Source organism: Lagenorhynchus albirostris, chromosome 1 (assembly GCF_949774975.1).
Source record: "Lagenorhynchus albirostris chromosome 1, mLagAlb1.1, whole genome shotgun sequence".
Taxonomy (NCBI): domain Eukaryota; kingdom Metazoa; phylum Chordata; class Mammalia; order Artiodactyla; family Delphinidae; genus Lagenorhynchus; species Lagenorhynchus albirostris.
Window position 1 is genome coordinate 190,433,503 of NC_083095.1, and position 71,208 is coordinate 190,504,710.

The 71,208-nt window shown below is 49.8% G+C and overlaps 1 protein-coding gene across 5 annotated transcripts; it reads right to left on the reverse strand.

Annotated features, from left to right (window-relative positions):
- Window positions 1-1,069: 1,069 nt before the first annotated feature.
- Window positions 1,070-40,844, reverse strand: JCAD (junctional cadherin 5 associated). 5 transcript variants are annotated; one of them, XM_060163373.1, is made up of 5 exons: window positions 39,716-39,928; window positions 31,168-31,271; window positions 26,567-26,908; window positions 10,327-13,912; window positions 1,070-5,768 (listed from the first exon to the last, which is right to left on the reverse strand). In XM_060163373.1, exons 3-5 carry the CDS (start codon window positions 26,848-26,850, stop codon window positions 5,697-5,699), a joined length of 3,942 nt encoding a protein of 1,313 aa, XP_060019356.1. In that variant the 5' UTR covers window positions 26,851-26,908; window positions 31,168-31,271; window positions 39,716-39,928; the 3' UTR covers window positions 1,070-5,696. The 5 variants fall into 5 exon arrangements, with proteins under 5 accessions (XP_060019356.1, XP_060019346.1, XP_060019341.1 ...); XM_060163363.1 differs by lacking the exons at window positions 31,168-31,271; window positions 39,716-39,928 and adding an exon at window positions 40,798-40,844; XM_060163358.1 differs by lacking the exon at window positions 31,168-31,271.
- Between the last annotated feature and the right edge of the window lie 30,364 nt (window positions 40,845-71,208).

Consider the following 71,208-nt stretch of genomic DNA (forward strand, 5'->3'; position numbering starts at 1 on the left):
ATTTTCAAATTATTTTACTCCTGGACTGTTCTGACAGGGCAAAAGACCCTATGGACTCCCAATTTTGCCAAAAAGTAGTTATATCATGTTAGAGTTGGAAGGAACCAGCTAATTTAGTTCAGTCCCTTCTCTCCACTTGTGAAGTGTTTCCAAGTGGGTAGAGGAGGTGGCCTCAGTCACAGAGGGTTTATGCGGAGCCTGGCCCAGGACTGGGCCCCCGATTCCTGGCTCGCGTGTTTCCTCCCATAGCATTAATTTGGTCAAGGGACTCCTTTTTCAGTTATGTTCTAATGTGTGCCTTGAACTACCAGCTGGCTGGGAGTAGCTCTTATTTTAAAACCCGCATCTTAACATGATCTGAAGTTTCAGGCTACCGAGAGGGCACTGGAGCTCCTGAGCTTTGAGGCCCACACACGTGGAGCCAGGAAAGAATGAGGACAACGGTCTGCAAAGCTAATGGGAAAGAGGAAAAAAGAACCACATTTTCTTACAACTCAGAAACAGCAGCTTAGCAGTTTGCTGGGCTGCTAGAAACACACCGAGAGCCCGGTGGGGTAGCGAATTTGCATCTACCTCCAGACCCGCGCTACTGAAAACAAGGCAGTGAATCCCTGCAGGACCCAGGCCTGGATTTGAAAACCTTCTGCCGGCTTCCCACGGGTTGCAGGTCTTCGTGCGTTTCTGTGCACCGAACACCCATCACGGGTCAGGCAGGGGCTTTTTCATACACTTGATTATTATGTTCAAGGGGTAACAGAGGCAGACGGGGAAACAGAAGTCCGGGAAGGGGCGTGTGCAAGGCCACACGGTTAGTGGTAGAGTCGAAATACAAACTCAGTCCCCAGGTCGACTCCAGGCCTCTCCCCACCTTGCGGAAGATGCAGAGGCGCTGGAACACCCAGGAGGCGCTCGGTGGGGACCAGAGGTGCCCCAACTCCCTGGGCCCCACGTTCCTGCATCTCCGGCCCCATCTGAGCTGCCCCCCCTGCAGCCTGCTACCCTCCAGGGGCCAGCCTTTAAGGCTTAAGGGGCAGCTCTCACCCACAAGGCCAAAGACAACAGACGTAGGTATTTTCAAGCGAAGTCTTTATTTGGAATACGTGTCACCTAGCGGGTCAACCATCCCGAAATAGCCAGTATTTACATCGTGCGGAGAAGCACAAGAAGAGCCCCTTGAAGGCAGCCAGCTGAGCTCTGCTGAGGCCACTCGTCCCCCCGCTTCACCTCTCCCCAGTCAGGGTCTCGGGGGCAGCCACGACCGCGGCTGGGAATCGGCCGTGACCTGCTGCGTCTTTTCCTGGGACCCCCTCTCCCCGCCTTACTGTGTTAATACGTTATACCGGTGCCCAAAGAAATGATGGGATTACGGGGCGCCGCCCTCACCAAATCCCCTGCGTTTGTCTGTCCCGCTTTGTGACTTGAGGGCTTCGGCTTCGGCGTAGCCTCGCGCAGGCCGGGCGCCGGGCTGACTTGCATCGCGCGCAGGCGACGCTTCTCCCCGGGCTGCTCTGGCTTCCCTGCCGAACGCACCTGGACTTGGACTGGCCTTCTGCCTCCCTCGGTCCCCCCGACACTGGCCCTGCTGTGCGTGGGGTGAGGGGCCGGAGACGGGGTGTGGGCCACCCAGCGGCCTGGCTGCCCCCTGGAGTGGGCTCATCTCGAGCGGAGGGCTCCCTTCACCCCCCAGTCAAGGCCCTGGGACGAATCGCTCGACGACCTGGACTTGCCGGAGGTTCAAGTCCAGTCGCTGAGCAGAGGCCACAGAACAAGGACCTCCCTGCCCTGTGCAGTGCACACCGCCGTGATGGGGCCCTCAAGCCCCACGGGTGGGGCTCTGCAGGCGCTCTGCCCCTTCCCTCGCCGCCCGCGGACCCGAGGCTCTCCCGGGGAGCTGTGAGCTGGGCCCCGTCCACCTTTTCCAGAGGCTGAATTAGAGTCTTCACCACTCCCCACACCCCTTTTTTCTTTTTAAAACAAAACATGCAGGCTGGGGGACCATTCTATCTTTCGTGTTATTTTATCATCTCCCCCGTCTTGGCTTGGCGGGTCCCCAAGTGGACCAACCCACGGTCCTGGCAAAGGACCTCCCACCAGGCAGACTCTTAAAGGTCACTTGGAATCTGTCTCTTAAATCTTGTCCTGAGAAGCAACTCTCCTCCCACACACAGATGTACAGAATCTGCAGTTCAAAACAAAATAAGAAGAAAATGCAAAAATCCCCCAGGCCTGCAATAGCTTCAGCTTAAGAAACACCTCCCACCCTTCACTCCATCCCCGGGGCACCGTCTCCTGCGCGCACACGGACCTGGGGGAACAAAGTCCCAGCAGTAAAGTAACTGCGTACAAGTCTCTAAGCCCAGATCTCCAGAGAGGGATTCTGCTGTGCTGGTCAGTTACTAGGAGATGCTGACCTGACACTGAATTGTGTATAATTTAGTCATTTTAAACAAAAGAATAGCCAAACCACACAAACAAGATCTTGGAGGGTCACGGATGAGATGGTGGGTTGATCTTATCTTCCATCAGCCCTTTCTGCTCAGAGCTGGGAAGGAGTCGTGTCAACAGAGGATCAGGTTCATCACTTTTCCCCAGAAGGCCTAAACCAAGGTGCTATCAGAGCAGGTCATTTCACTGCTGGAAAAAGCGGTCGGTGTCTAGTTTCAGAGTCATTTGAGTTCAAACACTCGGACTTCCATTAACGACAGACAGCCCTTCACCAACAGTCACGTGGAAAAAGAAAGATCTACTGAGAATTTCCACATGAATCAAACCTCAACCTACAACTCTCAGAAGGAAGCCAGGATCTCAGAGAGCACATACATTTTTAAGGGAGTTTTAAAAAAGGAACCCAAAGAGTTCACGTACAACGTGGAAAAGGATTCTGAAGATGCCATCAGGGGCTGTGCATCCTTAGGTGTTTCCTGTGGTCTGCAGAAACGGAAGGTTCAAAACAATACTAAAGATATTTGGTTTTCAATCATTCAGAAATTTTCTTCAAAGAAAGGTAATTACAGCTATATTAACATAGTCCCCTTCTTTTGCAAATCGAGAAATACAAATACATTTCAAATGTGATTCCTCATATAATTCTTTTAGTCCAAATAGCCAAAATGAGAACTTTTAATTTTATAAGCCACCAATTATTAAACACTAATAGTAAGTCATCTGAATGAGAAAAAGAAAGACAAACACAAAATATGAAGCCACAAATGATAACGGAGGGTTGTGTGTGTATAAGAAACAGAAATAATAAAAGCCTAATCAGCTGAACTCCAAAAGCCCTGGAAAAGCTCTTTTTGATTAGAGACTGTATTATTTACCTCAGAATACGCAAGTTTAAAAGCCACATTTTCAAAGTTACCATCCCCACACCTCCCCACCCCCGGAAGACTTATGTACAGGCTGGAATCCAGAAATTAAGGTTAGAAGTATAAATATTGATAATTTCCACCACATTTTCAGAACGCTTTTAGAGTGCTGTGATACAACAATTTAGAAGAAAGGAAGAGGGTCGCAGTTTGGTTGGTTTGTGATATACATAAGGTTCGGTAATTTCTTCCCTTTAGGGTCCTTCTCTTTCTCTCGAGGAATAAGCTGTAATTGGATTCTTTGGGTTAAAAGAAGTGTTAGATGGGACCAATAAAATGTAAGGGGAAGTCGGAACCGTTAAGATGTATGTACATGGATGATACACGTACGTGTCTATATGCATACGTATATACACACATGCCCTCCTTCATCTGCACTTAACAGGAATGCACACCCACGAGGACCCCCAGGAGCCGCTCTCACTGAGTGCTACCAGATGACGCCCGTGGTTCACCAACTACAGCACAGTAAAGCGGCCTCTTCCCCACGACATCTTTCCTGGGAAAAACAGTTCCAGCCATTCCTGGCAGAGGCCTGGCCCATCGTCCCCGTGTGTTGTGAGAAGCAGAGAATCCTCTAATTTCACAGGAACCAAAATCTGGAAAGGAGTAACTAGGAGTAACAGGTAAGAACCAAGGCTGCGGGGAAATGTGTTTGAAAAGACTTTTCAGAACTGCTTGGATTCTGTGTTGTTTATTACCATCCAAATACATGAAGTTCTGATGAAATAAAATCATAAGGTACAGATAAAAACAGGCCATGAAAGCCCAGAGTTGTTTTAGGGCCAAACTGCAGACCACCCAATAGTTCACATTTTAGGAATTTGAAATGCCTAAAAATAGATAAGGTGGTTTCTGAAAAAGAGAGAGACAGAGAGAAGGAAAGAAGAAAGAAAAAGAAAAAAAAAAAAGGAGAGGAAAAGGAGGGAGGGAGGAGACAAGAAACCATTCAGGAAATGTTAGCTCCCAAGAACGCCCGACTTAGAAAGAAGGGACAAACGCATAAAAAATGCATAAACTTTGCGCAGGTTAATGCAATAGTAAACAGGAGAATACATAGGCCTCGTAATACTTTTGTAATGGCATACATACAACGTCTCTAGCACTTTTGAAAACTATGCAGACACTGATTAAGGATGATTCTCGGTAAAAATACATATTTCTTTAAAGGGGCGGGGTGGGAGGAGGGGAGGGGTGGTCTCAGGGCGGATCCCCACGGACGTACAAAGCTGAAACTATGTTTTTTGGTAATTCTAGTGGCTGTGGCAGCAAAAATTTGTCTTAAGGATGTTGGCTGGTTTTAAGAGGGTTATTTTCAAATATAACCGTACAGCTCTCTTTGTAAAAAAATCTTTGTGAAAAGTTAATTTTATTAACCCTGAAAAATGCCTATATTGACATCTCTTTCTAAGATAAACTAAAAGTAGCAGAGTTGTGAACGGGTAAGGGCTATATGCTTTAAAGCAAATGTGAACCCTCTTTGGGTTCCTCTCACACAAAGGGATACAGAGTCTTAAATACAATAAACTTCCTTAAAAATCTGCCACCTAACAATTGTTTACATCATAGAAAAATAGCGTTTTTGTAAAAAGAAATATAGTTACTTTGTTAAAATGGTCTATTTTAAACCAGCAATTATTTTTCATATAAAGAATTTCTAAACATCCATACAGGAAATAAAAATAGATAATACTGAGTGCAAAGCAGACAACATCATGTTTGCAAACGATCAAAGCATCTCATTGCCAGATAAATAACACTCTTAGTTCATTATGGTACAAGTCTGAATCTTTCGGGAACTTAAAAGCTACAGCTTTATTCTCTGATGGCAAGTTACTTATACGTAAAGTGACTTCAGCAGAAGGCCAGACTGATGAGAAATGGATCATACATATGCGTTCACATTTCCCCAGAACTCAAAGTGCTGACACACTAGCAGTGGCCTGCATCCCAGACTCTGTGACAAGAGCGGGGACCGCAGGCCACGGGGAAGCGAAGGGGGATTTACGACATTCACGGCCCTTTTAAAAAATCATTCATTATATCATCCACATTTGAGTTTTCACATACAGCCAGATTAACACCAAATTCTTTACCAGCTTGGCTAAACCCATCATTAAGGAGGGTCTTTGTGACTCTTTTCTAAATACAGGTATTAACTCTTCGTGCCATAAAAACAGATGGTTTCAACCGACTACTGCTTTACTTCCACAGAGTGACTCTCTAGGGCTGATGAGTTTCCTGGCGGCCGTGGGGACAGGATGTCACAGCGAGGGTCCCAGCTTCCTCCCAGGCGGCGGGGCTGAGGCCACCTCGGAGATCACTCTGTTAGCAGAGGACAGCCCCGCACTCCACTGGCGCGTCATCACACCCTCTCCACCCTGCTAGGGTCGTACGAATCTGCAAAAAAGAAAATGAAAGACAAGTAGCGGTATATTCAGCTGGTCTGTTGTCTGTTTAAGCCTCAGACCAGGAATAAATATGTTTAGGGAACCAAGTCCACACGTGTAGAAACGTTCATTTTCAGACATCTCACCCATCTTATTGGCATTTTTTAATACGGAGTAAAAAGCTATCTAAACAGTCTGAAGGCTGTTTTAAAGGGACGTGCATGACCACTACCTAATCACAGATGGGAAAATGGGAGTTGCTTAGTATTTTGATGGTCCCTTCCTGTTGTTCACAGTGGAACATAATTAACTTTAAACGTAACTCTTGTAAAGCAGCAGTGACGCTCTTAGCTGACGGTAAAGAGGATATTGTGTGCGCGTAAATTACAACTCTAAGGAAACCTTGCTGCAGAATGTGCGTCCTTGAGATCAGTGATGTCCCAGAAGGGCCTGAGGACCCCGAGACCCTGAGAGCTGGGCTGGCAATGACAGGGCTCCTGTCCCTGACCCGACAGCCGGCAGCGGGCCCTGGGAGTCTGGGCTGCCACGCTGATCCGTTCTATAGGCACACACACTGGGCCCAGGTGGCCTGGGTTTCCGAAACGGGACACCACACGAAAGAACAACAGTCCTAGACCGTCATTAGGGCTGTGGCTAGGCCCTCGGGGGCCACAGATCTCTGGGGCCCAGGCAAACCTGAGGCTTACGCGTGTGGCTCCCATGGTCAGAATTTCCTGCCACGGCAGCTCAAACGGTTCTTAAGTTCTCAAGAGAAAACACGTAGGAAACCTGGAAGGGTGGTACAATTCAGCAGTTACTACAGCTGTTGCAGAGCCAGCTCTTCCCAAAGCCTCTGGACCACGTGCATCCTGGAGGCCACACAGAGGCCCGCCTCCTCCGGACACCTTCTCGATGCCCCATGATGTGCTTACGACAAGACACCGCAACCGCGATGACTAAGGCAGCGTCTGTCGCGCTCGAGCCGCACGCCACGAGCCAGACAGGACAGGCTCTTCTCGTGGCAAGGAGTCTGCTCCTCTGTAAACATCTGCCGCACCGAGTGCCCCTCTGGCTGGAAGCCGAGTTCCCGCGAGCCAGCCGCCTTCCGAGGGTCCACACTTCACACCCACCGTGGCAGCATGGGTAGCAGCTGAGCCTACATCTCTGTGCTCAATCGGCCTCATCTTAGGTGGATTCGGAGGGACGCCCCGTGAGCAAAGACGCCCTTTTCGCCGCTGAGAATGAGGCGGGCGGGCTCACTGCCGACAGCAGAGAGGCCTGGAGAGGCTGTGTGTCTATTAAGCCTCCAGTGACACAGACCCGGGGCCCGGAGCAGCCCACCCGAGGGCAGGTGCACGGAGATGCCTCCACGGAACGTGCCTGCTCTCTGACCTCCACTGCGGAAGCTGAGGGCCCAGAGACAGGGGGCCACGGAGAGAATTCTGTAGAATAAGGGGCTCCCTCTTCAGATCACGGGGGGGTCGAGGTCCAGTAAAAATATAACGTGAGCCACAGCGTGTTATTTTAAAGTTTCCAGTAGCCGTGTTAAAGCAAACAAAAGGAAATAGGTGAAATTAATTGCAATGATGTATTTTATTTCACCAGATAAATCCAAAAGGCTATCATTTCAATAGGTGATCAAGATTAAATTATTGAGAAGTTCTAGATTTTGGGGGTGAATGTCTGTGAACTCTGGCGTGTGTTTTACACTTGCAGCGCACCTCAATGTGGACAGGCCACACTGCAAGTGCCCAGGAGCCGTGTGTGACCAGGGGCTACCACACCGGCTGGCAGAGGTCCAGAGAACAGACAAGTCGTCACCCTCGGTATCTGGAATCCTGGTTCCCATGGGCACCATTTCAGGTGAAGACAAATCACTAAGGCCCACCCTCGTGGGTATTTCGAGCATGAACACCCTCAAAAGCTACTGCCCTTGAGGACGTGCTGACGCCCAGCCTTCTAACGGCATTATCTGGCATCATTAAACTGCCCCAGGTTCCCCGCCGCGGGCCCAAGCAGACAGGCTCCCCCCACTCTTCTCCTGAACGTCTATTAGGAGAGCAGCCAGCAGAGGCTGATGGGACCAGCAGGTTCGGACGCTGATATGCCAGGATTACACGTCTCACCTGGAACAGAATCCGTTCGGCAGAGATGGAGTCTAGGACCTGAATTAGTTTTGAGCTGCTGACTTCTTAGCTAGAGCGCAAAAAACCACTAAAAAATGTTCACTGAAATGACCATCTTTAAGCTGAAGGAAAGTCTTTGATACAATGGGTGCACAACACAGATAATAAGGTTCTAGAAGGGTGCGTGTGTGTGTGTGTGTGTGGTTACAGATGTACACGGTATAATCTTGTTGGAAAATTCCAGAACAAAATCTGAACTTAAGCGGCCTGTGAGTTCAGGGGCAGTGAAGGGGGTCCGGCACGCTGGGGTGACAGAGGCAGGGGTTGGGCGGGGATGGAGATGATGACTCTTGTGCCTAAAATATAAAATACATCAAAAGGAGAGAGTCCAAAAGCTTGTGAGCAACAAGCCTTTACTATGTCAATCAAAGACCTCTCAGAAGGACTGGCTTTGGATCCCGAGGCCAGGTGACCATCACCTGGAAGGCTGACGGGGTCACCTGAGCCACTGCACGTGTGTGAAATCGTGCCTGTGGGTCGTGCTATGCGGTCACTTCAGGAAGCTCGAGGTAGCTATGACCACGAGGAGCGCTCTGCCGATTTCTGGTCATCTTACTGTGTATCAATAACAAATGCACCAGACGGAGAGACAAGAAAGTAATCAAAATCTCGAACTGTCGGAAACTATGGTTAAAAAATATAATAATAAAATCATGGGGGTGGGGTGGAGTTTGAATGGCTGGCTAAAATGAAAATCAACATTACCTAGGTGATTTCAGACACCCATCTGGCCCCATTCACGTGTCAAAAGGTCAGGCTACAAACTGAGGGAGTACTGAATTGAACTAGAAATTTTTTGTTACAACGTATTCCCCGAAATACGTGGCCACGGACAGAGGCATAGCGATCTCTACAAACCGGTGTTTTCCTCATAACAGGATGTGTCTTACTTCAAAATCCTTGTAATTCTCAGGAGCACTGACAAAATCATCGTGATTTGATAGATAAAGAAACGCCCTTTAAAAGCCTGTGATGATGTCCTTTTAACCAGCACTTAAAAGCCAAGGGGCCTGTTTTTGGTGGGGGGGGAGGGTCTCATGCTACAGCCTGACAAATCCCAATGGCTCACAAAATGGGCCACGGAGTACTTTCCACCGTGATGGCAAAGGCTCCGCATTCCAGGTATTCTCTTCCGCAGCAAAGACCAACTTTGTCAACTCAGATGACCCAAGAGGGCCCTGACAAATGAGTTCTTTCGATCATGGATGCTGAGTGAGGGTGGGAGCAATGCTGGCTCGTAAGAACCACTCTGCATTTGTGGGAAAACTGAAGAAGTGCCAAGGAGATTTTTTTGTTTAACCAAAATTTCGGGACTCTTCCAGCTGAAACCAGTGATCTTCTCCGTCTCCTTTTAAACCCTTGGATTTCAAAACAGGAAGCAGAGCAGCGAGGGTTGGGGGTCACCAGGTCGGCGCAGCTAGTCAGATGGGAGGGCCTGGCTGACGAGGCTGGGCTGGGGTCGGGGTCCGGGGACAGTGCCGGAACACTGAGTAAGGGGCGCACTTCACCCTTCCAGCAGAAGGGTCCCTTCTAGTCGGTAGTTTATGATGTGGACTTTGAATTTCCTCTAATCACGGCTAGGGTATAAAATCGATAATCCGCGGCGCCTGAAACAGAGATGCCAAGGGCTCTCTCGCCTGTTCCTGTCAGAGCCGAGGGTGAACAGGTGTTTGGGGGCATCGCTGTCACTGTCGTGGGAACCTGCCTTGTGGTTCTACATGCTGAAGAAGGCTCAGGAGACACGTGAAGGTGAGAGGATGCAGGGCTCATGGGCCTGCAGGATGCTGCAGCCAGAGCCAGCTCCCCTGGGTCTTAGCCATCAGAGCGCAGGGGCTGGAAGAAAGAGGGCTGGCGGGTGAACTTCCAGGGGTAGGTGGGTACTGAGAAAAGCAAACTGCTAATTCTGTCTAGACCTCTCAAGTCTTAGGGATGGTGTGATGGTGAAGACAGATAAAAATGGGGACAAAGGATTCTTCAAGAATCACGGGGCAGGGAGTTTATCGAATCGACTGGTACGTCTTTTCCCATTAGGTTAATAGAGCAAGGAGGGTTATCTGGGTGAATGGCTATTATCTGGGAAGAGAATACAGAGTCCATGGTCTCCTACGAGACTGATCAAGGTTCCTGCACTAAAGCTGGAATACTTTACTGATGTACCTCTTCACAGCTGGGGGCCCCCAAGGTTGTTTATGTCTGGAATTCTACCTAGTTGCTTACATAGATAATTTCTATCAAGACTGGATCATTTAAAATACACTATAAGATCTTGCTTTTTAAGGAAAGCTTCTGGATGATTCTCGGTAAAATGAAGACTCTTTTGGCCCATAATTCACAGGGTCAACTGCACCTTTTCTGCACCTGCAGGTTTCAGCATCCACCAACCTTGTGTTCCGATGCTCTCGGGACGTCGACTGAACACAACGCGCCCGCCCGCCTGCCCCGATCCTCACCTGGGCACCAGAAGTCCTGAGCGCCGTTCTCCTCCCTTTGTGCTGTCGGATGCCCGTCTTCTTCCAGCGGGGGGGCACCCTTGGGGTCAGAGAGCTTGTGCCTGGCGCTCAGAGCCCCGGGGCCCCTCTCGGCCTTCAGGTCCTCGGCCTCCTCCGCAGAGTCCGCGCCCCGCGAGGTCAGGAGCCTCAACCGAGACACAGAGCTCACCTCCTTCATCCTCATCAGGCGGTCGGGGTCTGCCCTCCGCGGGGGGGACGCCAGTTTCTCCTGTAAACTTTCAATCACTTTGGACGTGCTTCGGAGCCTCTTTTCGGAGGCTGCCAAATTTGGGGTCCTTTCTATAAAATGGAACAAGGTGGACCTGAAGGGTGGCTTTGTCCCCACGTCCTTGGGATGGAAGGGCCGGCACTCCTGGGGGCTGGGGGGAGGCTCGGGGGCCTTGCTGGGGACGGCCCCGTCCACGCCGGCGGGCTCGGAGGCCTGGGGAGCCTGCCGGGCGCTGCCCACTTCTCCCACAAACAGAGGGCTTTCGGTCCAGCCACACCTCCTCCTGCTGTAGAAGGCGTCGGCGGACGCGGCGGGGTCACACCGCCGGGCTGGGCCGGCCGCTGCGTCCCGCCTGCGGGCCTCAAGCCCGCGGGCGCCTCCCTCAGGCTCGGGGTCTTGACTCCGCCCCGTCCTCCGGGCGCCTGGCAGCAGGGACTCCACGGCCACCTCAATGCCCAGGATCCTGGCGGCCCTGGCTTGCAGGGACTCGTTTGGGGGGATTTCTACTGCACTGACTTCCCCCGGAGACCCCGCTAACTGGCCGGCGCTCTGCTCCTGCCCCGGCGTTAGCCCCACAGACCTCAAGTCTGGCGCCGACAGGCCTCGGGGTTTGCCAGCCGCGGACAAGGGGGCCCCCGTGGTCCCCCGCCCCCCACCGCCCGCCTTGGGTGCGCTGGCTGCGCTCAGCTCCGCAGCACTGAGCTCCCGACTCGGCGGGGGCGCCCTCGGTTCCGCTGCATCGGGCGGGGGCCCTGCTGCGGCATCGCTCGGCCCGGAAGACGCGGCTCGTCTCACAGGCCTCGGGCTGACGGCCGGCTCGGGCGCCCCGGCCTCGACCTCCCGGTCCCGCCCCTCCGCCATCCGGCTCCCGGGGGGCGACGGCCCTGCGGCGCGCCCGCTGCCGTCTGCCTGACGGGACCCGGGGGCCCAAGGCCTCGCCTCCTCGGCCCAGCTCTCGGGCTTGCTCTTGACGCTCCCCGGCCTGGGCCCCGGGTCCTCGGGTGCCCGGCCCTCCGGGAGGCCTGGGCGCGTGGACACAGGCTGGCTGCGGCCTCCCCAGGGCGGCTCTGTCTCACTGTCCTCGCGGCCGCTGCCGCCGTCCCGGCCCCCTTCCTCCTCCTGAAGCTCCTTGTTGAAACTTTCCAACTGGCTGATCAGGTCCCAGGGGCGGCGGCTGACGGGCTTCAGGAGGAACTGCCCAAACGGCTGTCTGCTGTTGCAGGGGCCTGTGGTCGCCCCCTTGACAACCTCGGCCCTGGGCACCGGGCTGCCTCCGCGGACACGGCCGTCCACGCGTGGCTCACCCGGGCCGGCCCTTGGTGCGGGGGCCTGGCTCCTGGGCGAGGAAGACCCTGAGATGGTGCCGCCGCCGCACGGGCTCAGGGGCCCCCCTTGGCCTTTCGGGGAAGGAGCCCCGGGCCTCTGGTTCTGGTCGCTGGACGCCAACGCCACGTGCATCTGAACCTCGAAGGCGTCCAAACATCTTGGAGGCAGCGCGGTGTCGGGGGACCCTCCCCACATCTCCCCAGGGAGGGGCCGCGGGCTTTGGGATTCCTGGGTGAAGCTGGTCTGCGTTTGCTGGTCTCTGTACTGCTGCCCGGGCCACGAGCCAGGACACGCGAGCGCTCGGTGTTTCACAGGGTGTGGGAACCTGGGGTCGTCTGTTGGCTGGTCTCCTCCGGGGCTCCCCGGGTCTGATTTCTGGAGCTCCGTCCTCCCGGTCATGCCGCCCATGAGCGCCTGCAGCTCCAGGTCGGTGGAGGACAAACTCAGCAGACTCTGCTCTCGCAGAGCCGCGCTCTTCTCGGGCCCAGGCCTTTCATCCACGTTCTGTTTTAAGTCATTGTTGTTCGTATCTGTAGCTGGCAGATGTGATTCTGACTTAACTGGGATGGAAACCAAACAAAATATCGTCTCGCTCATTTTTTTCTTTGAACTTTTCTTGGTCTGCAGCCCAGCTTCGAACTTTCTGAGCTGGGTTTGTATCTCACAGGTACTCTCGCCCTGGGGGCTCGGGGAGGAGACGAGGCTTTCTGCGTGCACGTCCGGCCGCTGACTCCGAGTGAAGACGCAGGCGTCTCTGTGCTCAGCAAAGCCACCATCTTCTCCACCCCCGTGGAGCCGGTCCCACAGCCAGCTCTCGCTCCCCGAGGGGCCCCGAACGACAGCCTCCCGCTGCAGGCTTCCAGGCGCCGGCTCCGTGGCAGGGACAAGGCCGTCCAGCTTCACGTCTTCCCAGAACCCGTGGGGTCGGGCGAGTCTAATGTGTCGTATCCGTGGGTCGTCGAATGGGATGTACAGGACGGAGCCGTCACAAGCCGTGGCGGGGCGGGGCTGCGGGAGGACCCCGACAGGAGAGCACGGGCTGGGCCCCAGCTCCTCCTCGGCTCCCCGGGGGCCCGAAGGGGGCTGGCCGCCGGCAGCAGCCTTCTCCACCGGCTGCCGCTGCGTGTGGCGGCCTCCGCCCTCGGGCCTCCGCCCTCGGGCCTCCCCCGGGCAGGCGGGTGCGGCGGCCTGGAGCGGCGACCGGTAGGAGGGCGGAGGCACGTACACCGGGGGCTCCAGACCGGGGTCAGGCGCGCACGGCTCCTGCCTGGCGGCGTCGTTCGCCTTGGCCGAGGGGGCGGCAGCCGAGTCCGGCTGCCGGCTGTCCGCGTAGCTGCCGTTTTCCCCGCTGGCCCTGCAGTGTTGGTGGCAGCCGTAAGATGGAGGCTTGAGGGGTCTCCCAAACCGAGGCCGGGGTAAGGGGGCCGAGGAGCCGCCCTTCTCGGGGTTCCTGGTGGCTTCCGAATCGCGAGCACCGAATGAAGGCTGAAATGCCACTTGAGGGACACCTGGAAAATGCCCGTCGCTCAAAGGGATGGGAATCTCCACGCAGCTCAGGCTCTCGGGGGAAAGAACCCTCGGCAGCGAATGGGATTTCTCGGAGGTCAAGCCGTGGCCTCCAAGCACACACGGGTACAGGTCTTGGAACAGCTTCTCCCCGACGCCAGCCGGCATCTGCCCCCCTGGGTTCCGTGGCTGGGCCTGGCCTCCGACGCGGACGCTCTGCCATCTGGCGGGACCCGCCAGTCCCAGCCCTTCCTCGCAAAGTGCCTTCCTCATCACGTCCTCGCACCTTCCGCCAGCCTCCCGGGGCCCCTGGGTGGCTTGCGCGGGCGGGCTGGGGGCCCGGGCCGGCTCCTCGCGGGCTTCTTGCTCCCTCCTCCGGTAGGTATGGCTGCGGCTGGCCGGGGGCTGCTGGCGGAGCCTGCGAGACAGAGAGGCACGCGGTTACGCCAGGGAGGACGTGCACGGGGAGCCTGCCTGGGCCGTGACTGCTGAAAACCACACCCTGGGCCTTCCCTGGCGGCGCAGGGGTGAGGAGTCCGCCTGCCAGTGCGGGGGATGCGTGTGTGAGTCCTGGTCCGGGAAGATCCCACATGCCGCAGAGCAACTAAGCTTGTGCGCCACAACTACTGAGCCTGTGCTCTAGAGCCCATGAGCCACAACTACTGAGCCCGTGCCACAACTACTGAGCGTGTGTTCTAGAGCCCAAGAGCCACAACTGCTGAGCCCACGTGCCACAACTACTGAGCCCATGTACCATAATTACTGAGCCTGTGCCCTAGAGCCCACACGCCACAACTACTGAGCCCACGTTCTACAACTGCTGAGCCCGTGCACCACAACTACTGAGCCTGTGCCCTAGAGCCCACACGCCACAACTACTGAGCCTGCGTGCTACAACTACTGAGCCCGTGCACCACAACTACTGAGCCTGTGCTCTAGAGCTCATGCGCCACAACTACTGAGTGTGCGTGCTACAACTACGGAGCCCGTGCACCACAACTACTGAGCCTGTACTCTACAGCCCATGCACCACAACTACTAAGCCCGTGCACCACAACTACTGAGCCTGTGCTCTAGAGCCCATGCACCACAACTACTGAGCCCACGTGCTACAACTACTGAGCCCGTGCACCACAACTACTGAGCCTGGGCTCTAGAGCCCATGCACCACAACTACTGAGCCCGCGTGCTACAACTACTGAGCCCGTGCACCACAACTACTGAGCCTGTGCCCTACAGCCCACATGCCACAACTACTGAGCCTGCATGCTACAACTACTGAGCCGGTGCACCACAACTACTGAGCCTGCACTCTAGAGCCTGCGAGCCGCAACTACTGAGCCCGTGTGCCACAACTACTGAAGCCCACGCGCCTAGAGCCCGTGCTCTGCAACACGAGAAGCCACCGCAGTGAGAAGCACATGCACCGCAACAAAGAGTAGCCCCCGCTCACCACAACTGGAGAAAGCCTGCATGCAGCAGTGAAGGCCCAATGCAGCCAAAAATAAATAAAATTAAAAAAAAAAAAAGCAATGGACTATAAAACAAAAACACACTCCCAACCCCAGCACTCGTCGACTTGGAAGAAGCCACGGGCCACGAATAAGGGCTGGAAGGCAGCCAGCTGTTCTGCCATTGCGCGCCTAGCGAGCGACAGGCTGCGCTCAAGAACTTCAGGACTTCGCACGCACGTGAGCGAGGCCAAGCTCAGGGCTCTGAAATGCCCGAGGGGACCGGGCTTCCAGAGTGTGGCCCTGGGCCCTGGATTCCATCCCCAGCTCAGGCGGGACGGCTGCTTGCTCTCTGGGGGCGGGTCTGGGAACCCGCGTCGAGTGTGGGCAGGAATCACGAGGGGGCCGCTCAGGTGAGGACCCTGGGTCCCAGTCCAGAGGCTGACTCAGCAGGCCTGGGTGGGGCTCCATCAAAGGCACTCCTGCCAGGTCCCTGGGTGCTGCCTGTGCTGTGGGTCCCAGCACCCCCGCCCAGCACCATCACTGAGGGCGGGCGTCAACCAGGAGCGCACGGCAGTCGGGGGACCCCGCCTCCCCACGCCCGTAGGCAGTACCCCAGCTCCAGCCCGTGAGAGTCTCCGAGGCAGGCGGGCAGCCAGGCACCGCGTCTCTCCGCGGCCCCCAGCTCTTCCCAGCGCATGGATGAGACGGAGGCCCCAGCAGAGTTCCCACATCTCCCCGAAGGTAACCACCGCCCACTGGGCTCATTAAATATACACATTATCAATGTCCCTGCCCCTGGAAGTTCAGATTCAGTAGCTCCGGGTTAGGGTCCGGTGTCTATTGTTACCAAGCTCTCTGGGCATCCTGTCGTCAGGGGACGTGGAAACATGTTCGGGCCACCTTCTGAGACGGAGGGGCTCCGCTCCGGAGAAGAGCCCTCTGCCAGGTAACAGATGCTGGTACCTGCGGCCGGCCAGCTCCAGGCTGTGGCCCACCGCCCGGCTGGGCGTCAGGGTTTCCCTGTGACCCTTTAAACCATACCACCGCCCAGGGCCCACCCCCAGACAGGGGATCTCATCAGTGCCGCCAGGAGCCCGGGCCCAGATATTTCAAAACCTCCTCAAATGACTCTGGCAGCCCGAGTTTAGAGCTGCTCTACTGCAGCTGAAGGAAGGATCTGAACACTGCTGAACTGTGCAGAAATATTAAGCGACTGCCCACGAACCGGCAGAGACCAGGACTGTAACACAGAAAACCCATGAGGCGGAAGGAAGCCTGGGGCGTTCCGCTACCTCGATTAACCACGGGCTAAGCAAGAAAGGTTCCAACTCTACAAGTCCTGATTGCTTTTTAAATTATAAAAGTAATACGCACTCATTGTTGAGAATGTGGAAAAATATAGGAAAGTACAAACCCCAAAAATCGCTCGTAGTCTTTATACCCAGAGACGGTCATTTTGATGTATATCTTCTGGTCTGTGTGTGTGTAAGGATGTGGATTTTCAAACAGCCTTAGTGTTGATCTGCTTTCTGGTTTTACGTCAACATTCCCCAACATCTGCAGCGCAAACGACAGCCAACACTTACATAGTGGTGACAGTGTGCTAGGTCCTTACTGAGTGCTTTCCTAACTCATTTAAGCTTCACCAGCACCACTCCGAGGTAGGAACTGCTGTCAGTCCCATTTTACAGAGGAGGAAACTGAGGCACAGAGAGGTTGAACAACTCTCCCAAGTCACACAGCTTGCAAGTGGTGGGAAAAGAATTCAAACCCAACAAATGTGGCCATAAAGCCCAGTTAGCCACCATGTTTCACTTCTTCCAGCGTCATGACAAATCCCTCACGAGCACAGTTTCAATGGGAGAATGGCAGTCTATCACGTGTACGTGCTTTATTTAACCATCATACGGCTATCAGACATCCACGTAGCTTACGCTCTGAAACACTTCTGAGAAACTCTATTCACCAACACTAAGCAGGTCCCAGGTTATTTAGAATCAATCCGTAGAAAAGGAAGCGGCAGATCAGGGATCATGCTATCCCTGTTGTGCAATGTGACCTCAGATCGGTCCGGCCCGTTTAGGCTCGTCCCACCCGCAGCGTGGAGCAGAGCTGGCCCTGCCGCACTGTTCCCGTGTCCGGCTATCACAGCCGATGTGTTTCCTTACTAGACAAGTGCAAGTAATCTCTCATTGGTTTTTTTTTTTTTTTTTATGTGCTTATCAGCAAACGTCTGGAGGGACTGAAATCCTGAGGTGCGATTTGTCCACGTTCGGGCCACGAGCATAATCAGAGACAAACCAAGAATGACACAAACAGGACAAGGATATAAACAGGCTGTAGTTGCCTACGCCAGGAAGGGGGCCAGTTTTCTTCCCCGCCCAAAAATGTTCCGTTATCACCTCAACTTTGTCAAAGCTGCCATTTGTAACTGATCAAAACGGCTGGGCATTCTAGGCAAAACTTTCTTCTATTTGCACAATACAGCAAAACCCCAGTTTCAAGAAAACACAGATCCACCCGGAGAACTTTAAATAATCTATTTTAAAGAGTACACATGACAGAGAAAACTTTTATATGAAGCAATTATTTCACAAACATCTAGTTTGTACCTAGTCTGAGCCTGGCTCTCACAGGCACACGTGGCCCACGCGGTGACAGTTCTGGCGAATTTCTCCTTCAGACAAGTTATCAAGTTGGATATCTACTGGCTTCAGTGTATGACGTCCATTAACAGCTAAAATGTGTGCCACTTCACATGGCTTCAAAGCCAAGAATGTGTTTTCCGGTACCTTTGAGGAAATAAGCTGAGATCAAATTTTTCTTTTTAAAAAATGAGACTAATAATTTACATTTACAAAACGTTAACAATGGGACGTTTCACAAAAAACATGCTGAACGCGTTAATACGGGGTGGGAAAAAGATAAGGAAAGCCAAGTGGCGTGTGAGAGCCCAAATAAACGGTGTCGACAAGGTCAGTGAGACAAGCAGGGTCTTTGTACAGAATCCCTGGGAGAACAGGTCAGAGAGGAGACAGAAGCCACACCTGCGAGCAGCTCCCTGAGTATCAGAAAAGAGACACGATGACGACAGAACCACTGATCGGGGTGTTTGGAAAATCTTTGAAACATAAACATGTGAAAAACAACATGTCTATAGGAAAAGAGGCAGATCTGTTTGCTGAAGGTATAAAGGCTGATGATGAAAAAAGTGAGGAGACCTTTCTGTCTGTTCACATGACATTTTCAACCGCAACAGGAAATCCCACCATCCTTTCTAAAAGGAAAGCCTACTTAGAAGGGCAGCAGGGGCCATGGTTTTTAACCACGGTTGCACCCACTGCAGGATTATCCCCTCCACGGTCCTCAGAGCTGCACCAACCTGTGATCGCCTGGGCTCAATGCAGCCTAGCTCTGTGCCTGATAGCCCGCGGGCGGGGGGAGATGCCCTCCTCCCTTCCCCACAAGATCCTGAATCTGGTCCCCCAAGGGCAGCCCCCAAAGGCTCGTCTTCTCTGTGGAGGTCGGGAGGCCCCACCGAAGTGGTCCCCAGTCCAGTGACTTCTTCCCGTTGGCAGGGCCACCACCCTAGCAGATGCTGGTGCCGCCCCATGACCTTGAAGCCCTGGTGTCCCTTCCTTCAGAAGCCACGCCCTCTTCCAGATGGGAGGGTCAGTCTTACCCAGGAGCACAGTCTGAGCATAAGGGTAGTACACATCCCTTAAAGGACCTCCCACCCCGTGAAGGAGCAGTGCTTTCCTTCTAGGGTGGCAGGGGCACTGGGGCATCTCTTTAGAGGGACTCAGCGCCAGCAACCCAGTGCTGGGTGCCCGGCGCGTTTCTGGGACGCGGTCAGCTATCTAGTGCTACAGAATTTCCTCCCCAGTCCTCTCTGGGCCTGGAAGCCTGCAATTTCACTTTCCAGCGAGCCGTGGTATATTCAGTGTACTACACTGTGTGACTAACCCTCTGACTCAGGGTAACAGATAAGCTAATTTTGGAAAGGGGAGCTTTAAGGTCAAGAAGAGATCACGACTAAGGTTTAGAGGTTAGCACAAATTAAGATCCGTCAGAAGAGACAAGGCTGCTCTCAGGAGAGCATTATGTTCTCTCGGGAACGTAACGGACAGATCGCTATTCAGCCAACGGCTCACGGTGGACAAGGACTGCAAGCTGCACTGGTACAGAGGTAACCGAGACACAACTGTCGGGTCAGACGGCGAATGTACCGTTACGCCTGCTTTCCACAATGTCGCGACGAGTGAGCGCAAATGATAAACACTACAGAATCAGCTGAAATAAAGGACCAGGGAGACTATTTCAGGAGGTTACTATTTGGTTTGTTTGTTTGTTTTTTTTAAATACACACACTTAACAATGGGTCTGGAAGAGGAAGCATGATAAATGACTGATGAATGATGCTAACTTTAGCGTATGCGGGAGGGGCGGGGCAGGAGGACAGTCCAAAGCACTCTAGGTATCCACACGGACAGGTAACTAAGCAGACCCACCCGGGAAACACATCTGCTGACGCAGGGGATGGAAGGCCCTCTGAGTCTGGTCCTCCACCCGGGGGTTTGAACGCCTGAGCCCGGGTCCAGGGTCCACAGAGATGAGCTCAGGATGGGCAGCGTCCCTGGGCAGGGCTGGCTATCAGACCGCGTTACCAGCAGCGGACGCAACTTGCTCTCGTGGCGGCCGGCAGTTTTCTGCATCATCTTCGGGGTAGGACTTCGAGAGCTTTTTGATTCTGCGAGGTCTGGGGAAGACCTTTTATCCAAGTGACCTAAGTCAGAGGCCCCGCCCAAGAGGCGTTTAGGGTCGTTGCTTGCTTTTTACAAACCAGCGCCTGGAGCTGCAGTTCTCGGGGATACACGTGGGGCAGACGCCGTCCCCTCCCTCCCAGATGTGGGACCCTCCCCCCAGTGGCTGGGCAGCTGCCCTGTACTTACTCTGGGTGACCTGGCCCCTTCTGACGGATTTCCCAGCTTCAGGAAGAAAGGGCTGAAGTGGGGAGAAGTGGGATGAGAAGACAGGGCCTGTGGTCGGGTTGCCGGGAGCCTGCGGCGGACCCCCAAGGAGGGCGGCTCCCGGCGATGGAGCTGCCGAGGCGCCCCTCAGTGGCGCCACCAGGGGGCGGGGTGGGGACGCTGCCCGGAGTGTGTGGGCGTCTCCTGGGACGCTGGACGGCGGGGGGGGGTCCAGACGCCTGCAGCAGGGCTTCGTGGCCACATACCCTCGGCAACACGCCTCGCCTCCCCTGGCCTGACTCCTCCCCTGTCCAGTGGATGGTCCGAACGCCTTCCTTTTCAAGTTTGTTGGGAGGATTAATGAGATAATACATTTCAACTGTTTGGCAGAGTGTCTAACATACGAACCCCCTGTTTTTAGCTACTAGTACCATCATGACCCCCATTAAAAGCAATTCTCAGCAGGGGGGATCCATTTGGAAAGTCTTCGCCTCACATGGTACACGGAGCGGGTGAGGGGCACGCAGGGAAGAGACAAGTGAGTGTCTGCCCTCGAGTGGGGTTACTGTAGACCCGTACTGTCCTCTCCTAAGCTGTAATCAATGGGCCTGCACTGACTGACATAACACGACCCTGACCCTCCGGCCAGGCTCTAAGGGAGGGTCCGTAACAACGATGTCCAGCCAACCAATATCTAGTCTATTCAAACAAAGCAGGAAGAGCAAGCTGGGGCCCATCTTCTCTCTCATGAATCCACTAGGTAAGGCAGATTATTCCAGAATTTTCCCCGTGTTCTCGTAATAAGGACGTATCCTTATGGATATATATGGGTGTTTCCTCACCTACTAACTAACCCAGTCCTCTGGCTAAAGAAGGAACTCGTCACCAGCAAGTCTCCTCTTGGTGATAACGTTGCTGCCAAGACAAATGGAGCTCTTGGCTGTGCTGCTGATGTCTTCCTCCTCCTCCCCACTGTTCTCCCTGAAGTCTCATGTTCAAAGGGTCCAACCTGATTCTTCTTGGGAAAACATGGTGACGGTGGAGCAACATGGGAGCACGTGCAGGGAGAGAACCAGCGTCCGGGCCTTTGGAAGCTGACACTGCTGATGAACAGAAACAAAGTGCCTCGGAAGAAGGGTTTACAACAAGACAACGGGGAAATCGGAGGTCTGGAGCTTCACGTGCGCTGATGAGCGCTCCAGCTCACACAGCCCATACTTTGCTCTGTGAAGTGGTCAAACCAACAAGGCCTAACACTTAGGAGACGAAGCAGCAGCTACAAGACAAATGATGTTTGTGGAAGTGTAATTCTGTACAGAGAAAGAGATACATGGAAACAGATGTTAAACTCGAGGCGTTCCTTTTTTGGAGAACCATTATAAGCAGGATATGATGGGAGAGAAGCTTAAAAAGCCTCTGCAAAGGAACTGTTTACCATACCCAGTAGCACCACCTAGAACGACGTCCACTGAGCCACCACTGGAAGGCTCCCCAGACGAGGCCCCTCACCCCACATCAGAGACCCTCTCAGACTGCTGAGTCTCTAATTAGCTATGACTGCGCTGACGACAGGACATAATTACAAGCTATTCTCAGGATTTCTGGGGCTGAGCAGAAAAGAGCTTATTGTGGTACAACTTTCAGGTTCAGACCTCTGCTATGTTACGTTACTTTACAGCTTCCTCTGATTATAGCATTTCAAAGGAAACACAGTAAGGAAACAGGGAATGCCTGATAACAGTGTTTCACAAGTTTAATGGTAGCCGAGTATTATTCAGTGATGGCTACTTGCATTTAAGCATGCAGTTTCCTCCACATATAGATAACAGCTAGCTTTTCTCCTGTGCGCGTTTCCTCTGTTTCCCCTTAATCTTTGTGTGTGTGTGTGTGTGTGTGTGTGTGTGTGTGTGTGTGTTGGCAAGCACACCCTGCAACAAGGCAGTACGTGCAGAAATAGTTAAACTTGGTACAAACTGATGAACTGGAAGTCTACTCGTTATAAGCTTTGAGCACAGATGTAAATACCAGCTTTCAGAAGCATCCTTTTCATGTTGCCATGGGGAGGACAGAGGCCACAGAGAAGATGCACACAGTTAGTATCTGCTGTTGGTTATACGGCCAAGATTAGGACACAACAAAAACCTAGCATTAAATCATCTGACATCTAGAACGCTGTCTGCAGTTTTACAGACATCCTGGGTTTCCCTGCTATGTACATCCTGGGTTTCCCTGCTATGTACATCCTCGGTTTTCCTGCTACGGGAATACTGTAGTGACATTTGACGTGACCTGTGAGTTTTCTTCTGTACCACGTGGGTGACTCACACAGCCAGTTTCATCACCCCAGTCCGGTCCCTGAGACCATCTAGGAGTGGTTTAGCACCCAGGTGAACACCCTGCGGAGTGAATGACTCAAGGGGGACGTGCCAGGGCTTTAGGGTTCCTAAACCAACGGTCTGGGAAGAGAAAAGAAAATATGTGTGGAGTGCACGGTCAGCCCCGCGCCCACCCTGGCCTGGAGAGCGGCCTCATCCGAAGCCTTCTGCCCAGAGCGGGTGAGGCCCGGACACCCACCACCGTCCAGCCGCCCTGCCCTGGCCAGCCTCGCGTGCTGACCGCCGACCAGAACAGGGCCGCAGGCTCACCATGCCCAAGGCATCTCTGGCTGCCCCAAACTACACATACCTTCTCTCGGAAATTTAAACTGAGACCCAAGGGCGGAAGTCGGCGGGGGCTCTGGAGGCAAACCTCTGCCTCCACGTGGGACTCAAGTCCCGGGGAGCCCAGGTTAGCGGGAAGTGGGAACTGCTGGTGACGTCAGTGGAGGAGCTGCAGTGCAGGGAGACGCAGTGACAGGCGACACCTCGGGCGGAGAGGGTCCTGCAGGGACGGGCCACAGCCTGGAGAGACCTGGGCTAACGGCCTGTCCTGGGCCCAGCTTGCTCGTCCCACATCGGGTGAGGCCGCCAGTCTTCGTGTCCTGCGGGCCAAGCCCCCGTGGTATCCTTACACCTCCCCCTTCACGCAGGTGCCTCTGGTTCCCTGCGCCCGGAGAAGCCACAAGGACGGAAGCTTTCCCGCCAGGGACCAGGCGGCCCCCTGGGAGTTCTGCTGAGCCTGTGACTGTCCCCTCCCCACCCGTCCCCCAAGGTTGGCATAAACGAAGGCACCAAGGCCGCGACCTCAGAGCTGGGGTCGACAGTGCAGGTGACGGGGCCGCACAGCCAGCGTTTGTGCTTTACACGCTCGTCCAGTCTCCAGCCCTGAGAAGGTCAGTCCCGGCAACACGTGGGACGCAGCTTTGGAAAGCAGTGACTCTAACTGTCGCTCTGGATAAACGGTCTCCCCACTTGAGCCGAAGGGCTTCTCAGCAGGTTCAGCCGGTCCTGCACCCCTCCTGCCACCCCAGGAGCTCGGTATCGCTCGATCCAACAACAGCGACAGCTCAGAGCACAGCCTCTCCGCCCACTTAGGAAGCGTGGGTCCTGCATTTGGGAACCTAGTCAAGGCTCCAAATCTGTTCTGTGTTCCTCCCCGCCTTTTTTTTTTTTTTAACATTTTGCTGCATATAACCAGCTCATACACGAAAAACTCTAAGGCGATGTGAGTTATCAATCCTATCGTTCTTCATTCTCACCCGGGAGCCCTGATGTTCCAGCCACGCCCAGATGACGGGCGACACTGCTCCCCACCTACGTGGCCCCGGCCTGCGTGCGCAGGGCGGCGTCATTACCCGGCTCTGACCAGGGAGCACAGATGCCGTCCCTACGCAGCTCCCCAGACAGGAAGGGGCTCAGCGGCGCGTGGGAGTTGCTACCCCCGCCCACGGGCAGGGAGTGCAGGGGAGGACGTGAGGATGGCCCAGCACAGGCGACGGGCCCCGCCAGGCACAGTGTGGCCAGGCCCGGTGCTGCTGTGGCCCGAGCCGGGCTTCCCTCCACACCAGCACCGAGTGCGTGGCCCTTGCAGAGTCACTGACGTTCTCTGAGCTTCAAGCTCTTGGCTGTAAAATAACAACATTGCTAACATGCCTACCTCTCCACCATTCCACCAGAATAAAACAAACCAGTCTCCTTTTGGCCCCTGTGGCCTCTTCCAAACTGCTCTGAGCCCCCCGTCCCCAGGAGGTCCAGGGGTGCTGAGGACCTGCCTGTGGTGTGGGCACTCTCTAGGGCAGACCTCACCCCACCGAGGAACTGCAGGATGAGGGGCCCCTGTGATGCTCCCCAGTCACCCTGATGGCTTGGAGTTGGACAGCGCATCCTGGGCCCCAGCGGCCCCCCAGACCCGGAGGCCAGCCTGGCAGGGTCACAGTGGGGACCAGGCCAGGTGCAGGAGCACGGCTGCCTCGCCCCGTGACTAAAGGCTGGGATCTAGCTGCGCACCACTGATGCGTCCCGACTCAGAATTAAGCTTTAACTGTTAGCATCTATTTATTTCCTCTCAAGGCACGCTTCTCCCGAAAGGGAAACGTAATCCCCTCCAGCCTACCTTTCCGCCTGCCTCCTCTTTCCAGTTCTCTACTGGCCACTAAAGAAAGAAAACGTCTTTTCACTTCAAGCCAGGAAGCTGGGCAGCGGGTCTCTGAGGCACGGGGCGCTGGCATGGATCTCTGCAAACATGAATGCGTTTTCTCTTTCTACCCTACAAGGCAACCTTCAATCCAAAAGCACCTCGACACCTCCCAAGTTAACTGGGCAGCCTCAGAACCGGGGGGGGGGGAACGGCCAGATCTCTCAGAACTCTGTCGACAGGCAAAGACGTCCCAGCGCTGCTCTCAACCCAGCTGAGCCCTTCACTTGTGACGGAAAGAAAGACGCCTACAGGTCTGAGGGAGGCTGGGATGGAGGGCCTTGAGGTTCCCAGGCCCCCGTGATCACACAGGGCTAGGGAATCCTGAGCAAGCTGTGAACGGGGCTGGGAGCCTCACTGCCCACGTGGAATCCTCCAGGGGGTTCTGCTGCTTCCCGAGCGGGACCCAACTCTGATCTCTGATTCAGCCCTTTGGACTGGGATGGACCCCACTCGTGGCACGTGTGCAGGGATTCCAAGGCCATCGTCTTCACCTCGTTAGAAACTAAACCTTCTGCTTCTCAACAACTGTTACGAGGCTGGGTGGATGAACTGAATCCCTGGGCTTATACTGGACACACTGTGTGCCCAGCGCGTAGCAAGCTCTGCAGGAAATGCAGAAGGGGGAGCAGGGCACAGCCTCGGTGCCCTGAAATCCAGGGCGGAAGGTGCAGGTGTGCTCAGCACAGAACCGGAAGCACAGGAGGCGGGGTGAAACCCAGAACGCGTTTGTGCAGCAGCAGCTAAGGCTGTCCTGGCTCTCGGACAACATACCCGCAATCACCCTCCTCCAAAACCCACGGTGGGCATGCTTTTCAGGGGACAGGGCTGCAAAGGCAGTCGTGGACATAAGGGCAGGTTTTGAAGGGCAAGGTTAAAAAAAAGCAGCTTCAAGCCCTTCTCCATCCTGGGCGCCCTCCTGAACCCGCCCCATTAGTGACAACCTCGCCCTCCACAGAGAGGCAGCTCTGACTTGGCAACACAAACCTGCTTCTACTCCACTGGGTGTGAGGAGGAGCCCGCCCCTTTGCTTGTACTCAGTGACCAAGGTGTTGAACGCTCCGACCTGTAAGAGCAAAATCCCTCCCCTGAAGGCTGTCGACCAACAAGGAAGATCCTCCCTGTGAAAGGCGACCTGTAACCGTGGAAGCTAGTTCATTCCCTTTGGACTAGATTCACTGCCCTTTTCGTTTGCATGTCTGTTTGCTTCCCTTAAACAGAGGCCTCTGCTCCCACCTGTCTGGGTGGCCCATTTTGCCCGGCTGTACCCAGCCTCATGCTCTTTGTAGGCACGGCCCCTCCCCCGGCCTGAGCCTGGTCCCCGGGCAGCATTAAAGGCAAACACAGCTTTAGGAAGTGATGGCAAAGGGTTCCCCTAGGTTGAAACTGCCGGGTGAGGGCTGCGGAGTCCTCTCCCGCGCAGGCTCTGGGGCAAAGCCGCCGAAATTCCCTCTAATTTACCTCCCCCCTCCTGCACCAACCCTCCCGGGTCCACCCTCTTTTTGGTTATTAAGAAAACACCCACAGACGCAGCTGTATTCAGACGCGATCTCCGCACTAGGGCCCGTGTGTGCGCGTGTGCGTGTGCGCGTGTGCACGTGTGTGTGCGTTTGTGAAAAGATGGGTGGAGGCCAGTGGAATTACACGGATACGCGAGAAGAAAGGTTTGCTTCGGCACGGGTGGAGGAGGCGTATCCGTCTCCCAACTCTGCGAGGTACAAGGTGGTGAAACATGTTGATGAGAAAGCAGACGTGCTGGGAATGTGTGCCTGACACACACCGGCTTCTCCAGTGTTTTTAAGTGATTCCTGGCTGAGGAGATACGAAGAGCTTACACGGGAACAAAGAGGCGGCTGAGGATTAAGACGCCGCGCCAGCCGGCGCAACTCGGTTACCGGCCACTCTGCGCTAAACGCCCGCTGCACCAGCCCTGCGTCCCCGCGCACGCCGCCTTGTGCCGCTCTGCTCCCCCCCTCCCAGGCCCCCCAGCCCCACCGGAGGTGGCCAGGGACGGACTCACACACCCACTGCCAGACCCCCGGGGCACGGGGAACGCTGGCTTCAGCTGGAGCTTACCCAGCCTCGGAAATCCGCGCAGCGGCAGCAGCGCTCGGGGGCTCCCCGAGGCCCCGAGGCCCGCGGCCGCGGCTGTCGGGCTCGCTCAGGCGGCCGGCCCCCGGCGAGGCCTGGCCGCGTGGGGAGGCGGCAGGGCCATCGTCACACCCGTTCAGCAGGCCGGGGCCCGCCGGCGCCCGGGGCTTCACGGGCTGGCGCCCCTCGCCATCATCCTTGCGCGGCGCCGGCAGCTCTCTGGACAGCTTGTAGCCGTGGGAGATCAGGAGGTCTTCTACGCTGTACATAGCGCTCGGGCCGCGTCCAAGCCCCGCCGCCGGGGCCGTCGTGGTGGCAGGACCCACACTGCGGGACAAGGAAGGAGAGTACCTGTGAGCCGTCACCGACTCCCGCTGGGGCCGCGCGCCTCGCCCGCCCTCGACCCCGACCAGTCCGGACCCTGGCGCGGTGCCAGCAGAGGAAGGGAAGGGGGGCTCCTGTAGCTCGCTCAAGCCCGGGCTTGGGTGAGTTGGCCCCTCGTGGACCGGAGAGGTGGCGTCTGTTCTTTGATTCCGCTGAGCCAGGGCGGGGCGCCGACGCTGGGGACCGCGCCCTCGGGTGGCCGCTCCTGGCGGGAGAGTCGGACTAGCGATTTAAGCCATGAAATGATTGACAGTGTCCCCAGCGCCCACAGCCCAGACATCGGAGGACAACACACACCGGAGAGAAGACAAAACAAAGAGAGAGACTCGGAAGCTGCAATTACTACTCCATGCTGCTAAAAAGAGACATTCCCAGCTTAATCTTACCGTACTTCCCTGCTTTCATCTTGGAGACACACCTTTTGCTCCAAGAGGGCAGAGCGAGATCTTTAATCAACCCGGGGCCAGGATGCACTTCAGCTGACGCAATCTGAGTGGGTAACTAGCCGCTGAAAATAGATCTTCAGTCCTTAATGAGAAACGCTGACCAAGCCTACACACCCAACGCGCTACACGATCCCAAGTTCCTTCCCACACGAAACCTGTAAGAATCAAATCCCTCCGCAACGTTATCTTGGGGAGATGGTTCGCACCTCTGAGCCCAGGGCGCCCACGTCCGAATTCTGCCAGGGCACCTTAGTTTAACAGTGGCAACTTCCCCAAACACACTGTCCTAAGACAACGGTACCGGCCAAGAAGAATGAAAATGGACAGAGCCCTACGAGAAGGCACACGCGTGCACAGACGTGGCACTGCCATGTTTACTTTGACACCAGAGAATCTTCTTTCCTGCGTCTTCCCATTGCTAATAGGGTGGAAGGCGGTTTGGTGAGACCTGCCGCTGCCTCTCCTTGGGCTGTGATGCTGGCCTGGGAGAGCAGCACACAGCAGCGGGCCTGGAAGAGCCCGGCCAGCTCCAGCCCCGCTTGGCTGGTGGACGGAAATAGCTCGAGCCCCGTGGCAGCCCCTGCAGACAATGGCCAGGAAATGCCTGCCGCCCGCCTGCAGGTGAAAGGGGGGCGCAGGGGGGCGCAGGGGGCGCACGTGCTTCCTGCTGACGGGACCTCTCACGGGGGCCCATCACAGGATCCCGCTGACTGTGCCCGTCCTCAGCTCATCACTCTCTCGGCCCGGCAGCAGCAAAGTCTCCACTGTCAGCACGGAGAGGGTGGGGGGGCCAGACTGTGGAAGTCTGTGATTCTCCGTCAGGTACCTACACGTCACGGAACATCCACAAGCTCCTGCCGTGGCTGTCCTACTAGTGGAACCGTCTCCACGGCAACTCTGCCACTCCTGACCCTGCTGCTGTGCGTCTTCTAGGGCGCTTGTACAACATGGCCAGAGAAACGGAAGGACCAGAGAGGCGAGCGTTCCTTCCGATTCCCCTGAGCCGGGCCCTGGGCTGGGACTGCAGAGGAAAGGGATCCCATCACAAACCCAGGGCCGTGGGGACGTGGAGGCAAGGCCTGTTTTGTTCAGTGCTAGGCCCCTGGCATCTGGTACATAGTATGCTCTCAATAAATCACTGTTGAAGGAATGCACAGTGGGAGAAAGGGACATTTGAGCTAGGTTTTGAAGAGTGATTAGGAGTTCACTCCATAGACTGCACATGCATGTGTATGAGATGGGGAACTGGCATTTAAAATAGACTTGGGGTACCGTCATACCAGGAGTAAAGAGATGACACGGCAACAGAATCCTGGTAGCCTAGACTAGGGTCCCCAGACTCATTGGCTCAAGGTCACACAGCCAGTCGGCACCACGGCTAAAGTTAGAGTTTAGGTCCGAGGACACTCAGTTTCCCTCTCCGTTACTACGTCAGGCTCTTGAAAAGCAAAGCCAAGTGCGCTGCACCCCAACTGGCCACCCAGTACGTAGAGGAGCAGGCCGGCGTCCACCACAGAATCCACTGTGAGAGCGGTAAGAAGCAATGACCCTCAAGGAAAAGGTCCGTGGGTCACTGTCCTTCCGGGATTAGGTGAACCGCTCCATCCTGGCTCTGTCTGTGTGTAAGTATAGTTAGCAAACCCTTAAGTGGCACGCCAGCTCAGGCCAGGCCGTGAATACCTTTCAAAAAAGACCCAAACGCAAACAAGCCGTACTTGACCTTAGAGGTTTGAGGTCAAAAGTGTATTGATCTGGGGGGACTCGTAACCTGCTCGGCCTCAGAGGCCAGCAGCCTGGGGGAGCAGGAGAATGAAACACAGCAGCTTCGGCACGCAGGCCGTGGGGCCCCATGGGAGGGGGTGACCCTGCCGCCCGGGTGGGATGCCCAGCGCCCACCCAATCCCCAGAGGACCCCTCTCCCTCTGGCTGGCACTCACCACTTCTCGACCCCAACTCAGAGCCTGGTCTTCTCCCTCCTTTCCACCCCAGGCCAAACATCACCCCTCCCCTCAGACAGAGTTTCAATAGCCACGCGGTGGTCCCAACCCCTCTCGGATTCGGTGTCCTTCCCGTAGCATCCTTACCTACTGCAGAAGGGCTGGCCTGTCCCTAACGCAGCAATCCCCCTGGCCACCAGGAGGGGACGCCAAGGTGCTGAGGAGGAGATGCGCCCTTTCAAACTTTCTGCCCAGCCCTGAGACAGCGGCCTTCTGAACGGATGGCACCCGAGGCCACCCTTGCCCACCAGCCCAAAGGGCTGCTATTCAGACAAGCACACAGCAAAGCTGGACATAAACGCAAGCTATTATAACATGAGGGTTTACAACTTGGAGAGATGTGTGTGTACAGTGGACCCTTGGGTCGCTGACACCCGGGTCATCAGAAATCTGGGGGTGACTTTACAGTCAGGCCTCTGTACACAGGGTCCCTCTGTATCCTCGGTTCCCCATCCGCGGATTCAACCGAGCCTGGGCGTGCAGGCTCACACCCTGTAAGGAGGCGCTTACTGAAAAGAATCTGTGTATCTGCGGCCCCGCGAAGGTCAAACCTGCGTTGTTCTAGGGCCCGGGCAGGAGACTTTTCATCCCCATGGTGGTGCTGACACCCAGCCCCAGCCATGATCCCGGGGGCACGTCATGAACCACACCAAACCTCAGTTTTCTGACCTGCAAAATGGCCACTCTCTTCTTGGCTCACCAGACCGTTCTGAGGGCCACATAAGTACAGGGAAAAGTGTAACTCGTGCACAAATGTGAGAGTGCGTTCATCATGCAGCGATGTCTCCTTTGTCTCTGAAGGGTTACCTGCCCGATGAAAAGCTTTCACCTTCGTTATTCATTGTGACCACTAGACCCTTCCTGATTCCCTTCGTGTCACTTGGGATGTGACTCTTGATTTCGAAAGTCACTCCCGCTTTCCATCACCCAGACAGCTGTCTTCCAGGAAGGGACACTTCCATCGCCCTCCGAGTCACTGACAACAGCAAATGTTATTTTACAGAGTCCCAAACGTGGAAACACAATTCCTGAGGGCCTAGGATGCACTGGACACTGAAACTATAACAATGAACGAGACACGTTCTTTGCTCTCGAGAAGCAGCTCACTGGCTCGCTGTGGCGACAGCAGGAAAACAGGTCGTTGAAGCATGGCACACGCATGCACACCGACGGGAGCTTGCCCCTCCCCACAGTGTCACAGCGCTGCGGCGGAGACAAGGACAGGAGGAGAGACGGGACCCTCACCCAGGCTCTCAAGGGGTCAGGAAGGCCTCTGGAAGATCGCTTCTAAGCCAAACAAATCCCTCAAGGTAGAGCTGCACTGTGAGATCACCCTGTGAGTATGATTTTCCAGCCAGTCCATGTAAGAAATTTTTTTCTTTGCTACTTTGTCACCTTGTGTCAAATACTCATAGTGGAACATCTAATAAAGAGCAGTCCAGTCAGCGCAGGTACCTAGATACACTCTCAGGGGAGGAATCCCGGGACACAAGGACAGAGACGAAGGAGCCCACTTTCAGTATCTTTTTCATTCTATGACTATCTGAATACCATTAATGCAGAGAAGACATTTAAGATAAGGACACACGTGTTAACAGGACAGTCCATCAGGGCCCGGCTGCCTCTGAAAGGGGGGAGTTCGTGGCTGGGAGAGTCTTCAGTGGCGGTCAAGGATTTGTCAACTCTGTTGTTTTTACAGCAAATCCACTGAAGGTGTGTGTACACACCTTAGTCAAAACTTGAAAGGGAAAGTACTTACCCTCACATCCTGACGGGTGCTCTCATATTTTCTCTTCCATTTTCACTTTTGAAACATGCTGGCCACTACCCAGTAAATTCAGTGCCACACGAATCGGTCACAACCTACAGTTTGGAAAGCACTGATGTAGAAATCAATCCTGCGCTGGTCAGGATGCTGGACTAGGTGACCCCTGAAATTCTGTCAAGTTCAATGACCCCATCAAGCTATGAGAAATTCCTTAGTCTAACAAGTTCCTTGCTCTGTTCTCAACAGCAAATACACCTCTTCTGTCCTATCAACAATTTCCTTTCAAGAAAAGTCACAGCAACTAAGTGAAGCTACTTTCCTATTCTTAAGAGCATAAGACGAAAAGAAATAAACCTCCTTAAGGGAAAGGACAGTCTGCTGCTTCCTTCCTCTGCCTGTGATCTACCTGGGGCTCGAGACCTGAGGCCTTGGAACACAGCATCACTGGTTGACAGATAAAACCCGGTGTAGCAGGAGCCAAGAGGGCCACCAAGGAGCCCTCAGCATGAACTGGACCTGTAGTGCTGCCGCTTTTATTCTTTTTGGTTGGAGAGAGCCAGGAAGCAGCATTTTGTCTCTTTTGAGTTCACTATGGCTCTTTTCATCTTTTCCTACTATTCTCTGCCCCACAAATTGCTAGAGTTAAGTCCATCATTTCAAAGACAAAATTGAGAAACCGGTTGAAAAACTCTGCCACCCCAATAAAAACCTGATGGCCTGGCAAAAGGGCCACGTGTCCTGGTGGGTCTCCTTCTCTGGGGGGCGTATGTTCGGCTGTTTCTTCTCATCTCAGGTGGAAGCTGTCTGCAGACTTCCACCCGATCAGAGCGAAAACGGAGCAGCTCAGAGAGCTTTCTCGGCAGAAGGGCCTCGCTTTCCATCCTGGCTTCTGCTTGGCGGATGGCCTTTACCAAGTGACTCAACTTCCAAGCCGCTTATTCCAAAGAAAAGCGTGTGGCTTCTAGTAGCTACTAGGATGTCAGGAGAGCAATTTCTACTGGACTTTGTGGCGTTGCTCAATGTTACCAAAGAGAAATCAGGGCCCAACCTGGCCACCCGGCTCAGAGAACCTCTCACCCGTTTATACAACTTGAGTTGAGCGACAGAAGCCATTGGATTAAAGCAAATTGTGTAGGACAGTATATACAAAGAAGGAAAACCGGATGCATAACAAGTCTCTTTTTACAGAGGAAAACTTTTGTGCTGAGTGTGCGACAACACACCGAAAAATAGTTACACTAAATGCAAACTATTGCTTTTTCCCCCTCTGTTCTGTTATTAAAATGCATAATTATAAGCATCAAGACTCCAAAAATAATCGAAGAAACAGTGAAGGAAATAAAAAACAAGGAACAGTGAGCTGGGTGAGAAGACTGGGTTCAGTCCACAGTTCTCTTGTTCACCTCGACAGGACTGGTTTAGATTAGACGAAATTCATGAGATGAGGCCCAAAGAGAAATGCTTACGGCACACAGGCTATGATCTAGGTGGTTTAGAGGGGTAGGGGGGGAGGGAGAGGAATAACAATGCTGAACAGCTCAGTTTCCCGGGTTGGGTTTTATGATTGAGTCATGACATCACTAGGTTTATATTCTATTACTTTTCTTCCCCTTGAGGATGCTTGGGCTAGGTGGTAAGATGCTCAAATACCCTCCAGGAGATGCATGACGAATTCACCAAGAACATCTTCCAATCTGTGGTTAATTTATCCCCCTGCCACCGCTGCAATTAACTCTCTCTGTACAAAGCAGAAGGAAGAGCCTGTTCCATAAGCTCAGAATAGCAGCGCATGAAAGATAATAACATCATCCGTCCCCGAGCATCTGCAGTCTGCCAGCTACTCTGCTAGCTGCCTGGCGCACTTTGTTTTCTACTCCCAGTAAATGTCCTGCTGTGGATATGAACGTCTCCATTTTATAGACGAGAAAACCAAGGCTGAGAGTCCAAGGTGACACAGCCTGCAAGCACAGATCCAAGGGTCAGACCAAGGTCTGTCCAGCTTCACAGCCCGTGCACTATTGTAGGCTCTAAATTTCCTTCCTTAATAAGCAACAGAAGTTTCCCAATTTACCAAATAATGCATAAATATAAACAAGAAAGGAGAGAAGGCATGGTGGCATGAAGATGAAAACTATATTTAAAAGGAAAAAATTCTTTATTCTCTTGGACTGAGACGGCTCTTCGAGGCGATGCTTCCCTTGTACACTGAGCACACACACCACACACACACGCACGTACATGCACACACACGAGGGCTCATGCCTCGCTGATGGCAACGTCTTGATGGCCGTACTAGCACTGACTTCTAAACACTCAAATACTCAGTAACACGATTCATTCACAAATACACCACACGATGCTCTCCGACCTTCAGCAGACCTCTTCAATTATTCTGGGTTCCAGGCTCTTGGTTGGGGACCTGGGGTTCTCATAAAAGCTGCCGTGTGAAGCTGAAAAACGGACAAACTGCACGTATGAGAGATGGGAGGGGAGCTTGTAACTTTCAGAAAAAAACTAAATTCTAAGAGAAAAAAAATTATCTGCATAGAAACAGACACCCTTGGGAGTTCCCTGGTGGCGCAGAGGTGAAGAATCCACCTGCCAGTGCAGGGGACACATGTTCGAGCCCTGTTCCGGGAAGATCCCACATGCCGCGGAGCAACTAAGCCCATGTGCCACAACTGCTGAGCCTGCGCTCTAGAGCCCACGAGCCACAACTACTGAGCCCGCGTGCCACAACTACTGGGCCTGAGCTCTAGAGCCTGTGAACCACAACCACTGAGGCCTCGTGCCACAACTGCTGAAGCCTGCGTGCCTAGAGCCCGTGCTCTGCAACAGGAGAAGCCACCGCAGTGAGAAGCCCGCACACTGCAACGAGGAGTAGCCCCCCCTCACCGCAACAACAGAAAGCCCGCGCGCATCCCAGTGCAGCCAACACAGCCAAATATAAACAAATAAATAAATTTATAAAAAAAGTAAAAAAGAAACAGCCACCCTTATCTGCAACGATAAGAGGATCTGGACTTAAATGAGCACACAGTGTGAAACCACAGAAGGGTTTGGGCAGATAAAGGAAAGGTGCTTTACACTGACTCTGGCAGGAAAGTGAAGGACTAACACGGTCAGAACAAGGACAGACGTGTGGACAAGTAGTCACAAGTCCCCTCTTTTGTAATGTGCAGGGGTGGTAGCAGAGAGGATAAGGGATGAAGGAAATTATTTAGAGTAACTTTCAAGGGAAGAAGTACAATGGATTTTGGTCTTGGTGACTAAGGTAATGGTCCTTTCATTAGGAGAAACACAGAAGTCGGAAATAACTCCCGGTTGGAGAAGATGACAGGTCATTCGATTTTAATTTAACCAACTTATTCCTGCAAAATTTCTTTGTGCCCAAATCATTCTCGAATGGCTTTTCATCAGAGTTTTTGTCCTTTCCAAAGAACCCGAACGAGACCACTTAAAGCCGTCTTACTCCGCGGTGGGCTTCTAAGTTCTGTAAGTAGCAGCTGTATCCTTTATATCCAGGCTGAAGGGACGGTGAGGTTAGGAAAGCACCGCTAACAACCCATCAGCATTGCAGCATGAACTTGAGCCGTCCACCCCCTCGCTGTAGGGACTAATTTCCATTCCTGCACGTTGCTCAGTACACGTCTGCTGTGTGGAACGGGGCCTGAGACGATGCATAGGAGAAAAGGAGAGAACCCATGGGTTTCAGTCTTCTCCCTAAAAAGTAAATTAAGAAGACTGAACTAGAGGTTCTTCGGGGTCCTTCTAGCTCTAGAAGTCGCCCCTCTCTCTAGCCTCTTCTCCCCTGTGATGAGCGGCGTGCATTTCTAAGTCAGCCGGCCCCGGTGAAGAGAATACAGCTTGTGGCTCTGACACAGAACAAAGCTAACTGGGTCACAAGAAGAGAGACCCTCTGACCTTGGCCTCGTACGTAGCACCCATACAGAGGCCAGCCCAGAGAGCAGAGCTAAGCGGCCACACGCTGAGAGGAGGGCGCAGGTAAGGCCAGGGAGTCTACCACCCAGCACCCTCGCTCCCAGAAGACCCCGAGCGCAGTGATGCCCACTGATTGCAACCTGCTTTGCCCTGGGTGTGTAGGCCCTGCGCTCGGAGAACACAAAGACACACAAGCCCCGCCCACGCCCCCACCTGTGGACCTCCTAGGCTGGGAGGCGTGACTCAGGCATTCTCATCACTAGAGGCGGAGCCTTGCGAACAATGGTACCTAAACAGGCTCCACTGCCTCTTCCCTTCCCATTTATAAAAATGTTCCATCTTTTCGTATTGACGGTCAGCAGGCTCCGCTAGACAGTGAAATGAAACAAAATATTAATAAACTCATGAAATCAACCAGCACTTTTCTGCCTTTTTAACAACTGCCTAGCACTGAAAACTAAGAGACAAATACCCAATTAAAAATATGAACCAAATGTTCACCCTCACCTGTGATCAAGGATATGCAAATTAAACCCAAATGCCACTATTCACTTCTCAAATTATTCAAGCTTCTAGAAAGCAATAGCTGTTGTTGGTGAGGACACGGTGAGTGAGCTTTAAGGGTTCTCCTATTTGTGTATGACTGTGTGCAGGGATCTGTAGGTAAATGCTATTTCCTTTCTTAAAAGTGATTAATGTTATAAAATCTTTAAAAATCTGAAACCCTATAGACTAATAATCTCACTTCTTGGGATCCACCCTAATGAAATCATCCAAGATACACACAAAGTTTTATATAAGGATACTTATCCAAGTTCTAATTATGACAATAAAAAAAAGCTAAACTAAATGTTCATTTAAGGGATGGTTAAAATTCTGGTGCGTCCACGTGGTAGACTACAATATGCACACAGGTGTATAAAATGATGTTTTCAGATATATAACGGCACAGGAGAAAATGCTCCTGGTCCCGTGTTAAACAGACAGTTTACAGAAGCCTAGATTCAGTGCATATAATACAATTTCATTTATATACGTACACACACACACACACACACACAGTGTGGGGAAGAGGAAACATACTAAAATAGCAACAGTGCTATTGGATTCTGAGTTTTTAAAACAATGTCCTTATTTATACTTTACTGTATTTTATGATGTTCTGTCATGAAATGGAGTAGATCGAACCGTATGAAGTTTTACAGGTAAAAAATGGTCAAATATTGGCACTTTCTTACACTTTATTATTATTTCATCATCAGGGGGGAAAAAACCTTAAAAACAAAAAGCTACATAGGTAGGATTAGGAAAATGTACCACTGAAAACATACGGCATATTTGGAAGACTCAACGAGCATAAAAGTGACACAGAAGAAAAGAATAAATGAATAGTAAATTACGTAAGGCTCAGAGGGTCTAGTATATGGTATTTGCGTCTTATCTGCTACAGATATACTTAACCTGATTATAGCAGGCTCAAAATCACATTCTGCTGATAGAATTGTATGTAAGATTACAAGCAGCATTCTAAAGGTCTCGATGAGACATTGTTACTCTTCTAGAAAACGTTCTCAGTTGCATTTGCTGACATTCCATCCTTAAGATGCAATTAGTCCCTCAAATTGTTGGCAGTTGACTGTAAATATTTCTTCAACTGACAATTTTTTGGTCAAATGTTATGATTAATATATAACAAAGTACTTTCTTTAAACAAGAGGTGAATAGCCAAGACACAAAACAAACCAGACTGAGGCATGTTGCTAACTGAGGCATGGATTTTTATTGCTTTCTACAGCTTTTTTTTTGGTGTTTTTTTCGATGGTAGAGCCATGTATTTTATTATGAGCAAGAGGACTGCCATTTCCCTTTCCAGTCTTAATAATTAAATAAAGAGCTCAACAGTTTAAGTCCTGGGACAGTAAGTTCTCACACACTGTCGTCACCACACCACAGAGGGATGACCAGCTCTGCCAGGGCCCTCAAGTGGTGAAAACCTCTTTAGACATAAAAAGCATATTGAACCTGGGAAGTAATAGTTTTTAGTAGGGCAACCGTCATGGAGTTAAGTTTCTTTAAGGTGACAACAACAACAAAAAAAAACAACGAGATGGAAAACTTGGGTCTGAGATCAAAAGGTTCCTGGAACACTAATCTTGCTGGGTTGGGTTGGTATTAAGGCATTGATTCAAAAAGAGAAGAAAATAAAGTACCAAATATTACAGACTTTATTTTTTTCATAAATATTATCTCTTCTAACTTCTTTGTCTCTTCACCACAACTTGTATGAACACACATACATACACATTCACACACACACACACACACACACACACACACACACACACACAGATCTTCTCTTTCACCTCTAAATCCTGTCACACAATTATTGCTTTGGAGACCTCACCCATTTGTAAGAGACCCTAAGTACCTCATTAACATTTCCAAAAGATTAGCAGTCATTAAGAAAAGGACTGAAATTGGATACGATTTTTTAAATCTTCTGGAATTGTTGGCTATTTGCAAAAACAACTGTAAAACTTATAATAGGTTAGAATTAAATTCCACTATCACCAGAGACATCAAACTCCACAAACAAAGATTCCTGAAGTCGTCTATTAAACGTATAACACACTCGTTTTGTTTCGAATAAAAGAGCCAACATTTAAAAATGTTAGTTTAAATTATTTCATATAATTCTTACATTATTTATTTTCTAATTGCGAAAGTCATATAATGTTATTCTAGAAATAAACACTGAAAAATTCAGCGTTTAAGTAAAAAGTAAAAGTGCCCCCAAGCCCCACTGTGTCAAGAGATAAAACCATCTGGTTTCTGTTTCTCCAATTAGTCTTCCTATACACAGTTGCTTTCTCTCTCTCCCTTTTCTTTCCCTCCTTGAAATATGTATCTTGGTGTGTCTTTATAATAGTATCTAAATTCTTAGACTTACACACAGAAGAAACAAGCTGAATGAGAAGGCTCTAGAGAGAGAACCAAAAAGCAGCAAACTACAAAGATATTTAGTGGTCTGATAATAAAAGGCTCTGTCAGTTGGGCCAGGCGGTCCCCAACTGTCAATATATTACCTTTAGAAAGTTTCTGGAAAATATATTTAGTTAAAGAAAGTTAAGGTAATAAGCCAAACTAAACAAAACATCACAAATTCAGAACAAGATAACTGAGGTTTTAGCACCCGGACGGTTCCTGTATGTTTCAATGACATGTAACGTTTAAAGACTATACCAAAGTACTGGAGACTGTTCTAGCCCCTCTGGGCTGCTGGCTTAAGCAAGTGAGCGCCCCTTTAGCGCGTGCTGCATTCCCTAAGTCAGCCCGCCCTCGAAACAAAGCACAATGGCAAGGTTTCAACGACTGAGATAACACTTCCCATGCAAAAGGTGAACAACAACATCTGCTGAAAAGCCAAATAAACTGCAGTAATGGGTTCAGCCACCGGCCTAGAGGACGTCAGAGACGTAGTCCTTGCTTCTCAAAATAAAAACCACAACAGAACAATTGTTTCACTCCAACGCTCTGCATTCTAAACTCTCTTTAGATTAATTAGCGAGAAGACCCGCCAAGCTCTTTAACAGAGAAACGCTGGACTCTGAACAGCCCGGCCCGTGTTTGCGGTCCTCCCAAACTCGAGAACCTGCTGGGGCTGCAGACTGCCAGGCTTTCTTTACTCATAGCATTTCTAAGATTTAGTTTTAAACTGCATTTTAAAGATTAGACTCCAAGGATCTTTGCAAAGGTTTTTTTTAACTGCATAATTGGTCCTTATTTATTCTCCTTGTGTACCTCCAGTCGTCAGTTACCTTTTATAGCTAAAATTTTAGGGCCCAATGTCTCTGGAATCTGTGACTTACTCAGATGCGTTACTGGATAACTCTGATTAGCCTGTCAAACCCTCCAGAGCATGTGGACACTCGGCATTTTAAGTTATGTTCCAAGGAGGTGGAAAGACAAAAATTCTTTTTTTTTTTTTTCCTTTCTGGCACGGGATTCCTCCACCCACCCAATCCCCCTAAATCTCTTGGGCCTGCCAAAGGCCTGACCTTCCCATCTCTGCAACAGCGGGTGAAGTCTGGAGGAAGGCCCAGCAGATGAAGGCCTCTGTTCAACAAATATTTGCTCACCCCTCTAGCGGGAGGGAAACCGTTTGCTGCACGCTGCCTGCCCTGAGTAACGCTTGGAGCCCTTCAGGAAGCTTGTTCAGCTCGTGGCCAAGAATTAGACACCTACTATCAAGGTAAATATAAAGTCCAAGCCCACAGAGCATTACGGAAAACCGACGAATTTACCAAACTCCCCACTTTACACGAAAACCAACACGAGTTCCTCGAAATAGAATCTGCGTGGAACTTCCAAACAAACTTACACTCGCCTGCCCTGCTGGACGGTCTTAATCCATTCATCTTAAATTCTGAAACTACCTGACAGACGGCAACGCTTCCCTTTAGTTTTGCCCGCTCAGACGACTGCGTCTGCGATTTTCACCCCAGCGTTTCTGGCCGCCTGAATCCCTGGCCCACTCCCCCTCCCAAGAATCCCCTCCCATCGTCCAACCCGCATCTCAGATCCCCGGGATACACACTTGCGAAACTGAAAAGACGAAAGGAAGACCTCCGAGTTGTGTGGTCCGCACGGCTCCGCTCTCTCCCCAGCAGGCCAGGCGTCTAGAGCCGGGGCGGGAGACGCAGCACGGGGTGGCCAGGGCGGCAGGGGACGGGCGGGGGTAGGAACCCGCCTAAGCTAGCTCCCCGAAGCCTTCTGCCCCCGGAGAGCGCGTACGAGCGAGGGCTGGGGTGCGGCCAGGTTGCGCGGGCGTCAAGTTCCCGTTTCCATTTTTTCCTTCGGTAGTGAAATCACAGCTGCTTTTCCAAACCCCTAGGAGAATCCCAGGCGCTCGGCTGCTCTGGCCCGTTTCGGGGGCGAGAGCGGCGCCCTGAGCCGTAGATCGGGCGTGCAGGAAACCCCTGGCCCTCGGGGGCGAGCCGCTGGCGCCCGCGGGTGCGGGGCGCGGAGGGTGCGCGCGGAGACCCGGGCCCGGCGGGCGGGCGCGCTGCAGACCGCACAGGGAGCTGGTCAGCCAGACGCACGGCGCTCTCGGGCGGGGCCCTGCCCTTCTCCCCCCCGGTTTCCCTTTCCCTCCTCCGCTTCACCGCCGGCAGCCGGGGGCCGAGCCGCCGCGGGCACTGGCGGCGATCTGCGCCCTAACACCGGCGGCCCTGACCCCCCGGCGGCGGGCGCGCGCGGCCGGGCGGAGATGGCGCGGCGCGGGGGGGCCGTGGGAACCGGGACCTCAGAGACCCCGCGCAGCGGCTGTCAGCTCAAAGGGTGGACACGCCCGCGAAGGCGCCGGACCCGGCAGCGACCCCCGCCCTCCGGGCCCCCCCGCGCCGAGGGGCGACACGCGCGCCGACGCCAGCCGCGGCCCTCGGCGCCGGCCGGGCAGCGCGCGCCCGGGGCTGGGCACCTGAGGGCGGGGACTCGCGCTCCCAGCAGAGCGGCGCCCCCCGCCCGAGGCCGCGCGGCGGGCTGGGGAGGGCGCCGACCCGAGCCGCGTCCGGGCTGGAGAAGTTGGGGGGCGAGCGCGGGAAGCTGGGGGCGAGGCGCCGTGGGAGCAGACCGGATGGGCGGTGGGAGTCAGGAGGGGCGAGGGATGCCGGGACTTACCGAGCGGCTCCCTCATGCTGCCGCCGCCGCCGCCGCCGCCGCCGCCGCCGCCGCCGCCGCCGCCGCTCCGGCCCGCCGGGGACCAGTGCGACCCGCCCCGCTCGCTGCCGCCGCGGCCGAGCATGCCCGGAGCCGCCGGCCGCCCCGCCCACCCAGGCCGCCCCGCCCATCGCCCCCGCCCACCCCCTCGCTCCGCCCCCAGCCCCTCCCCGCCCGCCAGGCGGCCTACGGGCTCTGGTCTCCGGCCGGAGGGCGGCACCCGAGCGGCGGACGCAGAGCCGAGGGCTCAGGCCTCCTCCCGCCCCGCCGAAGGCACAGGTGAGCGGGCCACCCTTCCCTCTCTTTCCTGTCCCTTTGGTTTGGGCTGCTTCAACCCTGTGCGAATGTACACACACACACACACACACACACAAATACGTATCCACTCACAGAGAAGCACACACACATATTCACACACACAGATGCACACACACACACATACAGCCACACACAGGTTCACACAAACACACTCATGCACACACACTTTCACAAAAACAGGCACGCGGGAAAGGCGTGAAGAGCGGAAGACAGTTGACAACGGTTTAGTGCCTGGGATCGCCTTCTTTAAAAGCAGAGCCCTGAGTCTTCGCTGGAGGCTGCCAGGGCCCTGGCAGGTCAGCGGCTCCGTCCTGTCTCCCGTCTCTGACAGATGAGGAGACTGAAGCCAGGAGGAGGTGGAGCTCAGCGGGATGAGCAGTTACCTGCTTCCAGCCCCCTCCACCTCTCTCGAAACAGTGATCAGGCTGCTGCCAGTTCTGCGGTGGCAAAAGTCCTTGTACTTCGGAGGGCGGAGAAAAGACACAGCGTCCGACTTCGCTGATGAGTCGCAGAGAGGGAGAGGGTATTGGCTAAGTCAGTTTCACTGAGGCGAGGATGGGTGGGCGGAGCAGCCTGCGACCCCTGCAGAACGAATTTGTAGAAAAACGTTCAGCCCCACTATGGATGTCGGGCTGTGCTCGTTGCCATCATACCAATAATATCTAAAGTCGTTTGTACTCTCACCGCGGGCAGCCCCAGGCTGAGCCCTTCAAATGCATTATTTTCTTTTAATCCTCACCACCGTCCTTTGAGATGGTGGGTCTCGGGGAGGCGCCACAGTTAGCAAATCTCAGAATCTGGCCCAAGGCTCTCATTCTGAACCCTCATCGCAAGGAGTGTGCAGTCTACGAGAGAGAAAAAAAAAAAAAAGCCAAACACGCCAGTGCTGGGAAAGAAAGAGAATATGATCAAGGGCTGTGTCGTGCCTTATTCATAGTGCATCTGAGGAAACCAGGGCCGGGAGATGGGAGCAGACTGCGTGACCAGGAGCTCAAGGGGCAGACGGCGTGGGTCCTGATCCCGGGCGCTCTGCCACTTTCTAGATGCGTCACTTCACTTCCGTGAGCCTCAGTTTCTTGTCTGTTGAGATGGGGACGACGACAGTGCTCCCCTCATAGGGAAGCCATGCGAGTTACGTGAGATAATGCCTTTTTAGCACTCAGCATACTGCTGGCTCATGGTAAGAACGCAGAAATGTTAGCTCCCACCGCTAACACCTGTCCTGATAGTGGTCTGTGGGAAGGCTTTGCGGGGAGCGCCCTGAAGGCCTGGTAGGTTGCACTTAGGCAAAGAGGAAGGCGATCATCTCCGGGCTGGGAAAATAAGATGAGAAAAAAGCAAAGAAAATAAAATGCAGAGGCTTTTCTGGGAAATCGCAGTTATATACAGCGGTGACATTACTTCTTGTCATAAAAGCAACTCTCAGGGATAGACGGCTTCAATGACACACCACTCCCGTTTGTCCTCAATTTGTCAACACAATGAAATAAATTTTTTGGGGTGTGGAACGTCTACATGTGCCCGAGAGTACACATGTGCGCACACACGAAGCCAAATGTTCCCGCAAGATCATTTATCAACCAGCGCATTGAGATCAGGACACGGTTCCCCATAGAACAACGTTATATTGTCGGGTTTCTGGGTCAGCCCCACGGAAACTTCCTAATGTAGCTGAAATGCTGTGTAGTTGCAGCAGAAGACAACACTGAAGCAGTGGGAGAAACAAACTCAACTAACCCACATAAAGCTTCTTCAGAAAGAAACAGTGGGAGCAGAAAGGTAGGGCAAAGGCAGCTTTCATTAGAGGGAGGTACCGAGACTGCGATATTGGAGATGCTGGAGAAGATGACTTCATGATTTCCAAGATTCCTGTGGTTTCCTGACACTGCCTCTTTATCATGACAACCTCGTTCAGGGTGTTTGCCTTCCCTCTTTCTTCAGCACAGACACATCACTGGCCCTGCTCTAATCACGGCCATGACTAAGGCCATTTCAGAAGAACAAGCAGAATGAACAAATGAGGATGGGGCAGTGGGAAGCAAGGAAGAAGGTGGGAGACTTTTCTGCAGATTTGGGGATACCACTGTGAAGAGGGGAGAGGGCAAGATAGAAAAGGCACATGAGTATGAGGGGTGGGTGTCTGAATTATAAACGGAAGCAAACAGAGGTGAACGGGAGCATGGTGTTTCCCCAGATGAAGGTAAAAGCTGGGGAGGGAAACCCATTGCGCCCATTTCCCACACTGGTCACCAGTACATAGACCAGGGGTGGTGGACAGATGTGCGAACCAGCTGTGTAACCATATGCGTATATGTGGTCTTCTGCCTTTTATATATACACGCGTGTATACGTATGTTTGTTATTGTTTTTAGAAAAAAAAGGCACGTCTCTGTAGCTCAGAAAGCACCTGCATAGGTTTTATTTTGACTGCAAAGAGAACCCCTTTCCTTCCCCCCATCACCTCCCACCCTCAGTTTGGTGTAACTTCACTCCCTCTCTCTCATCTACTTGATTTTGGGAGATTTAAACACAGGAAAAAAAAAATCTATCTACTGCTTATACAATTGTGAGAAAACAAAAAATGTGGTTTAAAGCAACCCTGAGCGGGACCCGGTGCCAGGATCCAGCCCCAGATGGCCGCACGTCTCCGCCTCTCTCCGAGTCCTGGAGAAGGGACTTCACAGGCTCAGGAAGGAACTGGATTATTGAGTCATCAGGGCAGATGTGCGATGACCAGAGAGAGAATGCTTAACGGCCTTCTTAAGGAAAAAAATAATAAAAAGGACAAAGCCCTTCTTCCTTTGACTTGCTGCTTTTATAAGGACCTAGAAACCTGCCCCCGCCGCCCACCGCCGTCCTTGCTTTAGGGCTTCGGTGATGACCCTACCACAAGGTTTCTTTTAACTTACTATTTTTTGATGTTTTTCTCAGTCTGTAAAAACACTACCAGTTCTCGTTTTCTAAAAAGATTAATGTTCTCGATAAGATCTTGAAGTCCCTCTTGTTGGCTTGTTCTAGAAAGTCAGACAATAATAGTTATACAAAAACCAGAAAGGGTTTTATAGCAACAGGTGCTACGAAAACTTGTTTTTAGACCTCGACCTACTTTCTATTAATTCATAATGCTATGCTGCATTATTAGTTTTAACCAAGAACTGCATTATTAGTTTTTAACTAAGAACTAGAAATCTGTTTTCCCAAATGTACTCCCTGGACCACTTACTTCCAGATCAACCAGGGGGTTTGCCAGAAAGCCAGATTCCTGGGCCTCATTGGACACAATCAGAATTTCCAGTTGCTACAGTTGAGAGCCTGGAACCTGTACTTTCAGTGAATGCCCAGATAATTCGCATACACTGCGAAGTTTGAGAAGCAGGGAGAGAGCACAAGAAACAGAGCTAGTGTGTCGAGGGCCTAACGGAATGATTGGCACGTAATAAACATTCACAGAACGGCAGCCGTCGTCATCATTACATGATGCTGGCAGAGGCCCTGGGGGAATAAAGTGCCTTAGGTGTCTGTTAACTGCAGGCTTAGAAGACTGGGCACCACCCCCAACAGAAATTTTACAACCCTGGGGATTAAGAAAAAGGATGACAAATGTATTTCAGTCCTATACCTTCACTCTGAGGAGATTGAATCTGCATGGTTATTGCATGAGAAAAATGAGTTTTCATTGTTTTCTCTTTGTCCACTTTCTCCTCCATCAGGCCACGCACTTGCGGGAAAGCCTCTCGGCCTCCCTCCCGACCCTGCCGCCTGCCCCCGGAGCAGAGGTGCAGTTCGTTCTGAGCATCCCCCTGCCTGCGGTCTACAAGTCTTTGTCAGATTCATAAGGAAAACGCAATTTTCCTGTCCTCCGGGGAACGACAGTGGCTGGCTGGGAGCACCTGGGACACAGGAGATACAGATGTGGCTGTAGGAGGACAGTGACGTAGGCCAGCACCGCAGTGTCCAGACACAGGCACAGGCACTCTGGCCTCCTCTCCTGACATCTCACACCAGCTGATCGAGAGGCAACCAAAACTGAGTATTTTCTTTAACCCTGTGTGACTTTTAATTTAAAAAATGGGAGGGACTTCCCCGGCGGTCCAGTGGTTAAGACTCTCTGCTTCCGCTGCAGGGGGCACGGGTTTGATCCCTGGTCAGGGAACTAAGATCCCGTAAGCTGAGTGGCACAGCCAAAATAATAAAATAAAGTAAAAAAAAAAAAAAAAAGGAGATACGTGAACAACTATGAAACAAGTTGGTTATCAACATTAGTTGCAAAAAAAAAAAAGCTTCCATCAGGGGAGAGAATAAGATATCAGGCTTTCATTGAGTAGGTGATGGCTAGCATACAAAAAGGACACCAGGGTGGGGAGAGGCAAGGCCTTGCTTTCGTTTCGTGTTCGTTGTGTGCCAGGCACTTGGCTAGGCCTCGACTTAAGCTCTTCCATGGATTTGTTACCAGGGTTGGATGATTCTGAAGGAGTGATTCAAGTCGAATGCTGAAGAGACTATAAATCCCCCATATAAGAAAGCTTTCCACATCTCGGCTTGTTGGCCTTCATAAAACTCCCACAGCATTTGGCCTAAGCTGCTAGGATAGCGTTTATCACGATACACCTGGATTGGCTGTGTCAGCCTACATATCTAGTTCAGCTACTGGATTCTGAGTTCCTGATGGAAGGGATTGGCTCCACCCTGTCCTAACTGTGTTTTCTTAGGTCCCATATTTATCTGTCTGTCAACCATTAATCACAGGGCCGAAGCAGTGGCCTCCGTTGTTTATAACTCTTCTGTGATCTGGAGTCCATGCTGTAAACAGCCTCCTTATCTAACCCTCGCACACCAAGCCGATGTTTTCCATGCCCTAAATCAACCCAGACAACAAGGGACAGCCCTGATGTCCCAGAGCCCACCAGAGTCATTCAAACCAGCCAATCCCAAGCTGTTTCCCAGCCCTGTCTTGCCTTACCCACGGAGACCCCAGTAAAAGCTGTGACCTCTGCTTTCCCATCACTCCTTTCTGGGCCCCCGTGGCCCTGCGTGCCGTGGCATGCCTCTCCTTTCTAGGGGATCTGTGAGGGACATTAAGCTTTTCTGTCAAAGGCATTGACCTCTCTGAGTTGTCACTCACTCACCTTTATAAATTAAGACCCAGATCAATCCCTCTGTTTACCACACCCAGCACCATAGGGTTGAACTGAATTGTTGAGTATCTCTGAGTGGAAAATGGCCACGTGAACTCACATTGTGCAAATCCTGAGTTATAATTCCTCACCATATGAACAGGGCGGAATCAGTGAGCAGAGGGCTGAGTGCCACTGAAGGAAAAATGACCAACACTTTCAGAAAGTGCCTAGGGTTTCTCAAGGTTTTGGTCTATTGGTTTCCAGTTTGTTTTGAGTTTTACTTCTGCTATTTCCGTGTTCCGTCTTAAACCCAGCCTACTCTTCCTTTGTTTATTAGTCGCTTAAGTACCCAGGTGATTGATTGATCCACTATATCACTAGATATAGATATAGATAGATCACATTGCATGCTATTTGGTGTAATCCCACAAAAATTAAATTTTCTAGAAGCAAATAATGTAAAACATGCAAATAAGAGAGTCAAGGAGAATAATTAGTGGTTTGTAGGAAAGCATCTAATAGACACGAAGCGTAAGTCTGAGAAAAGAAAATAAATCATTAGTGAAAGTCAGCTTTTCATCAGCAGTGGTTAAAAAATAACAATAAAAGTCCAAACCCAGTGTCTCATTTGGCTGGGACGATTGTTAGTGAGCTCCTGGGTAACACCTTAACTCCTGCAGTGTTCCTTTTGTCACCCACTGTCCCCTGGATAAGTGGAAACTCAGTCCATCGTTCGGGGTCCCCACTGATAAGTCGCCCCCATCTCAGCATCTGCCTGGGCCAGAGCCTCTGTCCCCGCGTGGGAACCCACAGCAAACCTCCCTTGGAGAGGATGAATTGAGCGCAGTTTTCAAGTCAGCAGGGAGCCGTACGTACTTTCTAGTTTTCTCAAACTAGCGAATGCATTAATTCTTTGTCTCAATATTTTTACAGTCTTCGCTATAGTTCTTGATGCCTGGAATGTGTATTAGAACTTTTGCTGAAACCACCAAATACCTGAAGGTTACCATAACTAACTAGTCACAGATGTAGTGTTAAATCCACCCCTATTTTTTTTCCTCTCTACACAGCATACGCTGGAGCCATAATATTATACATTCTTGGAACAGATGCTATTCATAAGCAAAACTAATATCTTTTCCAGAGAACACTGCCTGATTTGTGGTCAGGGCCCACCTGCTTATCAGTGGGCAAATCTACACATGAGGTTATGATGGATTTTACACGTGGACAGGTTAATTTAAAATGTAGTACATTTCCTAGTTACTAATTCTCTGCTGCTAACTCACAATAAATTGTTCCATTATAATTATTAATTTATTTTTATTTATTTCCGCAGCTTTCCTAATGAACTGTAGTATGAACAGGGCACCAGCACATGGAAACAGAGATGGTGACAGAATGAGGAATATAGGGACTAAATATTCTAATGTTGAAGCAATTGCTGGAGGGTAAATCTGACTTTCAGCCATTTGATGTAAAATGTTAAGGTCTTTTTTTAAATTGAAATATAGTTGATTTACAATGTTGTGTTAGTTTCAGGTATACAGCACAGTGATTCAGTTATGTAATACATATATATATATGTGTGTGTGTGTAATATATATATATATTCTTTTTCAGATTCTTTTCTGTTATAGGTTATTATAAGATATTGAATATAGTTCCCTGTGCTATATACTAGGTCCTTGTTGTTTATCTATTTTATATATGGTAGTGTGTATATGTTAATCCTAAACTCTTAATTTACCCCCCGCTTTACCCTTTGATAACTGTAAGCTTGTTTTCTCTGTCCGTGGGTCTATTTCTGTTTTGTAACTAAGTTCACTTGTATTGCTTTTGTTTTTTGTAAGCGTCCACATATAGGCGTTATCATATGATCTTTGTCTGGCTAACTTCACTTAGTATGATAATCTCTAGATTTTAAGGTCTTAATACCTATGTTTAAGGGAATATATTTAAAAGTTAAAAGACAGATAGGTTTTCTTAGATGTAGGTTTGAAAGTTTAATATAAAGAAAATGAGAAGAAGCCCCCCAGATGCCAGTGCATCATTGCTTTGGGAAAACAAAATGCTCTCTTCTTTCTAGTAAAGTTGGCCGGCCAGAGGTTAGCATCATAAAACCTTACATGACATTTAAATTAAAGGCCATGAAACATCTTTAGCGCACAGTTAACTCCCACTGCTACTTAGCAGAGTATATTTATTGAGCATTCCCACTTTCTAGGTTGTGTGCTACACTTTGTATTCCACGCTATATCAGAGACACTATGTTTACTAATATCTCAGAATAAGCACATGCTTCCTGCAGAACCTACACACACAAAGGCCTCCTTCATCACACCAGACTGTAAGCTTCTAAATGACAAGATACCCGATGACAACTACCATTCACAACAGAAACCATTAAGGCTGAAAATGTCACCATCTGATTTTATTAAAGTAATGGGCCGTTTGGAAAAAAAGAAGTGGGTAGCTGTCCTTGGCTAGGAATCCAGAGCTGGGGCTCAGAAAACTGCATTTTTACCTAAGTTCCTTGGTTCAAATGAGCAGCAAAGTTTAGGAGCCACGGTTTGCAACATATCCTGGAATTAACTTGCTACTGACAGGTCCTCTTAGTAATGCTTCTTCACTTGCCCTGTAGATCGCGTTACCTACAAAGCCACCGGCTGCCCAGTGTGAGGAGCGAATGCGTTCACAGTGACACGCGTCCCAGTTCCCCTGCTTGTCAGGCGGTGACGTAACTGAGGGTTTGGGTTGGGTCTTCAGGCTGCCATGTATTGATTGTGTGTCTTTAGGGAAATCACTTTGTTCTCTGAGCCTCAGTCTCCCTACAGGATAACAAACCACATTGTGGTTACAAGGATCAAATGAGATCTTTTATGAAACCATTCAGAACGGAGTCAGCATTCCATAAATGTTAGCTGTCATAAATGTTGAAGGCTGCGCCTTTCCTGGGGCTCACGTGAGAATGAACGAGAGAGGTGGAAACTCCTGGCCATCACACACTCTCAACAAGAGCTCCCAGTGTCTTCACGTTCTGGGGACTAAATGTAACTGCTGAGCGCAGCCCCTCATTTGTTGAGAACCAAGGGAGAAACTTCTCTCTCTTCAGGCAGACGTCATTTTAGTGCATTTTGCTTTAATGTGCTTCCTAAACATTGTGTTTTTCACAAATGGAAGGTTTGTGGCAACCCTGCATTGAGCAAGTCTGTCGGCGCCATTTTCCCAGCAGCATTTGCTGACTTCGTGTCTCTGTGTCACATTTTGATAATCGTCACAATATTTCTAAATTTTTCATTATTATATTTGTTATGGCGATCTGTGCTCAGTGATCTTTGTTATTACAACTCACTGGAGGCTCAGATGATGGTTAGTATTTTCAATAATAAAACGTTTAATTAATGTATGTACTTTTTTTAGACATAATGCTATTGCACTCTTAAGAGACGTGTAAACATGACTTATATATGCGTTAAGAAACAAAACACTTTGTGTGACTTGCTTTGTTTCTATCTCCAGTTTACTGAGGTGGTCTGGAACTGAACCCACAAGATCTCTGAGGCTTGCCGGTATTCATTTGCTTGTGGTAGGAAAAACGTTACAGAGATATTAGGTGATTAACAGATTGTAGGGACTGTTCCACTTAGCCTCTTAATTGAAAGGCAAGACTGTGATTTCCTTCCTTCCTTCCTGCTCTGCAGACAAGAGAATGGTATCTCAAAGAGCATTGCATTTTTAAGTTAAAACAAAGGTTTTAACTAAAGCTACTGAAATATCATAATGAATTTAGTTAAAAGACTGTGCAAGGCAGGATACTTAGAGCTACCTTGATTCTGCCAGGGATCCCAGATACCACAAGATCCCAAGAGAACACTTTAGTGAGAGGACTGTTACCTACTGTAAAATGTAAAGGAAGGCTCAGAGCTTAATCTGAGCGTCTGGCTCCGTGTGTGTGTGTGTGTGTGTGTGTGTGTGTGTGTGAGAGAGAGAGAGAGAGAGAGAGAGAGAGAGAGAAGAGGCCAGTAAAAGAACGAGCTTTCAGGATTTAGAAAAGTAGTTTTAACCCAATGATGACAGAATGGAGAAACGTGTTAGAAATCTTGACAAAAATACTGTGGACAAAATAGCTATCTGAGTCTAACTCAAGTGTACTCTGAAGCATCCCTGATGGGGGTCAGTTTGCATGACTCTTCTTTTGGATATTACCCCATAGTGGACCTGTGGCTAGGACATTACTGCACTGACCTTTCACCCTTTTCTTCCAAATTCAGTGGGAGGGCACCAAGCAGGCCACTGGCCAAGATGAACGTAATGTGACCATATTATAAACTCACTGAGGGAATTCCCTGGTTGTCCAGTGGTTAGGACTCCACTCGGTCACTGCCAAGGGCCCGGGTTCAATCCCTGGTCGGGGAACTAAGGTCCCAGAAGCCACTCAGCGCGGCCAAAAACAAGGAAAAGAAAAAACTCACTGAAAGTTTCGGCAATTTCAAGTTCAAGTCCTCTTTGTGTGTCTTGAGCCAGATTCTCTGGCCTGGACATTCCGAAGAGCCAGCCTGGCTCTGTGGCCTGGCTTTTAAACGTTCCCAGGTGGATCGCATCTCACCTCATGTGTGAGTGCATCATAGCAGGGGTAGAGCTGATGGGCACAGCTCCGTGTCCACTCGGACACACAACGGAAGTGATTTCCGGAGACCTGCAGCTGCCGTGATCCCCACAGGGGACAGGAATCCAGAAAGGGCAGAAGTCATGACAGTCCTTGCAATCCTCAGAACAAGGTTGTGGTGGAAGGTGACAGGGCAGCTGGTGGCTCTGTCAACCCCCCCGGTCCCTGTCCTGTATCCATCCCATCCCGACACACCATGCTTTCAATACCTGCTGTCATAGGAGGCTGACTCCCTTTTTGCCATTTCCCACATCCAACTAACTTTTAAAGGCTTTACTTATTTTATTTAAATCTGGATTTCACAAGCAGGAAATCTCTATAGACTTCTAGGAGCCATCTTCTTCCTTGAGGCAAAAGGCCCTGGAGTCCAGAGTGGACTGGGTCGGCGTGGCCCTCCTCTCTGAAGGAAATAAATGGGCTTTGGGGATGCAGGAGCCAGTGCAAACAGAGTCCCCGCCAATACCAAGAAAAAGCCCACAAAACGGACTGTCACATGCTGCCTTCAATCTGCTTTCAGCAGCCTTCCTCAGGAATAATGTCCTCTCCTCATTAAACCCATTAGCCTGGTGACATTTCACACAGTTTTATCCCAGCTCCAGGGAATGGCCTCATTGATCTAATCTCCCTGTCAGCAGCAGTGACACTGGGCAATTGTTATATAATAAGTGACTAAGGAGAGAAGGTGCCCAAGGTTTGCTCTGACTTTGGTGGGTTTCGAAGCAAAGCTGTCCCCTTAACCCACTCTAGAAACTTACATTTATTCCAGAGAAAAATTCTTGCATCCAATGAAGCCAATGTCACATCAGAAATGCCAAAAACCCTGGCAGAAGCCAACCTGCCAGAACCATGCCATCAGATTATGGAGCAGCTCAGTGGAAAAAGCCAGAGCGAGTGGGAAGGGAAAAGTGCGCTCGAAATTAGGGCGGCTTGTCTTTGTTTCTCTAGTATCTGCTAAAGGGGAAAGACATCCCTTGGAAGAATTAGAGGAAAAAGCAAAGAGCTGTCACGCCTCCGTTTGCCTAGCCTGCCACTCCTGCATCCTCATTTCATGTGAACACGCACTTCCCAGAGCTGTCATTTGTTCTGAATCTTCTCCACTGAGATGACAATTGGAGTTAGCCTGATGCTTCCTGGGGCAAATGTGTTTTCACTTCGAATTTAGCAATATGGTTCACGCAGGCACTTTTGGAGCATTTGGTACCCACCCAGAAATCTGACAGAGTGATTTCTTTCTAGAGCTCGCACGCCTGTGTTTGCATTTTATCAGAATAGCTACACTGCCCAGGCGGTCCTTGATGGCAGAAACCACAGCTGGGGCCGAGTTTCAAAGTCAGGTCCTCCAAGACTGGGGAGCTCACTCTCCCAGACAGAGAAGCAGTGCTGCCTGTTTCAGCAAGGGACAGCATCCCAGCACTGCCCGGTCATCCCTTCTCTAATTATGCAGTGGGACTGTGAAGGGCCATGTCTGGGGGGTTAGGACAACAGAAGGACACACGTGTAACCCTGGGGAGCGTGGCCTTGCTAATCATTAGTCTAAATTGAACTCGGGTGTGATGGGACCAACAGGCGCCTGCCAGCCTCAACTTCCCAGGAATCAAAGTTAGCCTGAGAGCAAAGCCATCATGCTTGTCGAGGATGGAAGGAAACAAAAGATGCACTATAAGCTGGCGAGACCAGCTGCGAAGGCTGAATTGCTCGGGCCCATGTTTTATTCATTTGAGAAGGGTTTCTCGGGGAGAGAAGAAGGGACATTCCCCAGCAGAATTCACTTGCCCAGAATGGCAGGCAGAAAAATGGACACGTATGTGATTGAATTGGGGAAAATGGAGGAAGACATTTGGAATTGCAGAATAGTAACCACGGGGCTGCAAGGCACCTGGACTGGTCCGGTGCCACCTGCCTTCAGAGAGCTCCCGGTGGTTCTCTGCGGCAAGGCGACACACAGGTGTGGGCAGAAGGCGGTACCTGGAACTGACGTGTCTACACCCTTGGCAAGGAATTGAACAAAGAAATGTACTTTTCCATACTTTTTTTTTTTTTTTACCATTTTTAAGTATACAGTTCAGTGGCACTAAGTATCAATACATTCACCATCTTGTACAACCACCACTATCCATTTCCAGAACTTTTTCATCAATGCTAATAGAAATTCTACCTGTTAAACAGTAAGTCCCCGTTCCTCCTCCCTTCAGCCCCTGGTAACCTCTCTTCTATTTTCTGTCTATAAATTTCCCTATTCTATGTACCTCACAGCAGTGGAATCATATACTATTTCTCATTTTGTGTCTGGCTTATTTCACTCAGCATGACGTCCTCAAGGTTCATCCACGTTGCGGCATGAGTCAGAATGTCCTTCCTTTCTGTGGCTGAATACTATTCCATTGTATGTATTTATCACATCTTATTTCTCCATTTGTCTGTTGCTCAATGGATGCTCGTGTTGTTTCCCCCTTTGGGCAATCGTGACTAATGCTGCTGTGAACATTGGTGAAGAAATATCTGTTTGAGAGCCTGCTTTCAATTCTTTTGAGTATGTACCTAGCAGTGGAGTTAAAGATCATGCAGTAACTCTACGTTTAACTTCTCGAGGAACTGCCAAACTATTTTTACACTAGCTGCGCCATTTTACATCCCAGTAGCAATAGATGAAGGTTCTAATTTCTACACATCCTCGCCAACACTTGTTATTTTTTTTTTATGATTGGTCTTTTTTTAAAATAAATTTTATTTATTTATCTTTGGCTGTGTTGGGTCTTCGTTGCTGCGCGCGGGCTTTCTTTAGTTGAGGCTAGCGGGGACTACTCATGGTTGCGGTGCGCGGGCTTCTCATTGCCACGGCCTCTCTTGTTGCAGAGCATGGGCTCTAGGTGTGCAGGCTTCAGTAGTTGTGGCACACAGCCTCAGTAGTTGTGGCTCGTGGGCTCTAGAGTGCAAGCTCAGTGGCTGTGGCACACAGGCTTAGTTGCTCTGCGGCATGTGGGTTTTTCCTGGACCAGGGCTCGAACCCGTGTCCCCTGCATTGGCAGGCGGATTCTTGACCACTGTGCCACCAGGGAAGTCCATGTAATTTTTTATTTTCTTTTTTAAAAATAACCATCCTAATGGGGGTGTGATGTGGTATCTCATTGTAGTTTTGATTTGCATTCCATGTTCTTAATAATTTAGTCACTAAGGACAGGTATGGCTTATCCTTTGAAATTCCAGCAGCTCACCCTGGTCAACCAAACAGGGTGTGTATGAAGCCTATTTCCTGACAAGTCTCAGAGCTGCTCTGGAGGGGTTTCACCTTGTAACCCTCACAACCGCATAGTACACAGAGACTGATGGCAATTGTAGGAAGGCAGACTGGATCAGGAAGGGCACTCTGTGCTCCTGGGCCAGATGGCGGGCTTTCTCTTTCTTTCTTTTTCTTTCTTCCTTCCTTCCTTTCTTTCTTTCTTTTCCTTTCTTTCTTTCTTTCTTTCTTTCTTTCTTTCTTTCTTTCTTTCTTTCTTTCTTTCTTTCTTTTTCTTTCTTTCTTTCTTTCTTTTCCTATCTTTCTTTCTTTCTTTCTCTTTCTTTCTTTCTTTTTTCTTTCTTTCTTTTTCTTTCTTTCTTTTCCTTTCTTTCTTTCTTTTTCTTTCTTACTTTCTTGCTTTCTTGCTTTCTTCTTTCTCTCTCCCTCTTCCTTCCTTCCCCTCCCTCCCTCCCTCCCTTCCTTCCTCCCTTCCTTCCTTCCTTCCTCCCTCCCTCCCTCCCTCCCTCCCTTTTCCCTTTAATGCAGCAGCATCAGAGATCTGCCATTCAGTGCAAACCAGACACTTCACCCGTCACGCCTGTGAAGATGGTTGAAACAGCTGCTCTAATGCCTGACAGGCTAGACAATGGTGAGCGGTGCAAGGCTTGCTCTTTTGGAGGGAAGAGCCAATTACTCTAATGCAACAGCAAGATCCATAAATTATACTTGTGGTGATTGGAAAGAGCTGGATCTGGAAGAATCAATCAGAGAAATCTCTTCTCTAGTGATTGGCTGATGGCAGCAGGCCCTTTTATACTACTTGGAAAGTCCACAGGACAACAATGCATTGCTCTTCAGAATTAGAGGTATCGGAGCTGCCCCAGGCATTTCTCCTTGATGACACTTAGGAGGATGGTGCCGCTGGAGTAGGGATGTTGGCGGCATTCAGGAGGGAAGGGGTGCAGACAGTATTCTTAAACAACCCTTGGTAATGGATGGTCAGAGGTCATAGTCATCCTCTTTTGTGTGCACTAGAAGCAGGAAAGTTTATCTGATGCTGTGGGGATGGAGGGAAGGGCTCTACAAATCTGGTTCTGGGCTCCAGTTGTCAGACACTGGTGAGGCTATTCCAGTCAACGCCAATGAAACTCACCTCCACTACTGTTGCTGTTCCAGGGATGTGACTGTGTTTGTTTGCAGGCCAAGGAGAGTAGTGATTATAGGAGCTTCTGGCCTGTGGCGGCAGAGTGCAGAAAGGTGCAATTGAACTTCTTAGTGATGGAGATATTACTACTCTAGATGGGCTTTTTGAGTTTCTAAGGAGCAAAATTTCCAAGAGGCAGAAATTGATTAGTGTGTTTAATCACCATTATCTCTGAGCAAAGCTTTTTGTTTTTCTTTTTTCCCCACAAAACCTCTGCTAGGATTTCTGGCCATGGATTGGCTGACCTTGTGTCAGTTTCTTGACCAGGCTCCAATCAGCTGTGTCTGGGGGCCTGGACCACTTGACACACCACATGGCTGCTCCCATGCAGATACTGAAGGGCAGTGGGCAAGAGAGTTTCAGGAGTTGGGGACCTTGAATTGCATCCATGGTTGGTGGGACTAATACATTCACGTCTAAGTCTGCACTTACAGAAACCAGACACTAGGTTTTCACAGTTCTCTCCCCTGCTTAGAACAGTTTCTGCAGATTAGGAGAATAAATTATAAAAAATATATAGCTCAAGTCTTACTTGCACAATTATTCCTATCATTATTCATCACTTATTTAGTTTTCCAAACAACCCCTCCCTCCCAGAGAACAGGAATAAAAATGAATATTCATATAAACCTCTTGGCAGAAAAACAAATCTGTAAGAGGGTTTCCTTAATGAGTTGTCTGAGTTGAGTAGTTTAGATGTTTCCCAGAGTAAGTTCAGATGGAATTAATTCCCCTACTGTCCAGTAGTTTGATTTAACAGTGATTGAGTGAAAGAAAAAGTTCTCCTCTCCTTTTGGAAGTCTCATCTTAGAAGAACCACCAGGTTTTGAAGCCTCACTTGCATCTTCCTTCTTCAAGATTCAGTTGTTTCTCCTTTGCCCCTCTTCTCTCCTCCCCACCTTCAAATAGCTACATTAATGGCACTCTCCTCCTGGTCCCCGGGGCTCACAGCTTTGAGTCAGCTTAGCCCTTCCCTTCTCTCCTCTCTTTCCCCAACAGAAGTCATCGGTGAGTCCTGTCTTCATATCCTTCAACCTATCCCTCCCAATATATTCCTGCAAACTTGGCACGTGTCCCATCTGGGGCTCTGCCGTTGGCCTTCCTCTACTCCCTCAGCCTTCCTACACAAAGCTTAAATCTCACTTGAATCAGCCCACTCCCCTCTTTGCAAACCTATGGTACAGCCTCTGTCAAATTCAAATGCTACTTTGCACACTTTCTACATTAAAGTTCCTAATCACGGGCTTCATGGACTGTCAACCTGTTACCGACCAGAGTTCTTGGCCTCCTTAATCAACAGAAATTGATCAGAGGCCAGACAAGAAATTCAGGCAAGGCTTTTTTGGGGCCCCTGCTGCAGCTGAGGGGTGCAAGATCAAGTAAGAGGTTCCCTTGCTCGCTCACTCCCTGGGTGGGGCAAGCTGCTTCCTTATATGGGGTAAGGGTAGGGGTGGGTCCAGGGGTCGGGCCGAAGGGCTGACGTAGGTGGTCTGCCCGCCCCTTTGGGGGTGTTGAGAGCAGGGGGCGTGCACAGTACCCTGCTTTTGCTCCCGACACCCCGCTTCTGCTCCCGGCTCTTCAGAAATGGCAGTTGGTCTTTTTGGTCTTTTTGTGTCTTCTTGTCCATAATTTGCCCCAACTGTGCATGCATGCAGTTAATTTTTAGTCCCTTATAGTTCCTTTGTATTTGTTGCTCAAGGAGATGTTTGTCCAGGTGCCAGCATTACAGCAAAGGGTCCCAGGTCCCAGACTATCTCAACTCCACCCCCATTCTGTAGGAGGGCCCCACCTCTGACCCCTCCCCTTCTCATCCTTTCTACAGGCCATCACCTCTCTGGAACGCTCCCCCACGGCCCCGTGCAATCCCAAGTCCAACAGCAAGCCCCCAGCTTGTACCACAGACCCGACACACCCATGCCTTCATTTAACTGTCCTCCTTACAGCTCAATCTTGTCCATGATGCCTGCTGTCCTGTTGGTTCCATTAAGCTCCTCTCCCACGTGGGAGTCTACCAGGACTTGCTCTTGGCCTCCAGAAAGAGGAAAGCCGATTCTCTTTTCACCAGGGCAGCTCTATTGTAGAGTTATACCAGGTGATGTTTGTATTCTAAACTCACTGAAGAACAGGACACATCCTTACTCTGGCCCAAATCTCCTTACTGCTGACCATCTGTCACGTCCCAGATGAAGGCAAATTCCCCCAGAGGTCAAGTTTAAGAGGCATCTATGTTACCTGGGAGGGATAAGATATTATTGGCACATAGCGAACTCATACCATGGACTAGTTAACCAGATTAGCTAGAGAATAAGGAATAAAAGACTAGAACAAAGGGCCACTAGAGTTTGATATTTGATATATCAGTCAGGATTTTCTTTTTTTCTTGGTGTTTTTTTTTAGTCGGGGGTGGTGTAAAATGACAAAAACCCAGTTAGAACTAGCTTGGTCATACAGGGAGCTTTAATCACGGAATTGAAGAAAGGGTTGAACAAACAAATTGGGTAAGTAAAGGCGTGAGTTGAATCAGAACCTGGAATTCAAATGGCAGTAGGTAGAACCATGGTCCTAGCAGGGCTCTGACGAGAAGAGAAATCAGTGTCACTGAGACACACCCATGAGGACAGCACACAGCTGCTGCAGAGCAGCTCCTGGAATTAGGAGACACCCATTTAGAATTTGCATGTAGTACTATTACCTCCAGCACTGACTGCAATTCTGGTGCAAAAAGATGTTCCTTTAGTTTTTAGGGATATCAATCAAATGTGTACATAACTAGAAGGTCTACGGGTATATCAAATTTCTTTATTTGCTGCAATTTAAACAGCTGCATTTGTATCAATGTTATATCTTTGAAGCCTAAGTGTAATTGTTTTTTACCTTTTTCTTAGAAATGAATAATTATGAATATATATTTTACATCTCACACATAATGGTGATGATGAAAACCTTTAAAAGTGCCTTGGAACAGATGGTAGTTTTAGAACAAAACAGACCAATTAGCTGTCAAATCCAGTTACCCGTAGGATGAAAAACAGAGTCAGTTCTCAGGTAGTGCTAAGAAAAACTCCCACTTATTCTAATACCTTAAGATATGAATTCTTTTGTAAAAATTTTGCCATGGGAAGAACTATGACAGCTCACTGTTATTGAAGGTCACAAACTGGAAGAAAAAAAAAAGACTTCCCTTATCAAATGATATAAAACCTAATTCAAACTGATGTCACTGATTCCAGACCAAATGGTGCAAATTTCTAAGGTTTTCCAAATATGCATTATTCTCCTGTCCCCATTTGCAGAAACGTTTAATCTCTTTATCTTCTTGTTAACCATAAGAAGGAGGAAGAGCTAATCTCCTATTTTACAAAAGTAGAGTTTTCTTCACAGATACAGAGAACAAACTAGTGGTTACCAGTGGAGACAGGGAAGGGGATTAAGAGGTGCAAACTATTAGGTACAAAATAAGCTACAAGGATACACGAATATAGCCAATATTTTTACAATAACTATAAATGGAGTATAATCTTTAAAAATTGCAAATCACTGTATTGTACACTTGTAACTTATATAATATTGTGCATCAACTATACTTCAATTAAAAAAAGAAAAGAAAAATACCAGTAAAAAATAGCAGAGTTTTCTAGAACTGAAAAACCTTAGAAGTCATTACAGATGAAGAAAATGACTTGTCTGAGGTCAGACAGCAGTTCAGAGTCAGAGCAGGCACCAGAAAACAAGCTCCCTCTCCAGCACCTTTAAACTACCTCCCTTCACTGCTAAGAAGTTACTTCCTAAAGGACTGTTTCTATAAATAGTCACTCATATCAGATTTTCTTATATGTATATTCATGTGGATCTACTAAACACTTCAATAAAAGATTTTTAGAGAACATTTTACATGACCACAGTTTTCAAGATAAATATATTTATGGGTGTCCTGCTGTACTCGATAGATATAGCAGGGTTCTTTGTACAGCCCAGAATACGGGGTCTACAGATAACTGGAAGAAGTTTAATTTAATAGCTAAGGCTTAAATGCCTATTTACTAAGCCATCAAATCTGTGTTTAAATAACCGAATCCATGATTTTACATGAGGATGAATTGAACTGTCTGTCTATTAGCCCTAATACAGGTCAGTCAAGAATCAGAACAGAAATACAGGCATCGAAATCATAAGAAAAAGAAAACATGTGAATTAGCAAAGCAGATTTAAAGAATCTGAAAACGTCTATTATTCATGAGGTGGGAGAGTAAGTTAAATTAATTTAATAAAAATCGCAATTATTTGCACTCTGGAAATCATCACAGTTACCCAATCCATGTTTGTTCTGTTCTCTACTTTTATACAGTTTTCAGATTAGTTTGTCCTCATATCCTTCCCACAAAATAAAGTAACAATCCTGATGTTAGACCTAGCGGAATACTAGAATCCTGATTCTAAAATACTGGTGGGTATTCTGCCATCACTGGTGTCTTTTCTTCCGTTACATAATTTTTTCTTTTTAATCTTTTGGTTTCTTTATGAACTCAAGTTCAGTTTTCACGTGTTTACTCTTTCAGAGGAGTAATGTCTTTCTGGTATGGCTTACATACTTGGTGTTAAAGAGGGAGTCCCTCACATTGTAAAATTGAGGAGAAAAGCAAGGCTGACCTGAAATGATCCACCATGAGCACATTTTGAGGCCCTGTTCTGTGTGAACCATCTGCTTTATTTGCAACTCATTTTAAAGAAAATTTATAATATTGTGTTTAATTTCTGCTGGACAGCAAAGTTATATTCTTTTTCATATTCCTTTCCATTATGGTTTATCACAGGATATTGAATATAGTTCCCTGTGCTATACAGTAGGACCTTATTGTTTATCCATCCTATATATGATAGCTTGCATCTGCTAATCCCAAACTCCCAGTCCATCCCTACCCCACCCCTTATGCTTGGCAACCACAAGTCTGTTCTCTATGTCTGTAAGTCTAATTTTGTTTCATAGATACATTCATCTGTGTATATTAGATTCCACATATAAGTGATACCATATGGTATTTGTCTTTCTCTTTCTGACTTAACTTTGCTTAGTATGATAATCTCTGGGTCCATCCATCTTGCTGCAAATGGCATTATTTCTTGCTTTTAAATGGCTGAGTAATAGTCCATTGTACATAGATACCACATCTTCTTTATCCATTCATCTGTTGATGGACATTTAGGTTGTTTCCACATCTTGGCTATTGTAAATTGTGCTTATTTGCCACTCTTTTTATGTGACCTTGTATTGGTCTTTTTTATTTAAATTTTTATTGGAGTATAGTTGATTTACAATGTTGTGTTAGTTTCAGGTGTACAGCAAAGTGAATCAGTTATACATGTATCCACTCTTTTTTTTAAGATTCTCTTCCCATTCAGGCCATTACAGAGTATTGAGTAGAGTTCCCTGTGCTATACAGTAGGTTTTTATGAGTTATCTATTTTATATATAGTAGTGTGCACATGGCAATCCCAATCTCCCAATTTGTCCCTCCCCCCTTATCCCCGGGTAACCATCAGTTTGTTTTCTCATCTGCAACTCTTACTTCTGTTTCGTAAATAAGTTCATTTGTATGCTATTTTTTTTTTAGATTCCACATATAAATGATATCATATATTTGTCTTTCTGTGTCTGACTTACTTCACTCAGTATGACAATCTGTAGGTCCATCCATGTTGCTGCAAATGGCATTATTTTGTTCTTTTTTATGGCTGAGGAATATTCCACTGTATATATGTACCACATCTTCATTCATCTTCTATCCATTCCTCTGTTGATGGACATTTAGGTTGTTTCTATGTCTTGGCTATTGTAAATAGTGCTTGTTTGCCATTCTTTTTATGCGACCTTGTATTGGTCTTTACATTTCAATAGTATCTCAACATTTGTCCTTTAGTCTTTACCGTAAGATTCCCTCTAGCTCAAGATTTCTTTAATAAATCACAGTCATAGTTCTTGCTTTCAATAAATTTACTGTCAAGTTAGAGCAAAGATGTGCTGGACTGCAATATGGGACACAGGTTTTGCGAAAATCTGAGAAAACAGAGGCCAGTCAGAGATGTGCAATCGCAAAAGGATACTTGAAGGGGATGAGATGCCCTTACAGGATGGGAAGAAGGAAGGGCTTCCAAGTAATGGACAATACGAGTTACAAGCCAAAGTTGTGAGAACTAGTTTCAAGAACTAAAGATGTGTGTTGGAAAGTGTGCGTGTGAGTGAGGAATGATGCGCTGACCCTGAAGATGCTCTTCAGTCACTTTGCAGCTAGGCCAAGAGCCTTAATCTCCAGCATCACCCGTGACTCGGTTTACCTGTTCTATCTAAGAGTGCCCATGGACTTAAGGTGATATCCAGTCTATGAGATTCTAACTTCTCATTGGCACAGCGAGAATCTATGGCATCAAATAGAATTTTGTTTAGTCAAATTCTAACACCAATCCAGTGCTCCCTCTGGAAAGTCTAGTTATTTAAATGAACTCATTTAAAACGTTCAAAATTGAAATTCCATGACAAATCGGATGGGATTTTATAAACAAAATTTGCAAAACTCTGTATCTCTACTAACTCTTTTGAAAGTGGGCAATTTAGAATTTTTTAAGCATTAAACTGTCACCAAAATTAAAACTGTACATTGAATTTTATAAAAAGGGATTTTTCTCAAGGAAAAATGAACAGGTACAAAGCGCACTAAAGATGAACTGCCCAGAAAAACAATTCGAAGCAAAGCTTACTTATTGTCTGCCTCTTCTTGGATATTGAAATTCTTCTCTCCACAAAGAACTGGTTTGTCCCTTTGGCAGACAAGTCAGTTGTGCGTTTTACTGACAGGACAGAAAATAGAGTCTACCACCGAACTTGAAATGAGCCGCATCTACAACCCAATGGAGAGCTCACTTCTTTTTGTTTGCCTGCAGATGGTGTCAGGGGGCCTAAGGTAGGACGTTCTGTCTGTGTTTGGACCTCACCAGTTGCCTTAGCTTTGGACTTTCAACAGTGAGTTCTGCGTGCTGAGGGCCATGTCACAAATCCAGATCATTCATTACTACCTAGGTTGGGCGGAAATGCGATCCCACTGTTAGAAAAACAAAAGTCATTCAGTGCTTTGTTCCAACTGGCAGAAGGCATCCTCACTTTTGTCACCCTGGTCTTTCCCACAGATCAAGAGATGGGGAGATGTCCACCTAGCTTTTTCCAACCAGTAGATCTGAACTCTTTGCAATCTGAGGCATATGATTTGGAAATGTTCACCTACTTCTTATAAACAAAGAAGCTAGATCTTCCTGATAGTCAGAAATAGTTTTCTAAAAGGCATACTGATAGATTTCTCTCTGTTTTGAAAGTATGGAATACATTTCTTAGTTTTGGTAGATTTTTATTTCTTGCTAAAGAACTCCTGCTGTTACCTGTCAGATCAGCAGGATAGGTGTGGGGGGATGAACTCCAGACTTGGGGGCTGGAGCCTTGGGTGGGAATCCTGGCTCTTCTGAGTTAGGGGCACCTGCATGATGGAGACAGTGCTGTTACCCACCGGTGATGTAGCCACAACCCGCCTCTCCACTCCTGCGTACTCTCTACCCCAGGTGGGAGGCCAAGTAGTATCCGATTGTCAAGTTAAGGAGGAGCATTCTCCAGCATCATTTTATCAGTAATACAACTGCCGGACTTAACTGGTTCCCAGTGTGGGATGGGAAAAAGGGGAGGAGGTTATTTCTCTATCCTTATTCAAAAAGACCTAGCATGGTCCCTGGAAACTCACTGTCAGTTTTTAGTCAATTTTTGCTTAAAAACTAGTCAATTTTTGCTTAAAAGTAATGAAAGTAGAGAGAGTGGCTCTAGTAGAAAAAAGCCAAGTAGGTTGAGTGTGAAGATTATAAATAGGTGCTGGAGGCAGATGACGTGGCTTCCAGTGGCTTCCAACTCCCCAAGATCGATCGTTAGCATTCGGATAGAAAACAGCAGTCTCTCTCCCTGTGGGAAGTTCAGGAGAGAAGGTTCATCCTTAGGAGTTCCAGAACACACCACTGGCCTGAGTCTGTGGGTCTCAGCCAATGCTGGAGGAATCCTCAAAGCAGCCTCCGCCCCTACCCCCATCCCCGGTGCATTTGTTGACTTAGAACAAACGGAGGGGTCTGCCAGCTCAGTGTTCAGGTTTTAAATCAAAGAGTTTGGGAGATAGCAAGATAAAGGGCCTGATTCCATTTCAGTTTCTTTCTCTTTTAAAAATAATAAGGTTCAGAAACACAGTGACCCCAAAGCAGGGGCTGGATGAAGTCCATCTGGTTTCCAGGCCTTGATGTGGGAAGAAAAGACACGGTACAGACCATTAATCTCTATCTCGAGAAGGAAGGCGATGTACAAAAAATACGGCTCATTAACCAAAATGGAGACTTTCATTTTTGCTCTTTGGGGAAAATTTTGAGAAGCCGTTGATGGTAAGGGTGGACCTCTACCTGGCCATGGAACCGAACTGCGGAGGTGTTGGTCAGAGCATGGCTACCTGAGAGAGAGAGGGGCTCAGAGACGACGAGCGTCTGTCTCCTAGAACCTTGAATGGTAGGCACCTCTCTGCTCCCGCCTCATCTGGCTGGGGAACCTTTGTGGAACATCAGGGATGAGGGCTGTGAAATGAGGATGCTCCTTCCCTATTAGTTTAGTTGCTGCTAATCGCTGTCCAGGGACAGAAATGTTGGGGCATCTTTTTGGCAATCCCTTCAGAAATACATAAAACTATCCAGTGTTCACTGGACAGTTGTCTCCGAGGATACGGAACGGCCACCGCCATTTTTGTAGCCAGTGATGCCGTTTGGTTTATCCAAGGGGGTGAAGAGCCTCCGTAGGTGAGTTCGTCACTCGGAAGAGAACAGCAGTGGCAGCTGTCTAGCGAACAGCAAGGCTCTTCTGTATTTTGAGGTTAAGGTACACACACACTCACACATCTCGTCAACTCTGCTGTGTAAAAGCTACTCGCGATTCATAAAAATGTGATTGTGTCAGAATAAATTCAGAATGCGTTTTGTTCCCAATTATGTTTATGAAAATGGTCCAAAGAATGTCTGTGTCCCACTAGCGAACATCAATGCTCTATAACCTTCTCAACCTAATGGGTGCTTATCTAACTGTTTATCATCCTTCATTGAGGGGGTGTCACCCAAACAGCTGGAGAGCCCAGCCATGGGATAAAGGTGTTCTGTATATCCCTTTGTGTGCCAATAATTTAACTAAAAATACTCTGAGTACTTCAAGGCCCCAAGCTCATCGTGGACACTATCTACTTCCTTGCTGATTGCTTGAGTCACTTTTAGGAGAAATATTTGCCCAGGTGCCAGGCAGCCACGGGAGGTGGGGGGTGGGGCGTGGATAAAAGAGGTGGTTAAGAGAAGAAAGATGTGAACCTTCTAGATTTTTCCCTTACCCACTCCTAAACCCCTTTCCATACTCAGCCAAAGGTCCCATCAAACCACGAGCAGCAGGAAGCCAGAAACTGAAAGTCAAGGTCGAGGGGTTGCAGGGAAGGTGTTGCATCCGGGCCTCCAGGCAGGGCGGTCCTCCCAGGGCGGAGGATGGTCTGCTCTAGTTCTCATGCTATTGGTTTACCGAGGTCGAGGGAGGGAACGGGGGACAAGCTCACGGCAAGATTAGAGACGGCCTGATGCAGACCCAGCCTCCGAAAAGCTGAGCACTGGCCTCACAGCCAGGCCGGGGCCCCGCTCACTAATCCCCTTCCGGGTCTGACTTCCCTGGACCACAGAGGCAGAGGCATCTCTCCATCCTCACGGCTAAACAAACCCCTTAAAGCCCTGGAGGATGAACAGTAGGGTGACTTAAAGGCAACTGACTGGTCCATTTGTGAGAAGCTCTGTCTGCAATATGATTTCCGACAGTTGTTTGGCGTAATTAAAGGATCACTAAACAAAGCTAAGAAAAAAGTCTCAAAACTAGGTGTGATTCTGGATGAGACTCTAATGGCATAGTGGGCTTTCTGTTTAAGTTGACCTTTAAAGGGAGCTCCTGTCAGAGCAGGGCTTCGAGGGTGGTTAAAGCTGGCAGCGGGTACACGTGGTGACTGACGTCAGAACCCCTGGGAGGGGCGTAGGATTCAGGGAGGGGAAAGACGCGAAAAGACGACTTTAGCAGCTATTGAATTTCCTCGGGAGGGCCGTTACTGTATTTTAAACTCTCTTCAAGCTCTTTAAGGTCAGTCTACTTGAGGGCTAAACCCTATGTTTTCTCCGACACATAGGGATCGCCTAGAAAAAGAGAGTGGAGCATGGGAATGGGGGGGTGGTGAGGGGAAGAGGTGTGCCCTGGGTTGCTGTCTGTGGGGATCCAAGTAGGCCCGGGGCAGTGGGGGGGCAAGCATTTACGTGGCAGGGCCCAGCTGCAGCTCCTAGCACACAGCGGCAGGCCAAGCAGGGCGCTGGGGCCTTCCATAGCTGTCAAAGGCATCGCAGCCCCCGGACCCTCCCCCATCCATCCACACAAGAGGCGGCAGGCCGAAAGGTCCCAGCTTACCACCCCTGGGGCAAGAAGCCCCCGAGGGCTCGCAGGGTTGCCTGCGCTCATGGACAACATCCCAGGCAGAAGCCGCCCCTCCGAGCACGTGGCCCAGCGCCGTATGCCACGCGGTCCCCGAAGCGGCTTAGAAGCTTCGAGAAAGAAGAATTTCCCTTCCTTGGGCAGCATTAATAGCAGCACCTGAGCCAGGATGTTGGCTGCCAGGCATTCGCTTCTTGAATATTCCTGGTTTGACTACTTGTGAACAACCCCCAAAGCCTGTGACACGTGATCACTTGTTCTCCCGCTAAGGCGCAGGGTGGAATTAGCCTGAGAGCCGGGTTTGGGGCGAGAGTGAGCCACGTGGCTGGTGAAATGCGCTCAGCTTACGGCATAGCGTCTACATCTCAATGCAGGGTTTGCTGTTTCTCTGCTCAGCACCTCTGTGAGTTGCTAGAAACAGAAAATGTTCTGTTGTGGGAAAGTGTTCATAAAGAGAGATAACTATATATGTGGATTTTGAAAGAGAAAAGGATGCGAAATGCTCCAAATAAGCCACGGGTTTTAGCCAGAAAATAGAAATTTTGGATAAATTAGAAAATAGAGGAAAGGCTATACTATAGATGGAATTCAAAATCCACAGACGGGCCAGGGTCACGGATGTTCAGTCTACTGTCATTTCCGATATCGAGATGTGAAGGAGCTGTGCTCTCCGTGTAGATCCTGAGACCAAGTAATGAAAGGAATCTACCTTCAGCCCAAACTAGGTATCACTCAAGCTGGGCGCGGTTTACATTTTGATGAAACCCCGTCCTCTAGTTCTCCCATGTGGATCCCAATGGCGTGCTCTTTCTGTGACGAGTTCCTGGTGTCCACGTACTGAGAGCCGTTTGCAAGCTCATCGTTTCCCACATCTGGGCATGCACGTCGGTTTGGATGATTTGGAACTGGCATGGCAGTGAAATCGGTGGTGTATTCAAGCTGCCTTGGAGGGGTGGGTGAGGCAGAGGCCCCGAGCTGGCCCCCCTGAGGACAGCAGAACAAACAGAGAGAGACTGAGGGTTTTCTGAGCCAACCATGAGGACCTGCTTATAGGACGGCGTGGTGCTTGTGTCCCTGAGCCACTGCAAATGTGTCCTGAACTCCAGACCCTTGTATTATCAGGACAGCGCCCTAACTCTAGTTGGCAGCACCCAAGTCGAGGGAACCCCAGGGACAGAGTGTAGCTTAGAGATTCAGCAGGTTTCTGGGGGTCAAGTTTCATTAGCAGGCATCCCCAAAGTAAACTCTAAACTCTTTGGTTTTGTAGGATATTGGTTTATTTGATATTGCTTGCAGTAATGAAGCCCTCACCTGAGAGCTTGGGCATCTTGTTAGAAAGAGCTGGGAACTCCGTTGGGTTCTGTCTTTCTTGCCCAGCACTTTGCTAGGCCCCTGAGGACTTGCTGAGTGTGTGATATTTCTTTCGGGAATGCTCTAGGAAGTCATAGGGAATTCGCCTCCCTGCTTTGTCATTTCTTGTCCTGAAGTCAAGATGAAGTTTCAGGAACTGTGTCCTGGGGACTACTGTGAAATACGGCCGTGGGGTCACTGTCACTGTGTGAGGGGCCATGTAGAAAAGTCACCTTCGCATCGAAGGCAGAGGACCTTTACCACTGCCTGCGCTCCCCTGTGTAGCCCTCGGGGAGGTGGATGGTGTTCTAATGGAAAGAAATCTCTTCTCCTACTACTCAGAATTAACAAGCACCGTACCTGCCTTTGTAAAGGGTGACCGCCCGCTCCCACCGTTTTTCTTCTTGCCCACGCGCCTCACAGACTCAGCCCGCCGGTTCTCCGTCATCCTGATCACCCCGCCTCCCGCCTGGCTTTCTCTCCCCCTCCCATCTCCCTGAGGTGTGGCCTGGTTTCCCATCTTTTCCTCCTCCCACACTCTCTCTGCAACAAGCATACTGAGTACCCTCGTTCCGGAGAGCAAAAAAGAACATCCTGTTCTCACCAGAAATTAGTTACATTCAAATGGTCTGAGTAGGATGTTTGACCCAGGGATGCAGATGTCAGTCAGGGTTGGGTTCAGGCTGGTCTGGCTGAGCCCTTTTCATCCCTGTATCCTTTTCCCTAGCATGGCCTGTGGCCCAGGGCCAAACTTTATGAATATCATACTAAAGCAAGTCTCAGGAATTTTTTGGTTTCCCAGTGCATATAAAAGTTATGTTTACACTACACTGCAGTCTATTAAGTGTGCAATAGCATTATGTCTTTAAAAAAGCAACGTACCTCCTTAATTTAAAAATATTGCTAAAAAATGCTAACCATCCTCTGAGCCTTCAGCGACTTGGCATCTTTTTGTTGGTGGAGGGTTTGAAATACCGTGACGATTATCAAAACGTGACACAGAGACACGAAGTCAGCAAACGCTGTTAGAAAAATGGCGCCGACAGACTTGCTCGACGCAGGGTTGCCACAAACCTTCCATTTGTAAAACATGCAATATCTGTGAAGCACAACACAACGAAGTGTGCCTGTATTTGCTTACCCGTCGGTCTCCTAGGCCAGACTACAAGCTCCTCTTGGGCAAGAACTTCATCTCACTCATCTTCGGATGACAAGACAGGTGCTCAGAAAATACTTACAAACCGTTGGGGTTAGCAGCTGAGGTTCTTAAGGGGAGAGATCTTACAGAATCCTCCAACCTCAGCCTCGCTACAGACAGCGCTTTATCCTGGAAGCAGTGGTAAGAAAAAATGACCGATAACAAATGCTGGAGAGGGTGTGGAGAAAAGGGGACCCTCCTACACTGCGGGTGGGAATGTAAATTGGTGCAGCCACTATGGAGAACAGGATGGAGGTTCCTAAAAAACTAAAAGTAGAGTTGCCATGTGATTCGGCAATCCCACACCTGGGCACATATCTGGACAAAAATCTAATTCAAAAAGATACATGTGACCCCTATATTCACAGCAGCACTATTCACAAGAGCCAAGACATGGAAACAACCTAAATGTCCATTGACTGATAAAGAAGATGTCATGTATATATACAATGGAATATTACTCAGCCATAAAAAGAAGGAAATAATGCCATTTGCTGCAATATGGATGGACCTAGAGATTATCATACTAAGTGAAATAAGTCAGAAAGAGAAAGACAAATACCATATAATATCACTTATACGTGGAATCTAATATACACAGATGAATGTATCTATGAAACAAAAACAGAGTTACAGACATAGAGAACAGACTTGTGGTGGCCAAGGGAGAGGAGGGTTGGTGCAGGGATGGATTGGAGTTTGGGATTAGCAGATGCAAAGTATTATATATAGGATGGATAAACAACAAAGTCCTACTGTGTAGCACAGGGAACTCTATTCAATATCCTATGATAAACCATAATGGAAAAGAATTTTTAAAAAGAACAAATGACTGAATTAGCAAGAGACAGGCTGTTCCCATTCACCCCAGAGACTTTCTGTAGTTCCGTTTGTCTGTTTCTATTTGCTTATTTGTTCCTTTTTAAACAGAGTGGATTCTCTCTGAAACTCAGGTCATGTTGAGTCAGCTGACCACAACAGTCAGAAGAAAATTTGCTGCGTTCCACTTTTTTTTTCATTGTCAGTAAAAGCCAAGGTTCAAAGCACACAAACCATACCATCACCAGAAGAACGAGAGGGCACAGAAGCTTCCAGAAAGACGCAATCAGCTTGGACCGTTAGAGCCTCCTCTCCCCATCACTCTTCTTTGCTGTGTCTTCCTGACCCATCTCCCCAGGCTTCCTCGCCTCCAGAAGTGCCAGGAGACAGAGGTCTGTGCATCTGAGAGCAGAGGGCTGGGGCCGGCCCTGGGGGATGCCACGTCACAGGACATAGAGCCGTACTCCTGCTGCGTCCCCCCACCTGAGCCTCAGTTTCTTCTTCTGTAAGATGTGGGAGATGCCACCCACCTTACAGAGTCGTTACAAGGATGAGTGATGTCTAAGTGCTATTATTATTGTGACGATTATGGAAACCTCTAGGCTCAGACGACGTTCTCAAGCGGGCGCATCATGGAAATCAGGGAACTGCTCATGCATCATTCATCACACCTTGACATGATTTTCATATAACGTTCAGCCGGAATAGCTTCGATCTGTTTCTTGTTTCATTTGTGGTTCTGAGCCCAGAACACAGGATAACTAGCTCACCAGTCCAATAAGCTGATTTTTTTTTCTCAGAAAATGAACATCTGTTTGTGCCAAGGTCTCAGGTTCCTGAAATACCTGGTTTTCTGAGGTTGAGGTACGGACTGAGGAAGGCTCAGGTGGTGTCGTGGAATTTCTCAACTAGATTATTAAGGCTGCAGGACACGTATGCGACAGGTATCTATTTGGAGTCACCGTGGGAAGGTGAACCAAGCTCAGATTTTCCAGGAAGCAACTGTCGAATTTTAATTAGCTTTGAGTCCATTTCTCTGCTGGAAATAGCAGATCCCTGAGTACTTTTTCAATAGCCTTCCGGTAATTATAACAACTCCGAAAGGAATAATTTACACAACGTATTTTTGTACGCTTAGAGGAACGAGAAAGGCTGCTACATGCCTGGAGTTACTGTCAGAGAGACGTTTAAAAAATATGAATGACAATAGTGTACACCATCTGGCTCGTGGTCTCCACCAGCGCTCTGGGACGGTGCTGCGCAATTGAACTTCCTGGGATAATACCAGCGTGCAGACCTGTGCTGTCTCATATAGTGGCCACTGGGCACACGTGGCCATCAGGCCCTTGAAATGGGGCCAGTGTGACTAAGGCCTGATTTTTAAACTTTATTTCATGTAAACGAATTGAGATTTAAATAGCACTCGTGACCAGTGGCCACCATATTGGACAGCACAGCTCAAGGCAGCAGGTGGAGCTCCCGGTAGCCGCCCTGCCATTTGGAGCACCACTGGGGCAGAGGAGGAAACCCAGAGGGCACCCGCGGAGCCACAAAGCCCATGGACTTCAGCTCAGCTGAAGCCTCTCGATTGGCTTCTCCGGTTTCTTATCCCGCAACAGATTGGAAGCATCCAATGAGAGAGAGAGGCAGACGTGATGGAAAGGAAAAGTTGAAATCCTTTTCAAAAGAGAAAAGAGAAAAAGAGTCTAAGATGACTGAACATAGGACAAGCAGGCTTTATACCGCAAGAGTATGGTATTTGGTGCCTTGGACCGTCGAGGAAATGTTAAGAGTTCAGGAACTTAAGAAAGGACAAGGGAGAGTAAGAGCAACCCTCATCCAGACCTTTGTCCCTCGAAGGTGGTGAACATATAGACGGTTTGGGCACATGAGTTGGTGAGCACAGTACTGGGTATCTGGAGGGT

What these genes read in the sequence shown, in the direction of transcription:
- JCAD (XM_060163341.1), bottom strand. Translation starts at nt 27,827, where the DNA reads ATGGGAAGACGCAGGAAAGAAGATTCTCTGGTGTCAAA. An exon ending in GAAGATTCTCTGGTGTCAAA is followed by an intron (nt 26,909 to 27,789) that starts GTAAACATGGCA and finishes CTTGTCCCGCAG; the next exon opens with TGTGGGTCCTGCCACCACGA. An exon ending in GCGCGGATTTCCGAGGCTGG is followed by an intron (nt 13,913 to 26,566) that starts GTAAGCTCCAGC and finishes TCTGTCTCGCAG; the next exon opens with GCTCCGCCAGCAGCCCCCGG.